The sequence below is a fragment of the Scomber scombrus genome, unplaced genomic scaffold (assembly GCF_963691925.1).
Source record: "Scomber scombrus unplaced genomic scaffold, fScoSco1.1 SCAFFOLD_213, whole genome shotgun sequence".
Taxonomy (NCBI): domain Eukaryota; kingdom Metazoa; phylum Chordata; class Actinopteri; order Scombriformes; family Scombridae; genus Scomber; species Scomber scombrus.
Genome location: NW_026910677.1, coordinates 1 through 67,181, shown reverse-complemented (window position 1 = coordinate 67,181; position 67,181 = coordinate 1). Strand labels below are relative to the sequence as shown.

The following is a 67,181-nucleotide window of genomic DNA, read 5'->3' as shown; positions in this document are numbered from 1 at the left end:
ATTAACTTCATTAATTCATCTTACTTCATTAACTCATTACTTCATATTCATATACTCATCTTAACTTCATATTAACATCATATTAATCTTCATATTAATACATATTAACTTCATATTAACTTCATCTTAACTTCATATTACATCATATTAACTTCATATTAACTTCATATTAACTTCATATTAACTTCATATTAACTTCATCATAACTTCATATTAACTTCATATTAACTTCATATTAACTTCATATTAACTTCATATTAACTTCATATTAACATCATATTAACTTCATATTAACTTCATATTAACTTCATATTAACTTCTATACATCATATAACTTCATATTAAACTTCAAATTAACTTCATATACTTCATATTAAACTTCATATTAACTTCATATTAATTACTTCATATTAACTTCAATATTAACTTCAAATAACTTCATATTAACTTCATATTAACTTCACTTAACTTCATATTAACTTCATATTAACTTCATATTACTTCATATTAACTTCATATTAACTTCATATTAACTTCATATTAACTTCATCTTAACTCACATATTAACTTCATATTAACTTCATATTAACTTCATATTAACTTCATATTAACTTCATATTAACTTCATATTAACTTCATATTAACTTCATATTAACTTCATATTAAACTTCATATTAACTTCATATTAACTTCAATTAACTTCATATTAACTTCATATTAACTTCATATTAACTTCATATTAACTTCATATTAACTTCATATTAACTTCATATAACTTCATATTAACTTCATATTAACTTCATATTACTTCATATTAACTTCATATTAACTTCATATTAACTTCATATTAACTTCATATTAACTTCATATTAACTTCAATAACTCATATTAACTTCATATTAACTTCATATTAACTTCAATTAACTCATATTAACTTCATATTACTTCATATTAACTTCATATTAACTTCATATTACTTCATATTAACTTCATTTAACTTCATATTAACTTCATATTAACTTCATATTAACTTCATATTAACTTCATATTAACTTCATATTAACTTCATATTAACTTCATATTAACTTCATATTAACTTCATATTAACTTCATATTAACTTCAATTAACTTCATATTAACTTCATATTAACTTCATATTAACTTCATATTAACTTCATATTAACTTCATATTAACTTCATATTAACTTCATATTAACTTCATATTAACTTCAATTAACTTCATATAACTTCATATTAACTTCATATTAACTTCATATTAACTTCATATTAACTTCATCTTAACTTCATATTAACTTCATATTAACTTCATATTAACTTCATATTAACTTCATATTAACTTCATATTAACTTCATATTAACTTCATATTAACTTCATATTAACTTCATATTAACTTCATATTAACTTCATATAACTTCATATTAACTTCATATTAACTTCAAATTAACTTCATATTAACTTCATCTTAACTTCATATTAACTTCATATTAACTTCATATTAACTTCATATTAACTTCATATTAACATCATATTAACTTCATATTAACTTCATATTAACTTCATATTAACTTCATATTAACTTCATATTAACTTCATATTAACTTCATATTAACTTCATATTAACTTCATCATAACTTCATATTAACTTCATATTAACTTCATATTAACTTCATATTAACTTCATCTAACTTCATATTAACTTCATATTAACTTCATATTAACTTCATATTAACTTCATCTTAACTTCATATTAACTTCATATTAACTTCTCTAACTTCATATTAACTTCATCTTAACTTCATATTAACTTCATATTAACTTCATATTAACTTCATATTAACTTCATATTAACTTCATATTAACTTCATATTAACTTCATATTAACTTCATATTAACTTCATATTAACTTCATATTAACTTCATATTAACTTCATATTAACTTCATATTAACTTCATATTAACTTCATATTAACTTCATATTAACTTCATCTTAACTTCATATTAACTTCATATTAACTTCATATTAACTTCATATTAACTTCATCTTACATCATATTAACTTCATATTAACTTCATATTAACTTCATATTAACTTCATCTTAACTTCATATTAACTTCATATTAACTTCATATTAACTTCATATTAACTTCATATTAACTTCATATTAACTTCATATTAACTTCATATTAACTTCATATTAACTTCATATTAACTTCATATTAACTTCATCTTAACTTCATATTAACTTCATATTAACTTCATATTAACTTCATATTAACTTCATATTAACTTCATATTAACTTCATATTAACTTCATATTAACTTCATATTAACTTCATATTAACTTCATATTACATTCATATTAACTTCATATTAACTTCATATTAACTTCATATTAACATCATATTAACTTCATATTAACTTCATCTTAACTTCATATTAACTTCATATTAACTTCATATTAACTTCATATTAACTTCATATTAACTTCATTAACTTCATATTAACTTCATATTAACTTCATATTAACTTCATATTAACTTCATATTAACTTCATATTAACTTCATATAACTTCATATAACTTCATAATTAACTTCATATTAACTTCATAATAACTTCATCTTTACTTCATATTAACTTCATATTAACTTCATATTAACTTCATATTAACTTCATCTTAACTTCATATTAACTTCATATTAACTTCATATTAACTTCATATTAACTTCATATTAACTTCATATTAACTTCATATTAACTTCATATTAACTCATATTAACTTCATATTAACTTCATATTAACTTCATATTAACTTCATATTAACTTCATATTAACTTCATCTTAACTTCATATTAACTTCATATTAACTTCATATTAACTTCATATTAACTTCATATTAACTTCATATTAACTTCATATTAACTTCATATTAACTTCATATTAACTTCATATTAACTTCATATTAACTTTCATATTAACTTCATATTAACTTCATATTAACTTCATATTAACTTCATATTAACTTCATATTAACTTCATATTAACTTCATATTAACTTCATATTAACTTCATATTAACTTCATATTAACTTCATCTTAACTTCATATTAACTTCATATTAACTTCATATTAACTTCATATTAACTCATCTTAACTTCATATTAACTTCATATTAACTTCATATTAACTTCATATTAACTTCATATTAACTTCATATTAACTTCATATTAACTTCATATTAACTTCATATTAACTTCATATTAACTTCATATTAACTTCATCTTTACTTCATATTAACTTCATATTAACTTCATATTAACTTCATATTAACTTCATATTAACTTCATATTAACTTTATATTAACTTCATATTAACTTCATATTAACTTCATATTAACTTCATATAAACTTCATCTTTACTTCATATTAACTTCATATTAACTTCATATTAACTTCATATTAACTTCATCTTAACTTCATATTAACTTCATCTTAACTTCATAATTAACTTCATATAAACTTCATATTAACTTCATATTAACTTCATCTTAACTTCATATTAACTTCATATTAACTTCATATTAACTTCATATTAACTTCATCTTAACTTCATATTAACTTCATATTAACTTCATCTTAACTTCATATTAACTTCATATTTAACTTCATATTAACTTCATATTAACTTCATATTAACTTCATATTAACTTCATATTAACTTCATATTAACTTCATATTAACTTCATATTAACTTCATATTAACTTCATATTAACTTCATATTAACTTCATATTAACTTCATCTTTACTTCATATTAACTTCATATTAACTTCATATTAACTTCATATTAACTTCATATTAACTTCATATTAACTTCATATTAACTTCATCTTAACTTCATATTAACTTCATCTTAACTTCATCTTAACTTCATATTTACTTCATATTAACTTCATATTAACTTCATATTAACTTATATTAACTTCATATTAACTTCATATTAACCTTCATATTAACTTCATATTAACTTCATATTAACTTCATATTAACTTCATATTAACTTCATATTAACTTCATATAACTTCATATTAACTTCATATTAACTTCATATTAACTTCATCTTTACTTCATATTAACTTCATATTAACTTTATATTAACTTCATATTTTACTTCATATTAACTTCATATTAACTTCATATTAACTTCATATTAACTTCATATTAACTTCATATAACTTCATATTAACTTCATATTAACTTCATCTTAACTTCATCTTAACTTCATATTAACTTCATATTAACTTCATATTAACTTCATATTAACTTCATCTTAACTTCATATTAACTTCATATTAACTTCATCTTAACTTCATCTTAACTTCATATTTACTTCATATTAACTTCATATTTACTTCATATTAACTTTATATTAACTTCATATTAACTTCATATTAACTTCATATTAACTTCATATTAACTTCATATTAACTTCATATTAACTTCATATTAACTTCATATTAACTTCATATTAACTTACCATATTAACTTCATCTTAACTTCATATTAACTTCATCTTAACTTCATCTTAACTACATATTTACTTCATATTAACTTCATATTACTTCATATTAACTTATATTAACTTCATATTAACTTCATATTAACTTCATATTAACTTCATATAAACTTCATATTAACTTCATATTAACTTCATATTAACTTCATATTAACTTCATCTTAACTTCATATTAACTTCATCTTAACTTCATCTAACTCATATTTACTTCATATTAACTTCATATTTACTTCATATTAACTTTATATTAACTTCATATTAACTTCATATTAACTTCATATTAACTTCATATTAACTTCATATTAACTTCATATTAACTTCATATTAACTTCATATTAACTTCATATTAACTTCATATTAACTTCATATTAACTTCATATTAACTTCATATTAACTTCATCTTACTTCATATTAACTTCATATTAACTTCATATTAACTTCATATTAACTTCATCTTACTTCATATTAACTTCAAATTAACTTCATCTTTACTTCATATTAACTTCATCTTAACTTCATATTAACTTCATATTAACTTCATATTAACTTCATATTAACTTCATATTAACTTCATCTTTACTTCATATTAACTTCATCTTTACTTTATATTAACTTCATATTAACTTCATATTAACTTCATATTAACTTCATATTAACTTCATATTAACTTCATATTAACTTCATATTAACTTCATATTAACTTCATATTAACTTCATAATAACTTCATCTTTACTTCATATTAACTTCATATTAACTTCATATTAACTTCATATTAACTTCATATTAACTTCATCTTTACTTCATCTTAACTTCATATTAACTTCATATTAACTTCATATTAACTTCATATTAACTTCATATTAACTTCATATTAACTTCATCTTACTTCATATTAACTTCATATTAACTTCATCTTAACTTCATATTAACTTCATAATTAACTTCATATTAACTTCATCTTAACTTCATATTAACTTCATATTAACTTCATATTAACTTCATATTAACTTCATATTAACTTCATATTAACTTCATATTAACTTCATATTAACTTCATATAACTCATATTAACTTCATATTAACTTCATATTAACTTCATCTTAACTTCATATTAACTTCATATTAACTTCATATTAACTTCATATTAACTTCATATTAACTTCATCTTAACTTCATATAACTTCATATTAACTTCATCTTTACTTCATATTAACTTCATATTAACTTCATATTAACTTCATATTAACTTCATATTAACTTCATATTAACTTCATATAACTTCATATTAACTTCATATTAACTTCATCTTTACTTCATATTAACTTCATATTAACTTCATATTAACTTCATATTAACTTCATATTAACTTCATCTTTACTTCATATTAACTTCATATTAACTTATATTAACTTCATATTAACTTCATATTAACTTCATATTAACTTCATATTAACTTCATATTAACTTCATCTTAACTTCAAATAACTCATATTAACTTCATATTAACTCATATTAACTTCAATTAACTTCATATTAACTTCATATTAACTTCATATTAACTTCATCTTTACTTCATATAACTTCAAATTAACTTCATATTAACTTCATATTAACTTCATATAACTTCATATTAACTTCATATTTACTTCATATTAACTTCATATTAACTTCATATTAACTTCATATTAACTTCATATTAATTTCATATTAACTTCATATTAACTTCATATTAACTTCATATTAACTTCATATTAACTTCATCTTTACTTCATATTAACTTCATATTAACTTCATATTAACTTCATATTAACTTCATATTAACTTCATATTAACTTCATCTTTACTTCATCTTAACTTCATATTAACTTCATATTAACTTCATATTAACTTCATATTAACATCATATTAACTTCATATTAACTTCATCTTTACTTCATATTAACTACATAATAACTTCATATTAACTTCATATTAACTTCATATTAACTTCATATTAACTTCATATTAACTTCATATAACTTCATATTAACTTCATAATAACTTCATATTAACTTCATATTAACTTCATATTAACTTCATATTAACTTCATATTAACTTCATATTAACTTCATCTTTACTTCATATTAACTTCATCTTTACTTCATATTAACTTCATATTAACTTCATATTAACTTCATATTAACTTCATATTAACTTCATATTAACTTCATCTTTACTTCATATTAACTTCATATTAACTTCATATTAACTTCATATTAACTTCATATTAACTTCATATTAACTTCATCTTAACTTCATATTAACTTCATATTAACTTCATATTAACTTCATATTAACTTCATATTAACTTCATATTAACTTCATATTAACTTCATCTTAACTTCATATTAACTTCATATTAACTTCATATTAACTTCATCTTAACTTCATATTAACTTCATATTAACTTCATATTAACTTCATATTAACTTCATATTAACTTCATATTAACTTCATATTAACTTCATATTTACTCATATTAACTTCATATTAACTTCATATTAACTTCATATTAACTTCATATTAACTTCATCTAAACTTCATATTAACTTCATATTAACTTCATATTAACTTCATATTTACTTTCATATTAACTTCATATTAACTTCATATTAACTTCATATTAACTTCATCTTAACTTCATATTAACTTCATATTAACTTCATCATTACTTCATATTAACTTCATATTAACTTCAAATTAACTTCATATTAACTTCATATTAACTTCATATTAACTTCATATTAACTCATATTAACTTCATCTTAACTTCATATTAACTTCATATTAACTTCATATTTACTTCATATTAACTTCATATTAACTTCATATTAACTTCATATTAACTTCATATTAACTTCATATTAACTTCATATTAACTTCATATTAACTTCATCTTAACTTCATATTAACTTCATATTAACTTCATATTAACTTCATATTAACTTCATATTAACTTCATATTAACTTCATATTAACTTCATATTAACTTTATATTAACTTCATATTAACTTCATATTAACTTCATATTAACTTCATATTAACTTCATCTTAACTTCATATTAACTTCATATTAACTTCATATTAACTTCATATTAACTTCATATTAACTTCATCTTAACTTCATATTAACTTCATATTAACTTCATATTAAACTTCATATTAACTTCATCTTAACTTCATATTAACTTCATAATTAACTTCATATTAACTTCATATTAACTTCATATTAACTTCATATTAACTTCATATTAACTTCATCTTAACTTCATATTAACTTCATATTAACTTCATATTAACTTCATATTAACTTCATATTAACTTCATATTAACTTCATCTTAACTTCATATTAACTTCATCTTAACTTCATATTAACTTCATATTAACTTCATATTAACTTCATATTAACTTCATATTAACTTCATATTAACTTCATATTAACTTCATATTAACTTCATCTTTACTTCATATTAACTTCATATTAACTTCATATTAACTTCATATTAACTTCATATTAACTTCATATTAACTTCATATTAACTTCATATTAACTTCATATTAACTTCATATTAACTTCATATTAACTTCATAATAACTTCATATTAACTTCATATTAACTTCATATTAACTTCATCTTAACTTCATCTTAACTTCATAATAACTTCATATTAACTTCATATTAACTTCATCTTTACTTCATATTAACTTCAAATTAACTTCATATTAACTTCATATTAACTTCATATTAACTTCATATTAACTTCATATTAACTTCATATTTACTTCATATTAACTTCATATTAACTTCATATTAACTTCATATTAACTTCATATTAACTTCATATTAACTTCATCTTAAACTTCATCTTAACTTCATATTAACTTCATATTAACTTCATATAACTTCATATTAACTTCATATAACTTCATATTTACTTCATATTAACTTCATATTAACTTCATATTAACTTCATATTAACTTCATATTAACTTCATATTAACTTCATATTAACTTCATATTAACTTCATCTTTACTTCATATTAACTTCATATTAACTTCATATTAACTTCATATTAACTTCATATTAACTTCATATTAACTTCATATTAACTTCATATTAACTTAATCATATTAACTTCATCTTAACTTCATCTTAACTTCATATTAACTTCATATTAACTTCATATTAACATCATCTTAACTTCATATTAACTTCATATTAACTTCATCTTAACTTCATATTAACTTCATATTAACTTCATATTAACTTCATCTTTACTTCATATTAACTTCATATTAACTTCATATTAACTTCATATTAACTTCATATTAACTTCATATTAACTTCATATTAACTTCATATTAACTTCATATTAACTTCATATTAACTTCATATTAACATTCATATTAACTTCATCTTAACTTCATATTAACTTCATATTAACTTCATATTAACTTCATATTAACTTCATATTAACTTCATCTTAACTTCATATTAACTTCATATTAACTTCATCTTTACTTCATATTAACTTCATATTAACTTCATATTAACTTCATATTAACTTCATATTAACTTCATATTAACTTCATATTAACTTCATATTAACTTCATATTAACTTCATCTTTACTTCATATTAACTTCATATTAACTTCATATTAACTTCATATTAACTTCATATTAACTTCATCTTTACTTCATATTTAACTTCATATTAACTTTATATTAACTTCATATTAACTTCATATTAACTTCATATTAACTTCATATAACTTCATATTAACTTCATATTAACTTCATATTAACTTCATATTAACTTCATATTAACTTCATATTAACTTCATATTAACTTCATATTAACTTCATATTAACTTCATATTAACTTCATATTAACTTCATCTTTACTTCATATTAACTTCATATTAACTTCATATTAACTTCATATTAACTTCATATTAACTTCATATTAACTTCATCTTAACTTCATATTAACTTCATATTAACTTCATCTTAACTTCATATTAACTTCATATTAACTTCATATTAACTTCATATTAACTTCATATTAACTTCATATTAACTTCATATTAACTTCATATTAACTTCATATTAACTTCATATTAACTTCATATTAACTTTATATTAACTTCATATTAACTTCATATTAACTTCATATTAACTTCATATTAACTTCATCTTAACTTTATATTAACTTTATATTAACTTCATATTTACTTCATATTAACTTCATATTAACTTCATCTTAACTTTATATTAACTTTATATTAACTTCATATTTACTTCATATTTACTTCATATTAACTTCATATTAACTTCATATTAACTTCATATTAACTTCATATTAACTTCATCTTAACTTCATATTAACTTCATATTAACTTCATCTTAACTTCATATTAACTTCATCTTAACTTCATATTAACTTCATCTTAACTTCATATTAACTTCATATTAACTTCATCTTAACTTCATATTAACTTCATCTTAACTTCATATTAACTTCATATTAACTTCATATTAACTTCATATTAACTTCATATTTACTTCATATTAACTTCATATTAACTTCATATTAACTTCATATTAACTTCATATTAACTTCATATTTACTTCATATTAACTTCATATTAACTTCATATTAACTTCATATTAACTTCATATTAACTTCATATTAACTTCATATTAACTTCATATTAACTTCATATTAACTTCATCTTAACTTCATATTAACTTCATATTAACTTCATATTAACTTCATATTAACTTCATATTAACTTCATCTTAACTTCATCTTAACTTCATATTAACTTCATATTAACTTCATATTAACTTCATATTAACTTCATCTTTACTTCATATTAACTTCATATTAACTTCATATTAACTTCATATTAACTTCATATTAACTTCATCTTAACTTCATATTAACTTCATATTAACTTCATATTAACTTCATATTAACTTCATATTAATTTCATATTAACTTCATCTTAACTTCATATTAACTTCATATTAACTTCATATTAACTTCATATTAACTTCATATTAACTTCATCTTAACTTCATATTAACTTCATATTTACTTCATATTAACTTCATATTAACTTCATATTAACTTCATATTAACTTCATATTAACTTCATATTAACTTCATATTAACTTCATATTAACTTCATATTAACTTCATCTTTACTTCATATTAACTTCATATTAACTTCATATTAACTTCATATTAACTTCATATTAACTTCATATTAACTTCATCTTTACTTCATATTAACTTCATATTAACTTCATATTAACTTCATATTAACTTCATATTAACTTCATCTTAACTTCATATTAACTTCATATTAACTTCATATTAACTTCATATTAACTTCATATTAATTTCATATTAACTTCATCTTAACTTCATATTAACTTCATATTAACTTCATATTAACTTCATATTAACTTCATATTAACTTCATCTTAACTTCATATTAACTTCATATTAACTTCATATTAACTTCATATTAACTTCATATTAACTTCATATTAACTTCATCTTAACTAATGGAAATGTTTTCTTGTTTGTTTCTAACTGTTTTCAGAGAGGTGTGAGATGAGTTTATTATAATTATTATTATTACTCGGTTTCACCACAATGATAAATAAAGAACAAGCACTCAGTTGTTCTGATATCAGCAGTGCTGATAATAACTGAGGTCCTTTAACTGCACACACAGATTCTAATGTCACTGAGAGTCCGTTTTTTCCTGCCTGACAGTGAACGCAGCGTGCAGCTCCTGTTCTACTTCCTCCAGCTGTCCCACATTCAGACACCAGAATAGAAAACAGACTGACCACAGATCAGTGACATCCTCCATCTGCCCCCCCACACAACTCACTGATATCTGAAAGTAACTGATAATCTGATTTTACACTGACTGATCCTTTAATACAGTAAAAGTACTGCAGTATTATAGTGATGTAGTATGCAGTATTACAGTAAAAGTACTGCAGTATTATAGTGATGTAGTATGCAGTATTATAGTAAAAGTACTGCAGTATTATAGTGATGTAGTATGCAGTATTATAGTAAAAGTACTGCAGTATTATAGTGATGTAGTATGCAGTATTACAGTAAAAGTACTGCAGTATTATAGTGATGTAGTATGCAGTATTACAGTAAAAGTACTGCAGTATTATAGTGATGTAGTATGCAGTATTATAGTAAAAGTACTGCAGTATTATAGTGATGTAGTATGCAGTATTATAGTAAAAGTACTGCAGTATTATAGTGATGTAGTATGCAGTATTATAGTAAAAGTACTGCAGTATTATAGTGATGTAGTATGCAGTATTACAGTAAAAGTACTGCAGTATTATAGTGATGTAGTATGCAGTATTACAGTAAAAGTACTGCAGTATTATGAGTGATGTAGTATGCAGTATTACAGTAAAAGTACTGCAGTATTATAGTGATGTAGTATGCAGTATTACAGTAAAGTACTGCAGTATTATGAGTGATGTAGTATGCAGTATTACAGTAAAAGTACTGCAGTATTATGAGTGATGTAGTATGCAGTATTACAGTAAAAGTACTGCAGTATTACAGTGATGTAGTATGCAGTATTACAGTAAAAGTACTGCAGTATTATAGTGATGTAGTATGCAGTATTACAGTAAAGTACTGCAGTATTATAGTGATGTAGTATGCAGCATTACAGTAAAAGTACTGCAGTATTATAGTGATGTAGTATGCAGTATTACAGTAAAAGTACTGCAGTATTATGAGTGATGTAGTATGCAGTATTACAGTAAAAGTACTGCAGTATTACAGTGATGTAGTATGCAGTATTACAGTAAAAGTACTGCAGTATTATAGTGATGTAGTATGCAGTATTACAGTAAAGTACTGCAGTATTATAGTGATGTAGTATGCAGTATTACAGTAAAAGTACTGCAGTATTATAGTGATGTAGTATGCAGTATTACAGTTAAAGTACTGCAGTATTATGAGTGATGTAGTATGCAGTATTACAGTAAAGTACTGCAGTATTATAGTGATGTAGTATGCAGTATTACAGTAAAGTACTGCAGTATTATAGTGATGTAGTATGCAGTATTACAGTAAAGTACTGCAGTATTATAGTGATGTAGTATGCAGTATTACAGTTAAAGTACTGCAGTATTATAGTGATGTAGTATGCAGTATTACAGTAAAGTACTGCAGTATTATAGTGATGTAGTATGCAGTATTACAGTTAAAGTACTGCAGTATTATAGTGATGTAGTATGCAGTATACAGTAAAGTACTGCAGTATTATAGTGATGTAGTATGCAGTATTACAGTTAAAGTACTGCAGTATTATAGTGATGTAGTATGCAGTATTACAGTTAAAGTACTGCAGTATTATAGTGATGTAGTATGCAGTATTACAGTAAAGTAGTGGTTTGGTCCTCTGACTGATATATTATTATTATGACATCATTAGATTATTAATAGTGAAGCATCAGTGTTAGAGCAGCATGTTACTGTTGTAGCTGCTGGAGGTGGAGCTAGTTTACACTACTTTATATACAGTTAGCTAGTTTACACTACTTTATATACAGTTAGCTAGTTTACACTACTTTATATACAGTTAGCTAGTTTACACTACTTTATATACAGTTAGCTAGTTTACACTACTTTATATACAGTTAGCTAGTTTACACTACTTTATATACAGTTAGCTAGTTTACACTACTTTATATACAGTTAGCTAGTTTACACTACTTTATATACAGTTAGCTAGTTTACACTACTTTATATACAGTTAGCTAGTTTACGTGTGTTTCTGTCTTTTTGTTGCTGGTTGGTAACAGAAGGAAATGTTTAGTGACAGATTGTGTTTGTAGAGTTTAAAACATGTAGTTTGCACTTGGACTCATATTATTATATATTTACATCTATTGATAAACTCAGACATTCATTGCTGCTGGATCAATAAAGGTTAAACTGATCTTTAGTCCACGTTGGCTGATTCATTATCAGTTTATTGATTCATCTCTGATCAATAACCTGTCATGCTCTGTCAGCAGCACTCACACTTTATAATCTTATTATTAAATGTACATCACTGTGTTGTCATGGTGACAGAGCCAAAATATTCAGTCAGCTGTTCTTTATTACAAAATGACTGAAACATGAATCATTATCAGATTAGATGATTAATCGCCTCTGATCGACCTGCAGGCACGCACGCGACATGCATGATGTTCACACACACAAACACACATGACGTCACACTCTTTACAGTGTATGCATACATCCGTGCGTGCGTGCATGCATGTGCGTGTGTGTGTGTGTGTGTGTGTGTGTGCGCTCACCCAGTCCCGCAGTCTATCACGCACGGAGGGAGCTGCACGGTCATGGTGTTGCGGTCCGGCCCCGCACAGAGTCGGTGGTGTGCTGTGTGACCGGATCGGTGCAGACCGGAGGGCGCGAGGAGGAGTTTGGTGCGTGAGATGCGGGTGAGACCGGACCGTCCGCTCGCGCTCAGAGCAGTTCCGGGTCGGAGGGAAAAAATAGAAACATCTGACACGGCCCCGGTAACCGGAGGAGTGTGTGTGTGTGTGTGTGTGTGTGTGTGTGTGTGTGTGTGCTGCGTTCACGTGATGTCAGCTGCACCGAAAATACCTCTGTAGTGAAACACAGGTCAACTCCGCCCCCTACTGGCGCTACATGGAACTACAACAACAACAACAACAACAACAACAACAACAACAACAACAACAACAATAATAATAATAATAATAATAATAATAATAATACAACTTAAATGTAAAAGATATAACAGATTCTGTTATATCTCTATTTTCTTTACTTGTGTCAGACAGCAGCGCTTCACCACTGGGATTGAATTTTTTTGCTTCTTAAATAAAACTTTAGAGGAATAAAATGTTCATTTCTTGCAGACTTTATAGTTTAATAAATTACAGTTTTCTTGTGAATGGAAGTATCATATCTATCTGTCACCTCTGCACTTCTTCTAACAGTTGTATTTTCACTTATTTTATACACTGTTTATCTACTTATTAACTACTTTTACTTTGTACTATATTTATGTGTATATTCCATTATTGTCTATTTCTTTTTATTGTTTTATGTTCCTTTTATGTGAAGCTCTTACTGTGTATAATTTATTTTGTTGTAAAACATTTGAGCTGCATTTATTGTATGAAAGCTGCTGTATAAATAAAGTCATTATTAAAGTTATTATTCATGTAAAGATACTTTATATGTTTGTAGTTACAGATGTTTAATAAATAATAAGTGAATATATGAGTATGTGTGTCATTCATCCAGCAGGAGGCAGCAAACAACAGACAGAAGGGGTTTCTTTTTAAAGAAACTTTATTTAACATTCAGTATGTTACATACTAATAACATTTCATTCTATTATTATTATTATTATTATTATTATTATTATTAATATCATCATATATCATCATATTACAATAATATACCAACACTACTCTAGAAGAATAGTCTTTATTGTCATTATATCATCTATAACTAAAGCATCTCTGCAGCTCATCCTCTATTCTTTAACTACGACTACAACAAGAACTTCTGTTAAAAGTACTTCAGTCAAAAGTACTACTATAATTAAAAGTACTACAACTATTAAAAGTACTATAACTATTAAAAGTACTACTATAATTAAAAGTACTACAACTATTAAAAGTACTACTATAATTAAAAGTACTACAACTATTAAAAGTATTACTATAAATAAAAGTACTACTGCGCGCACACGCTCACATGCACGCGCACTTCGCCCAGTGAATGAGTGACGAGTGTCGTTGGCGCGCGGGAGGGGAATCCCGGCGGGGGCGCGGTCACCGACTGTGCGCGTGCGCGTGCTGTGTCGGTGAGTTCCATAGACTGTAAGTTCACGCGGCAACACGTTATTACTCCGGATGTCGGTGATTGGTCCGCTTCTCCCCGCTGAACGAGCCTCGTGCTGGAGCCTCTGCAGCTGGGACTCTCCACGCGCTGCTTATTGATCAGGTATCTCTCCACGCGCTGCTTATTGATCAGGTATCGATCAGGATCACTCTGTACTGGCTCGTGCTCATTTCCAGAGTTTGTTACGTCATTCTGATGAGTTTCTCTAACAGCTTGAGCTCAGTGCGCGAGCTGCTTATCGATCATGGCGTCAGTTATTGATCAGCTGAAGCTTCACGTGCAGGTGAGACTGCAACAGGAAATAAGCGTTTAAACTTTGATGTTTTTATTTTTAGAGTTTAAAGTTTGTGTTTGATCTGATGTTGATCACATTATGGACAAACCTCTCTGTGGAGAGCTGCTGTTCTCTTCCTGGAGGTTTCTGATCAATGGATCGATCAGATCGATCAGCAGGAAATACGCTGCAGCTTACCTGCTGATGTCATCAGGCGCTGCGCTCCTATTGGAGGATCAGTGGGTGTGGAGGTGACAGGTGTGCAGCGATGGCGGGCTCTGACAGCCAGGAAGTGGTGTTTGATTACCTGCGTTACAAGCTGCAGCGGAGGGGCGTGGCCTGGGAGCCCCCCCAGCAGCCAATAGGAACTCAGCGCAGACGCAGGAGACTTGATGGCATGAGGGCGTGGCACCGAGGAGGAGAGGAGGAGGAGTCCCAGCCAGGTGAGGAAGACAACTGTGTTGTCATGGCAACAGCTGCTCCTCCCTATGATGTCATGAGTCAGATGCCACTTTTTTCTTAATATGATGATGTCATTGTTTCCTGTCGCATTATGACATCACAGCCTGATCTTTTCTGTTTCCTGTCATTAGCACCTGCCCCGCCCCCCCGCCTGCAGGCCGTGCTGCGCTCTGCCGGAGACGAGCTGGAGCGCTGTTACCGTGACAACCTGACGGCCCACGTGGCGGCGCTGCTGCGTCAGGACGGCGGCTCAGCGAGGAGACGTCTGACGGCGGTCAGAGACGAGCTGCTCAGAGACGGAGTGAACTGGGGACGCATCGTAGCGCTGATGGAGCTCAGCGCCGCTACGAGCGCAGAGGTGGCGAACAGGGAGGGGGGGGCGGGGGCTGCGGGGGGGGCGGGGCAGGTGGATGACATCGCCAGGTGGATGGCAGACAGTCTGGACTCACCTCCTCTTCAGGGATGGATAAAAGAGAACGGAGGATGGGTAAGACCACACTTTTTCTTCACCTATAAATATAAAGATAGAATCAGCTTCAGGCCGGTTTCTCAACATGAGGGTCGAGGCCCTTTAATGGTCTTAAATCGATCATCAGACTTTACTTTACGAGTAAATGACAAAAAATTCAGGATGTAAAATATAGATTTTAGTTTAAGTAAATGATTCAAAAGTAAACGTTAAATAATAAAAGATAATATACAATAAAAATAATATATAATATAATAAAATAAAAATATAATAAACTAAATAGCGATGATGATAATGAATAAGAGAGGTATTTAATAATGAAACCAGAAAACTGTAAAACCTTCATTTAACAGATGGAACGAATAGAAGAAAGAAAGCTGATAAACAACCTGTGTGTGTGTGTGTGTGTGTGTGGTGTGTGGTGTGTGTGGTGTGTGTGTGTGTGTGTGTGTGTGTGTGTGTGTGTGTGTGTGTGTTACAGGAGATCAGATACGACACTACAGACAGAGTATTTTGGTTTGAATGCAAATGATATGCAAAGTGCAGAAAATCCCTAAAACTCTGCAGAGAGGCTCTGTGTGTGTGTGTGTGTGTGTGTGTGTGTGTGTGTGTGTGTGTGTGTGTGTGTGTGTGTGTGTGTGTGTGTGTGTGTGTGACAGTTATATGTCAGCAGGTACACACACACACAGATGTTGTTTTTAAGCTGCTGAAAGTGAAACAGCAGCGTCTTCAGGCTGAAACATGAATCTTTAGAGATGAAATTAAAATCAATGAAACAGATGATTGACAGATGGAGGAAATGTTCCATCACACTAACACTAACACTAACACTAACACTAACACTGCTGCAGCTCTTATGTCAAAGTGATTAGTAAAATATCTTCATGGAGTCCAGAGATCAAACATGACCTCATTAATGATGAAGACACGCTGCGTTCTGATTGGCTGAGACCAGAAGCTTTTACTTTCTATTTTAACCTGTCTGTGGTTTCCTTCAGTGTTCACTGCCTGATAAGATGTGTGTGTGTGTGTGTGTGTGTGTGTGTGTGTCTATATGTGTGTGTGTGTGTGTGTGTGTGTGTGTGTCTATATATGTGTGTGTGTGTGTGTGTGTGTGTGTCTATATGTGTGTGTGTGTGTGTGTGTGGGTGTGTCTATGTGTGTGTGTATATGTGTGTGTCTATGTGTGTCTATGTGTGTGTGTATATGTGTGTGTCTATGTGTGTCTATGTGTGTGTGTATATGTGTGTGTGTGTGTGTGTGTGTGTGTGTATATGTGTGTGTCTATATGTGTGTCTATGTGTGTGTAGATGTGCTATTACCTAGAAATATCTTTCCAGGTATTCGGTGTGGTTGAGTTTCCGTCTCCGGCTTCAGATCAGCTGATAGACTGTTTGTGTAGAACTCAGATTAACCTGAACCATCAGCGCTGGTTTCACTCTCTGCTCAGATCACATTTATTCTATTAAATCATTCAGGAGTAAATCTGAGATAAATGTCTCTACACTACTGTTACTGACACACACCTGCTCCACTGAATGATGTCATTAATGTGTGTGTGTGTGTGTGTGTGTCTGTGTGTGTGTGTCTATGTGTGTGTGTGTCTGTGTGTGTGTCTATGTGTGTGTGTGTCTATATATGTGTGTGTGTGTGTGTGCCTGTGTGTGTGTGTCTATATGTGTGTGTGTCTATATGTGTGTGTATTAACGTGAGCTTTGAGGGAGACCTCCATCTTTCAGTGTTTACAGTGACCCCCCCCCCCCCCCAGGCTGTTATATAGCTGCATTTATACAGCAGTGGTTTATGGTGATGAGTTAGAGCAGGCTGTCAGTGCCGGTCCTCACAAAGATAGCAAAACAAACACGTGTGTGTAGCTCTAAGAACACAGGCAGCGGTGAGCTGAAGCTGCTTTCTCAGAATTCAGTAAGAAAAGTTTCCATCGAGACGACAGATAGAGAGAGATTGGGGGGGGGGGGGGGGGGGGGGGGGAATACTGCACATAGTATAAGTACTGCAGTATTATGAGTGATGTAGTTAAAGTAAAAGTACAAGTACCTCAATGTGTACTACGGTAAAGTACAAGTACCTCAAACTGTACTACGGTAAAGTACAAGTACCTCTAACTGTACTACAGTAAAGTACAAGTACCTCTAACTGTACTACAGTAAAGTACAAGTACCTCTAACTGTACTACAGTAAAGTACAAGTACCTCTAACTGTACTACAGTAAAGTACTAGTACCTCTAACTGTACTACAGTAAAGTACAAGTACCTCTAACTGTACTACAGTAAAGTATAAGTACCTCTAACTGTACTACAGAGCACAGTAAGGAAGGACAGTGTAGGTTTGAGTATTTTGGGGGATTTAAGGAACATTATGTGGTTCCTCGGTAAGAGGGTGAACAGGTCCTGGTGGGTTCCAGGGTTAGTTAGTGATCTGAGACTCACACAGATCACTGGAGAGAAACACATTTAAACATTGTTCATGAGCAGAACTCCTCACTAACCCAACAGCTGATCTTTAGAAACGTTGTCTTGGCGTTTACCGTCCGGAGAGAAAGATGAAATGATGTTCACATTTGTGACATGACTGACAGTAAGTGTGTGTTCCTCAGTGTGCCAGTAACACAGTGTGCTCATTTCTGGTCAGTCCAACACACACACACACACACACACACACACACACACACACACACACACACACACACACACACACACACACACACACACACACACACACACACACACACACACACACACACACACACACACACACACACACACACACACACACACACACACACACACACACACACACACACGAAGAAACACATGTTTATCTGTTAAATGGTTTACAGCAGCACATTATAATGGAGCCATCAGCAGATATCAGTCACCAGTTCGTGTTTGCTGCTTTATAAACGATTAGAAATGACAATATGATGAAACACAGCTGTAATAATATAAAACATGTCTTCATAGGGAAAGATAAACATTAAAACACATTAAATGTCCTTTATCTTCTTATCTGGTAACTAAATGATTATTTATTAAATGTTTATATACTCATTATTATTCATAATACAGTTAAAAACTCCTTCATGAAGCTTCTACATAAACTAACTATAGTAGCAGGATTTCACTTCTTTTTCTCCTTCTTTACTCCAAATGTTTACCTTAGCAACCTTCTTAGAAAACACCTTAGCAACCTTCTTAGAAAACACCTTAGCAACCTTCTTAGAAAACACCTTAGCAACCTTCTTAGAAAACACCTTAGTAACCACCTTAGCAACCTTCTTAGAAAACACCTCAGCAACCACCTTAGCAACCGCCTTAGCAACCAAGACTACATATTGGACATGTGGAAACTAGCTGACGTCATCATGAAGGCTTTACAACCGAAGCATCGGAGCAGGTTGACGGACTTTTGACTTGCAGAAAGCTTCTGAACTTTGATCATGTTTAACTTTCTGTTATAAATAACAGAAAACCACAACAAGCAGAATATGTCCTCTTTAAACCAGAGTAATTACTGTTTTGTCCACTTGGAGGCAGCAGAACAACATGTGACAGCTATCTGCTAATATTCCTGATTCTGTCAAACCAACAGAGAAAAACATGTTTAAAAACCTTCAAAAATAAAGAAAAGAAAAGCTGATCTGTCTCTATCTAATTTCCCAGGATGCCTTTGTGGAGTTGTACGGTGATTCCAGACCGCCGGTCAGTTTCTGGTGTCCGAGGACGGTGTTTGGACTGGCTGTACTGGGAGCAGCTGGGATCACACTGGGAGCCTTTTTCACCCAGAAATAAACCGTCCTGGTTCAGACCGATCCAACCCAAACCGGTCTGATCAGCTGCAGTTCCTCTCCTGTCCACTGGATGCTGCTGTGATCAAACCGACTGTACTGAAGTGAAAAAGAAAACCCGACTTCTGTCTTCAAAGACAAAGTCAGTCTACACACAAGTTCGGCTCCCTACCAGATCTGGGGACTCTGACCCTCCTCCCGATCACCAGACCTTTCAGTTTAAAGGTGAACTGTGGATTAAGAGTCCAGAAGGTTAAAACTTAAAACATAATGTGGACAACTGCTTCTTCTTCTTCTTGACACAAACAGACTGATGGGAGCAACAAGAGAGACGTTAGCCAACTCTAGCGTGTGATTGGCTCCCGATGGGACGGATGTTGCTTCTGATTCAGAGACAGATGTTGGGACATCTGTCCAATAAAAACAGCTGACGTCCAGAGGCTCAGCTGGTTTTGAGGCTCTGAAAGGATGAAAATCTTACAAAGAACAAAGATCAAGGCTGGATTAGGACTCCCAGGGGCCCCAAGGCACTGAAACCATAGTTACTCATCACTAGCTGATCATTTTCTCCACAGTGCTAACTAATCATCACTTCCTCAGCTATCAAAATGACAAAACAGTCAATCATGAAATGTATTTTCCTGGAAATAAACAAAAAAATTACTTTCCAATAAAGTTGCTGTTGGGTGGAAACTTTGTAACTCCATATAACTATCGACATGAATGAGTCAAGCCTTGTGTTATATTTCTGTGGAGCCTGACAACAATAGTGCACTTTTTTTCCTTCCATCATGGAGGGCATCTTTCTGCTCAGGGCCCATGTGGTAGATCCAGCCATGACAAAGATGACGTCATGATCTCTGCTGCGTGAGACTGGAATCTGTGCAGGTGGATAAAATATCTGACTCAGTTTGATTTGAGTTGAGACATTTCCCTTTTCTCTGCTGATCAGTGGTTAAAATATGCAGAAAAAATAATGTTTGAAGTTCTAAACCTTCAGATTTCAGCTCAGGTTGATCTGGCGGCGCCTGGTGGTGACTGATGGTAACAGCAGGTCTGTTTCACACGTTGAGCCGTGACTGTCAGAAACACAAGAGAACGATCTGAGAGCCCAGAAGACTTGTTTCATTGAAACTTTACACTGAAGTCTCCACGTCCAGTTCTGGATTTCTGCTGGTATGTGATGAGTTGTCGTCTGTTTCTCTACATTATAAATTCTTCTTTCTGTGTACACACAGTTTGAGTGTGTGTGTGTGTGTGTGTGTGTGTGTGTGTGTGTGTGTTTCCTCCCACAGTCCAAACACCTGCAGCTTCACTGGTTTCCACTGCAGGAAGTCCACATCCTGTAACCTGGAGCTCCTCCTCACCTGAACCTTCACCAACCTGTGAGCTTCTTCCTCGTGTTTCTGCCGTCTACGTGTTTAACGTCGACGTGAGGACAGCAACTGAAGGCTGTTTGTGTTTGAAGAATCTTCTGCAGAACAGACTGAACATTTTTTTAAATATAAAAGAAGAAAATATCTTTGCTGTGCTACGCTGCTATTTAGACTCCTGTTAATGGAATGATACGTGATTTATTACTTTAAATTATTTCATTAATGCAGTGTTGGCTTGCATTGGTAAGCCGTTTAGCACCCACAGCCTCTTTACACATTATATTGACAAATGACTAAGTAATTGTATTATTCTCGCAAATATTATCACATCTGATTGCCCAATCTTTTTTTTGTTCATTGTTTTTATTTATTGGCATTTAAACATGATTATATGGAGATTATTGAGAGTGACACGTTGGTAGATCCCAAAATAAGTAGATGAATATAGAACAGCTTTTACCCTGCATGTTGTCGGGTCTCCCCACTCAAACACCTGATTTTAATTATTAACTAGTTATCCAGGCCTTGGGGAGCTGCAGCTGCTTGATAACAGGTTCATTATTAGAATCAGGTGTGTTGGAGCAGGGAGACACCTAAAACATGCAGAGTAGAAGCTCTCCAGGAACAGACTTGGAGACCACTGATATACAGTAATCACTAAGGTCCAGGCATTAATCAGCCCAAACTGGACAAGCAACCAAACACAAAAGAAAAAAAGCCCTAGAGTACCTGAGTTTGGATTCAGTTTCACCTCCTGAGCAGAGACCAAGTTTAGTTGTAGGAACTTGTTCTCATAGCGGTCTGAGATCCACGCAGACATGAAGCACCAGAGTCAAAGCATACTGGTTAAGTTACAGTTAAGTTCCTGCAGTGGAGGAGATTTGATTGCAGGTGTGAATTTGGATGTGATTGGTTGTGAGCTCTGTGATAGGCGGGAGACCTCCAGGTGAACCAAGCCTCGTCCACTGTGAGTCGGGAACCTTATTATCCCCAACAGTCTGTTATAGGTGAGCTCTGAACCAAGGCGGCACAGAACAGCTGTTTCTATTGTCCATCAATTCATCCTCCAATCAATCAGGGTTCGTCTATAAAGTGTCCAACATGTAATGACAGACTCTGATGTTACTATCACTGTGTAAATGTTAAATATTGTGTATTTTTCAAGGATAATATGTCTTCATTCTTTCACTGATTTGTTCAGAGTTGCTTTTATAAGCTCTTTATTTGTAATATTTCTTCTGCACTTTATGTTGTAAATCTGACTGTAAAACATACAAATATAAAAAATGACACTTGTATAAAGTTTTTATGTCATTACAGCATTTTTCTAATTATTCTACCAATTTAAAATAGTTTTATTTTACTTGGAGTCACTAGTCAGAAATGTTCAATATGATGATATCACTGATGATGATGATGATGATGATGACTGTGGTGTTGTGATGATGAAACTGAATGATAAAGATTTTAGAAACCAGCGTTTTGTTATAAAGTTGTTTTTTAAAGTGAACAAATGAAATGAGATTGAAAGTGTGTCAGTGGTTAAAATCCTGCTGCTGATGTCAGACTGACTCTGATTGGCTCTGTGTGGAACCTGAACTCACCAATAATGTTCTGACTCCATCTAGTGGTGGAAACAGGGAACAACACTGTGACTCTGACCTGCTCCTTCCTCTTTCTTCAGTTTGGTGAAATCCAGAATGATTTAACTGTAAATTAATATCCCAGCTGTTCAGAGCAGCAGCTGAACTCTGGTCTCCTTCATGTCGGGTTCCTGCTGGTCTGATTGGTCCCAGTCCAGTAACGGAGAGCCAGCAATGATGGTTTGATGCTGTTTGTTTGTTTCTGTGCACTTCATTAAACCAACTTCAGAGATGAACCGTAAACAAACAGATTTTGACCTTTAATACATGAAAACCGACTTTAGAGAAGCTCCTCCCTCCTTTTTTAAAGAAACATTTTTATTTAGCTTTTTCCAATTTACCATGTCATGTAGAACCATATGTACAAACGTATGAATAAATGCATGTAAGATAGAGGAAAACCGTTTAATTGTAACATAAAAAACCCAACTCTAACAATTGTAATGTATACAGTCAGTCTGGTTGAGCTGCTGTGTATCATGAAAGGATTAACTCTTGTTTCTCAAACATTATGTGATTTTTGTAGTTGTATGGACTAATTGATTTCTTTAATCCACACCAACCAAAAACTGTCTGATATCCATTTTAGGCAATAGTTGATAAGATTTCTGTGATCTTAACAACATTAACCATGTTGACCGAGACTGAAGCTGGTGTGAGGTTTGAGGCTCCACTGGGACATTAGGTCCATATGTGACAAAATACTGCAAACATTCAGTCAAACAAATGTATATTTAGGTGAAAGAAATAGGAATTTCCCTTCCTCTGAGCCACGTCTGAAGCAAAGAGGTGAGAGATTTGACTTTTTTTTGGTGTAATGTAAATGGAGTGATGAACAGCTGATGTAAGAAGTTAACTCTACATGTCAAATAACTGTGAGGTAAATACACGATGTACCTTCTTACAACAGTTCTAGAGAAGCGATGGTTCTCACTGTTGGAGAACGACAGGAAACTGTTCAGTTAAGACTTTTACATTTATTTAGAAAAAGGTCTGATTGTACTTTTACCAACAGTTTTTGGTTAAGACCAGTGGCTGCACTCACAGAAAAGTATGTTTGGTCTCATTTAACAGCAACAGCATCTGTTTTAGTTCATTTTTGCAGACACGGCTTCTCAGCTTGAAATCCATCTTCCTGTAGTCCAAGTATTGTTTGTATGGATCTTTTTCCAAACCTGAGTGAAAGTCCACTTATAAATAGTAGTAAAAGTAACAGTAACATCCTTCAACAACTTCACAGTAACGATCCTGACGCTGTTGAACAGGTTCATCAGCAGATGAAGTTGAGCCGTCTGGACAGGTATGGATCCACCTCACAGAGCGCATCGATCAGATGGGAGCTGGCTTCACTTCCTTTTCTCCGCACCGAGTCGATCACGTCTCGAGCTCTGTTTGCTCCTGTTTTTGTTCTGGCTGACTGCATTTCATCATAACTCATAACTTCACACTCAAGAAGTTTATCCAGAAGCTGGTCTAGAATAGTTTCAGTCACTCCACTGATAAACGGTCTCCGGACCAATCGCAGCCTCTCCTCCGCTGGGATGACGCCCCCTGCTGAGAGACTCCTTTGTAGATTTTCCCTTGGACCTGGAAGTTAACCAGAGAGAAGACTGTTGAAGCCATTTGAACAGAATCTCCATGTGGCGGGGGGGTGGGGGGGTTCAGGCAATTCATAAACAACTTCTTTACAAAAAATGTGTCAAAGAAAAATCCTTGTTTAAGCTGTGAGGTGGAAACGGTCTGGAGCCAGTCTGTAGCTCTTCCTCCATGTTAGAGCAGATTAACCGCTGTAAGCGACACTGCTGCTTCTCACATGAATGGACACAGAAATAACCATTGTTTCTTTTTTCTAAAATGTATTTCAAACACTCTTCTAAACATCTAGATTAGAAATACATTTAATCCATTCAATGATAAAAAGTAAGCAGGCTGCCATCTTTGTTTTGATTCAGAGAAGAAATGTGTTCCTGCTTTCTGAAGGCTGCATGATGAATCCAGAAGTGCATCTTTGATTCATTATTACATTTATAATGTTGTGTGGATTGTAACTGAGGTCTAAACTTTACCTGTCAGACTCATGACACGTTTCCACACCTCTTTCCTCTCTTGGTCTTGGACCATCAAAGTCACTTGCTCTTGGTTTGTAGTGATGAAAACCTCAAATGTTGGGAAGAAGTTTGGTCCACATTTTGTGCGAAATGATGTACGCTGAAAACCAGAAACAAAGCTCATCTTCATACTAGTAAAAGTTCTTTATCTAGTACTCTGTTACTTTCCAAAATTGTACACGTAACAATTCAATTAGTAACCACTAGAAGTGGATCAGCGCTGACTCACCTCCGGCTGGATGATGGAGGCTTCAGGTTCACAGTGAACACTGTAACTTTGACCAATGCTGAGCTCACAGTCACAAGAGATCCTGATGTTCTCTGCTTCTCCTTGTTGGGCAGCAACCTTCAGCGACAGGACATTTTATTATGGTATTTATTCTCAGATAGATAGACAATAACTTCTCTGTACTATTCATATTCTATTATTTTACATGCTGAACATCTGTAGATGAATCTCGATGAGTTGTAGGTCAAATTAAACAATCCATCTCTGCTGTGGCAGCAAATAACACTGAAACCTTTCTATCATCCAGAGATCCTGTAGAAGCAGGTCCACGTTGAACATACACATAAAGTTTAATGTTGTTAAATATAACAACAAAAGTTTCTACCTGCTGGTATTATAAGTGACATCAGTTCAGATTGGGTGATCACACTTTCTTACCACAGCAAAGGTTTGATAACAGAGGAGTCAGCTGACTGTTCAGCCTGTGCTGGAATCAGACTGATGTTTAACACATACTGTGTGACTTATAGTTTTACCTCAGTCAAAGGAATGTTGTCCTGCAGCAGAAACACATCCAGGACTCGGTGCTGTGTGTGTGGAGGTCGGAGGAACAGCAGAACTTGGCCACTGATTGGTTTTGGTTTTTTCCATAATGTAACCAGATCCCAGACCAGGCCAAAGGCAGAGAGGTGAGGGACGTTCACAACCACATGAGTGTCTGTAATGTGCAGCGGCTTCAGAATGCTCATTCCATCATCAGCGATGTGGACGACAGACAGCAGACCTTCAGGGAGCGGAGCTGTGAAAACACATTTATTTTACTAACAATGATGTTAGTGCTCATTCATTTGATTTCTAGGATTTCTCATCAAGAATTAAACAGTTTGGACGAATCATCCAACTCAACTGTCAGTGTTGTGGGGTGAGAAGCCGGTGAAACACATTCATGTTCCCCAAATGACAAGACAAACTTTACATGTTTATCGTCACTGCAGTAAGACTGTAAGAACACATACATCTTCAGTGTTTGTCTCGTGTGACTCACAGAGCTGAATAATCATCTTACCATCCATGGTTTCACAGTGTGGCAGGTGGAGCTGACTGACAGCACCTTCAGGACCGGACTGGATGTTGAACAGCGGCCCTGCAGCTGTTTTACCAGCTGATTGTAGGACTCTCTCATCCCATTGGACAGTCCTGTACTGTAGCTCCGCCTCCTTAGTCATAACAAACATGAGTCCAGTCGAATTACACCTGAACACACCTGGACCAGGACAGCTGAACCTGGAGGACACAGAGGAGCTGATCACACAACACAGACTCATGCAGCTTTTTTCAGAATGAATTTGCTGCAGATTATTGGCTGCAGGGCGCTCTGCTGTCCTAATGGTTAAGGCTCATACTATATAAACACAATGTCCATGATTTGATTCCCAGCCAGAGGACCTTTGTTGCATGTTATATCCTTCTCTCTTCCCTTGTTTCCTGTCTCTCTACACTGACTCAAATAAAGGCATAAAAGCTAAGAAAAGATAACATGCTGTGACTGCTGCAGTGCTTCAACAGCTGGAGAATAAACTGAACCGCTGGACAAGATGTGAGAGAAGCAGCAGCTGCAGGAATATGAAGAGTATGAAAAGTGTTAAAAGTGAAGAGTAATCACTGAAAGGAGATGACAGGACCGTTGAATCTGAACTAAAATGAGTTAAATGACTGAACAGAGTGGAACTATCTGAAAGGAGGTGAAGTGTCATCACTGAAAGAAGTTGATGAGGTTGAAGGTTGAAATCTTGTTCATCTTATGATTTGGTTACCTGTATGAAATGTTTGCAGACTCAGTCAGCATGTTGGGTCTGAAGCCCTAAAATATAGAGAAAGACAACATTAGTTACAGAAACTGAACAGCTCACTCTCAGTCATACAGCTGACAGGATCCTCACTGCTTCAGGTCCTACTCTGCACTCTGTACTGTTTCATTATTGTATTGACTATACCTGCCAGTGAGTTGTTCCAGTCAGATTCTCTCTGCACGCCGGTTGCTGATTCATCCTCTCTGGATCGTCTCTGCTGTCCTCAGACTCATTGAGGGTTGTGTTGGATGTGGACGGATGTGATGAGAGATGAGAGCCATCTGATGTGGAGAAGAAGACAAACAGCAGATGTTAAACTCTTCTGGACGTCATTATGGTCCAGTGATCTAAGAAACATAGACACACATGAAAGCTCCATTTTAAGGCCGGAGACTTTCTCTACTGGAAAACCTTTATTAGAAATAATAATGTCCACTTGCAGATGGTCATGCCGTCAGACATGAGCTCTGTATGAAAAAACACAAACCTTCTTATTAATCTGAGTAGGCGCAGTCCAACACTACCAGCTCAAAAAACACAATGCAGACCCAAAAACACTGAACCTAGCTCCACTTTAGCTACAATACATGATGTCATCTAGCAAGAAGCTGGGATGACAAATCACATACATACAAACACACATTCCTGGTGGATTCCTTTATAACGTTAATGCTGTATTTCTCTGGTGTATCTCATGATGAAAGATAGTTGAAATAGTTTCCAACATGATAACTTTCCAGAGATGTAAAATCCTGTCTGAGTGTAACAAACCGCTGAGCAGCATGTTTGGACTTCCTTTTCATGTCTCCCCTTAACAACATGCCCACCAACACATCCTCCTGTGTTGTTTTAACTCAGGACTGTTTTCACTTTGAATCTTAAAAAGTGAGCAAATTCACCATGATGCATTTAACATGGAAGACACAGACTCAATCTACACTAGTTGTCTTCAGATGTGTATTTTGTCACATTCACACTTTGAACTGGTCTCAGTCTCAACTCTCACCTCCTTCATGTCCATCAGGTGTACCTCTGTTTGGTGTGTTCTCCTCCCTGTAGGAATAAATAGAAACACAGCAGTTATCTGGACTGTCTTATGAAGAGGGTTCAAATAATCAGACTCTATCTCTTCACTAAAGATAACTCTTTGATTCCACACAACCATCAAGCTGTTCATCATCATCAGGACTTTCTAATTCAGCTATGAGTTCATTTACATGAAGTGGGAGTAATCTGGATCTGGAGCTTTAGTATTGGCCAATCACTTCAGTTCCTTTCATCCATTTTAAGAGTAGCAGAATATGTAAGTGTCCCAAAGCATAAACACAGCTAACCGATACTAAAATTTACACAACTAATTTTGGCCAAATATATATCCCCTTCAACCCAGAAAATGTCCTCTAAGGGAAGATACAGTTCCTTTTTAGTTGAATTATGATTAACATATGCAAAACTTCTTGCTCACATTAAGGGAACTACTGAGCTGCATTTCTGTTTTCAGTAGAAACAGTCTTACTTACTTTACTTACTTACTTACTTACTAACTTACTTTATGTGTGAGGGTCCAGTTTCATCTCTGATGTCTGGAGGAGGATGTTTGGACTCACAGGTAGGTGCTGGAGACTCAGGTTTGTTCTGGTTCTTCTGGTTTCCAGTCAATGTGACAGGTGAACCGTCAGAATCAGAGAGCCTATACACATATACACAAGGATACATTTCAGTCAGAGACACTTATTGCTGGTAAATTTCCATTTATAGAAAACAAATAAAGCAATTGATGCAGTTCAAGCTGTTCAACTTCAACACTGAGGTAAGAAAGTTTTCATACTAGCTGGACATACCAGATCTTTGATAGGATGCTAACTGTATCATCCAAAATATAATCTTTGCAAAAAATAAATGGACTCATCAACAAGGACCAAGTTCAAATCATCACTGACCTCAGAGCCTCCAGTTTACAGTCTGGACTCTCCAGAAGATCCTGCAGAGGCTTCATTCTTGATACCCGCAGCTTGTTTCCACTCAGATCCAGCTCTCTGAGATGGGAGGAGTTGGACTTCAGAGCTGAGGCCAGATAATCACAGCTGATCTTTGACAAACTGCAGTCCTTTAATCTGAATAAAGAATAAAAGATGTTAATAGAAATACATTTACGATCCAATTTGATGTTATCGAGTTTTAAATGTGCAGTTCAACATTACTATGCCCTGCTCAATGTCACACCAACATTCAGTATTCATGTTAACACTGATTCATCTGTGTGAGTGTGTTTTGAATAATCAGCATCAATGAACATTATTCACGGAAACAAACAAACAAAACATTTTTGACAAGTAAACTTAATGAATTTAAAACAGGCATTAGTTTGAGGTTTTATGTATTGAGATGTGACTCTTAACCAAAATGATGAAAAATAATTCCCTTTAACAAATAACTGGACATTTTCTACAGTTTTTTTTAGGAATCAATCAAATTTTTCATAACTATAAACACCATTTTCTACAGTAGGAAATGAAAAAATAAAACTAATACAATTAACTGTACAGATGTATGTTATGGATGTACATAAAAGGGTTTAGTTGTTAAACATACAGTGCTGCTTGAAAGTTTGAAAACCCTTTAGATTTGGCTCCATTTCTGCATAAAAATGACCTAAAGTCATGATCAGAATTCCATGCAATAAAACTACACAAAGAGACATCAATTAAACCAAGGAGACAAAAACCTTACACTTATTCATTTATTTATTTAGGAAAATAATCTAATATTAATGTGAAGTCCTGACCGTAATCCTACAGAAATACTGTAGAAAGACCTGAAGCCAAGTTGAGACTGTTCTGTGAGGAGGACAGTCAACAGTTACCTGAAAAGTTATTGCTGTTAAAGGGATTCACACAAGGGTTCACATAGTTTTGCCTAACACAAATATGTAAGATTGTATAGTTTTCCTCAATAAATAAATGAGTAAATTTGATGTTTTTGTCTCATTTGTTTCATTGGGTTCCTTTTATAGTTTCGGAACGTGTAAAAATATCACATTTGAGTTCATATTTATGTAGAAATAGAGAAAATTCAAAAGGGTTCACAAACTTTCAAACAGTAATATATAAGATTAATAATAGTATCAGGTGGTTACTGAACTCACCCCAGACTGTCCAGTTTACAGTCTGGATTCTCCAGAAAACCACACAGCAGCTTCACTCCTGAATCCTGCAGCTCTTTGTTTTCACTCAGATCCAGCTCTCTCAGATGGGAGGAGTTGGACTTCAGAGCTGGGACCAGAGACGCACAGCTGATCTCTGACAAACTGCACCCACTTAATCTGAATAAAGAATAAATACATCTATTTATATGTATTACTGTGGATCTTTATGAGTACCTCAGCTCTGTTCTTGGTCCACTGCTGTTCTCTTTTTATATTTCATCTTTTAGTCAAATTACATGCACAAGACAGGCAGCTGTATGTGCCTCTAAAGGCTGACGATCATACTCAGATTACCAATTTAGAGGCCTACTCAGCTGCTGCGAAAATGTGTGCCACATTATGTTCTGCTTCAGAATTCAGATAAAACTGAGATGCTGGTAGGAGCTTAATTAAAGAAAGAGAATTGGACCATAATAAACCAATTCTAGTCTCTCTTTATTGGGTCTCTATCCTCGTTAGGACTTTAAGATGCTTCTGATTACATATAAAATCCTTACTTACAGTATAAAACAGGAATGCTCATTTATACCCATCTGATCTCCTTCAAACTTACATTCCATCTGGAGCTTTCCCATGTTAAAATGCAGGGATCCTGTATGTCAACAGCTTTTAAAAGCAGCGAGCAGGTGGCAGGGCCTTTTCCTATCGGACACTCTTTTCCTGGAATAATGTTTCTGTATGTCCTTTAACATCTAAACTTAAATATCATCATTGTTTCTGAAACTCCAATTAGTTATTTATTATTTGATTGTTTCAGGCACTTATAGATGTTAGCATTATCCCTTTTGTTGGTTTGGTCTCAGTCTCTATTAATTAATTAGGCCTTATTAATTAAAAAATATCTGTCTTGATTATGAGATTACTGTAAGCATTATCATTGCTTTGATCTAACCTTCTGTGTTACTTTTTCTCATGTGAGCCAGTCTTTTTTGAGGGGAGCTTTCCCTTATTTAAGGGTCTAAGGATAGATGATGTTGTATGCTGTTAAGACTGAAAAGCTCCTCGTGGCAAATTTGAGATTTCTGATATTAGGCTACATTCATTTATTTGCCTTGACTTGACAGATGTATGTCTTTACCAAAATTACTGTACAAACACAAATTCACTCAAACAACAGTGAATATTTTCTATCTTTTATAAAATGTATAACTACAGGCTACATTTTGTAAAATAAGAATAATTAAAATATTGAAATAAGGAAAGATTTACTTGCAAGTTATGTACATGAAATGGTTCAGTTGTTAATTAAATATATAAAATCTACAGAACAGTAAATGATGTAAACTGACCTCAGAGTCTTCAGTTCACAGAGTGGGTTTGACACATAATTAGACAGCAGCTTCAGTCCTGAATCCTGCAGCTTGTTGTAGCTCAGATCCAGCTCTCTGAGATGGGAGGGGTTGGACTTCAGAGCTGATACCAGAGCAGCACAGCTGGTCTCTGACAAACCGCATCGACTCAATCTGAATAAAGAATAAATGATGTAGATTAAAATCCATTAATTGTCCAATCAGATGTGTTCAGGTTTTAAATGTGTAGTTCAACATTACTATGTCCTCATCAATGAGCTTTTGTCTAAAATGAGCAGAGTGACTTTGTCATCGTGTTATTGTGGATCATCATAATGTCAGCCTTCTACAGACATCATCCTAATGTCACCACAACATTCAGATACCATTTAAACACTGACAAACGTAATCAAGACTGTAATTAGAGGAGCAATATCAAATTAGACATGTTGGACCAAAAATCTGTTTATTATGCAACGTTCTTCTTCCTGTATTTGGTAGCTTGTGAGGTTAAAGCATAAACATTGGAGTCCATATTTCAATTTCAATAGAATTGTAATTACTTGTTCAGCCCTAGTCTGTGGCTTTAAGACTTCAGGCAGTCAGTGACTAACAATTGTTTACACAAAACATGAAATATGATTGGTACAATAACTTTTGAACACTTCATTTTGGGAACTATGAGTTAAAAGGGGTAAAAGGGCTAAAAGGGCTTTTTCTCCGACACAATTCTCAATATGCTGTAAACCTACTCAAAGCAGAGACTTGGCACTTGTATTGCACTATTTATTATTTTACTTCAAATTGAATGTGGTGAAGCACACAGTCTGAGGAACAAAATGTTTGAACTGTACATACCTCAGAGTCTCCAGCCTACAATGTGAACTCTCCAGTCCAGCAGACAGCGGCTTCACTCCTGAATCCTGCAGGAGGTTTTGACTCAGATCCAGCTCTACCAGATGGGAGGGGTTGGATTTTAGAGCTGAAGCCACAACTTCGCAGTGAATGTCTGAGAGTCCACGGCGAGACAGTCTGTCATGACACACATAACAACACATTTGATGACAATACAGTTTTCTGTTTTGAGTAACATCTTCTCTTCACATCAGTGGTCCAGTCCAGTATCTCACTGTCTGATACGAAAACAATCATTCTCATCACTGTCTCTCATACCTGCTGACTTTTTGTTTTGCTTTAATCTTGCAGATGAAGGAGAGAAAATGGAGTTACATTGAGGCTTCCATATTGTGCGCAGTCTGTCTGTGTGATCTGATCCCACATCTGCCTTAATTAGGGCAGAGGTTTTTGGGGTCCATGTTCTTAAGATGAAGATGTGGCATCCCTTAACATTGCCTATGCTCACTATTTAATCACAAACCCTTAAGATAAAACATTACAGCAGTAATTGCATGAAAGCAATTTTGTAAGACTTTTGTAATCTCCTTTGGAAAATAATAGACATTATTTTAAGCTGTCAAATATAGTGATACAAACTGTCAGATTATGGAACCTTGCAGAACCTCCTCAACAACATTTGAGACTAAATACTACTGGCATATTTCTTTTTCAATACATATGTGAAACACTATTTCAACAGCAGTGTTATTAAATAATAATTCTATACTATTTATATTTGGAGAACTAAACTACTAATCTACACTGATTTATAATTTTAATCACATCAGGACTTACACAGCCTTTCTGCAGTTCCTCACAGCTGGGATCAGTCTCTGTCGTCCCTCCTCTGATGTGTTGTACTTCTCCAGGTCCAACTCATCCAGAACCTCCTCTGACATCTGCAGCATGTAGGCCAGAGCTGAGCAGTGGATATCAGAGAGTTTCTTCTCTGGTCTGTTCTCTGACTTCAGGAACTCTTGGATCTCCTGATGTACTGAGCGGTCGTTCATCTCCATCAGACAGTGGAAGATGTTGATGCTTCTGTCAGGAGAGATGTCGTACATGCTCATCTTCTTAAGGTTGTCGATGACTCTCTGGATGGTTTCTGGACGGTTGTCTGTCTGACCCAGCAGGCCTCCTAAGAGACTCTGGTTGGACTCCAGAGAGAGGCCATGAAGGAAGCGGACAAACAGGTCCAGGTGGCCAATTTTACTTCTGAGAGATTTCTGCATGGCTCCCATCAGGAAGTCTTCCAGAGATGGGTCATGGGTATCTTTGTTTCTGAGATAAGTCCTGTCAAAGCGAGACTTTGGTTTTGATCCCTTGAGTTTGTACTCTTTTCCCAGGAGGTCCTCCAGTACCTCTGTCTTCCTGCTGGTGTAACAGTGGTACATGTAGACTGCAGCCAGAAACTCCTGAACGCTCAGATGAACAAAGCTGTAGACTGTTTTCTGGAAGATCACACTCTCTCTTTTGAAGATCTGTGTACAAACTCCTGATAACACCGAGGCCTCTGTGACATCAAGACCACACTGCTCCAGGTCTTCTTGGTAGAACATGATGTTTCCTTTCTCCAGCTGTTCAAACGCCAGCCTCCCCAGCTTCAGAAGAAGGTTCCTGTCAGCCTCCGTCAGCTCCTGTGGACTCGTCTCATGTCCCTCATCATACTTGTTCTTCTTCCTCTTTGTCTGAACCACCAGGAAGTGTGAGTACATGTCAGTCAGGGTCTTGGGCAGCTCTCCTCTCTGGTCTGTAGTCAACATGTGGTCCAGAACTGTAACAGTGATCCAGCAGAAGACTGGGATGTGACACATGATGTGGAGGCTCCTGGATGTCTTGATGTGTGAGATGATTCTGCTGGACTGCTCTTCATCACTGAATCTCCTCCTGAAGTACTCCTCCTTCTGGGCGTCAGTGAAGCCTCGTACTTCTGTTACCCTGTCCACACATGAAGGAGGGATCTGATTGGCTGCTGCAGGTCTGGAAGTTATCCAGACGAGAGCCGAGGGAAGCAGCTTCCCCTTGATGAGGTTTGTCAACAGCACGCTGACTGATGACTTCTGTGTGACATCAGGCACGACCTCACTGTTGTTGAAATCAAGTGAAAGTCTGCTTTCATCCAGGCCGTCAAAGATGAACAGAACTTTACAGACAGCGAGCTTCTCTGCTGTGAGCTTCTGTAATGTTGGATAGAAAACATGGATCAGCATGAGCAGACTGTACTGCTCATCTTTGATCAAGTTCAGCGCCCTGAACGAGAACAGAATCAGCAGACTGATATCTTGGTTGTTGGAGCGCTGTGCCCAGTCCAGAGTGAACTTCAGCACTGAGAAGGTTTTTCCAACGCCAGCGACGCCGTTCATCAGAACCACTCTGATGTGTTTCTGTTGGTCAGGTAAGACTTTAAAGATGTCCTGACACTTGATTGGAGCGTCATGGAGGGTCTCCATCTTGGAAGCTGTTTCAAGCTGCCACACCTCATGTTGGGTATTAACCTCTTCACTCTGTCCCTCTGTGATGTACACCTCAGTGAAGATGCTGATGAGGAAGGTTTTACTTCCTGCTTCATCAGTTCCCTGAGCCACTTGTTGACAACTGCTTGTCAGAACAATCTTATGGTCATCTAAAAGCTCCTGCAGACCACTTTCTGGGAAAAGAAAAGTAAAAAAACACTTTAGACAGAGGTTTGGGGGACCCACAAAGCCACTGAAAAGGGGGGAACCACTGGACTTTGGGTTCAGTCAGACTTTGAATCTGCTCTGTTTAATGAGCTCTGCTGTCATTCTGCAGCTCCACTTTCCCTATCTACAGTCTATCTTGGGTGATCACGTTTCCTGACCGCAATTACAATGAAAAGTAACCGTTACATGCATATAAAAGTATTGAATGCAGCTGAATCTTACTCTGAGGATCATTTACATTACCAACACCAAATGTTTGTGAAAGAAAAAAAGACTTTTTGGTGTTTTCTTTACAATAATCTAAAATGTTGGTGTAATAAAATGTCCTGTTTTTAGACAGCAGACAGATCTTCAGTCTTACTTTGTACAGTGCTGGTTTGGCTGTCTGTCTGTAGTCCAGGTCTGGTTCTGGATCTTTTTCTACACTGGGGACAGGAGGAGTCTCCTGATGAAGCAGAATGGTCCCAGTATGAGGTGATGCACTGTCTGCAGAACCAGTGTCCACAGCTGGTAGAGACTGGATCCTTCAGGACGTCCTGACACAAAGAACAGCAGGACGGCTGCTCCTGAGTCCTTCAAAAATAATAAAGACAGACATGGATTTATAGTCTGGTAACCTCAGCCTCAGGTGGCAGATTATCATGATGGTAGGAAGGAAGGTGCAGCTAAGGGTGCATTCCCACCTATATGTATGTTACTTTTTGCTGAGCAGCAGCGAACCTTTCTACTAAGTTGCTGTAGGACTAGATGCTGACTCCAACTAACTCCCATTCAAAAATCATCACATACTCTCAAGAAATACAAAGTCAATCATCATTTTCAACAAGTCATTCTGGTCTCCATCTCTAAATTCAGGTCCTCTAACAAGTGTGCTCATCATGGGGCGGCTGTGGCTCAGGAGGTGGTTCGAGTCCCGGCTCCTCCAGTCCACATGTCGATGTGTCCTTGGGCAAGACACTTAACCCCAAATTGCTCCCGTTGCTGTGCCAACGGTGTATGAATGGTTAAATTCCCATTTGTGCAGGTTGGCACCATGCGTGGTAGCCCCTGCCATCAGTGTGTGAATGGGTGAATGAGTTGTAGTGTAAAGTGCTTTGAGTGGTCGTAAAGACTAGAAAGGTGCTATATAAGTACAGAACATTTACCATTTACCATCGTCATTTTTGAAATTATTGCTGAGTTAATAAGATTTGGAGACTTACAGTAATTTTGATGACTGCTATGTGGGTGCTGATTGACAGATGTGATTGACAGTTGGCTAACCTGCTGCTCTCCTCGGCTCCAGGACTCATGCTGAGTCTGACTTTTGTCGCAATATTTCACAAAGTTTAATGTTACTTCATAATATCTGCCCTGTTAGCATAATTCAGCTAAGTTATCCAATGTTCACCCAAGTCTGCACCACTCTGTGTTCTCAGTAAGCTCATGTTAGTTTTGGTCAGGTGTTGTGGAGAATGTCTCCAGAGCAGGTACGGCAACATCCTGCACTCCTTATTTGGAAGGTCCAATAGAAAGATGCAAACCAATGGGTGACATCTATTTTTATATACAGTCTATGGTAGTTAGCCTTTAAATAGTATCTGCACCAATAGTTCTTCCTTATAACTGAATGATGTTCAGGTCAGTTTACAGTAGAAACAGTCTCTTACTTTGAGTCTGAGGGTCCAGGTTCATTACTGAAGAATGGAGGCTCTTCTTTAGAGACATCACTCTTCACAGAAAGACAACTGGGTGGTAAAGAATCTGCTCTCTCCTTGTGGTGCTGACCTCTGAAAACAGCAAAAACATGTTATTCACATTATATAATAACTGCAAACATATCAAAAGGACAAAGGGTCTCTGAATACACAAAGAATATCACTGTCAATAGTTTGTAGAATATAAAGCTTGTAGCAGTTTTCTTACTTTGAGTCTGAGGGTCCAGGTTCATTACTGAAGTGTGGAGGGGATTCTTTAGACCAATCACTCTTCACAGAAGGACAACTGGATAGTCCATCTGCTCTCTCCTTGTGGTGCTGACCTCTGGAAAAGACAAAAACATGTTATTCACATTATATAATAACTGTAAACATATCAAAAGGACAAAGGGTCTCTGAACACACAAAGAATATCACTGTCAATAGTTTGTAGAATATAAAGCTTGTAGCAGTTTTCTTACTTTGAGTCTGAGGGTCCAGGTTCATTACTGAAGTGTGGAGGGGATTCTTTAGACCAATCACTCTTCACAGAAGGACAACTGGATAGTCCATCTGCTCTCTTCTTGTGGTGCTGACCTCTGGAAAAGACAAAAACATGTTATTCACATTATATAATAACTGTAAACATATCAAAAGGACAAAGGGTCTCTGAACTCACAAAGAATGTCACTGTCAATAGTTTGTAGAATATAAAGCTTGTAGCAGAGGATCCTGCTAGCTTACCTTTGGTTTTACCTCATACTGTTATATTACTAATTTGGCTTATAAATACATTCCTGTTATTTGATTAACAACAATCATACAGACGGGTACAATAGAGGTTTTTGGCTTCCTCCTCGTGTAGTTAAAAGCAGGAGAAACAGTCTCTTACTTTGAGTCTGAGGGTCCAGGTTCATTACTGAAGTGTGGAGGGGATTCTCTGGACCAATCACTCTTCACAGAAGGACAACTGGATAGTAAATCTGCTCTCTTCTTGTGGTGCTGACCTCTGGAAACAACAAACACATTTTATTTAAATATAACCTGTAAAATGATCAAAAGGACAAAGGGTCTCTCACTGGGTCTTAGGATCCTAATTTCCTCCTCCTTTATTGATTTTAGTCCTGTATGGTGCCATCTATCTATTTATTTATTGTAGTATTGCACATTTCTTAACTTGTATTGCCTATTTTCTAGAGATGCTGTGTTGTCTCGTTGTTCTTGTAGCAATGACAATAAAGTACTTTGATTTGATTGATTGATTTGATGTGCCATCAGTCAAAAATAGACTGGACACATCTGTTTAGCAGAGCAGACCATAGAAACTCTGGGATGCTTCTGAAACATGCTACATGTCCAGTAGGATTATAAGCATTGACTATTGTAGCTGCAAGCTCAGGCAGCCACATTTATATAATTTTTAGACTCTATGGTCTTTGATCTGTATCAAGGAGCTGCTCTGGTCTACAGTCACGGTGAATCTTCCACTGCAGGCTTAAACACTTCCTTTTCAAATGATACCTCAACACCCAATGATAGCACTGAGATGTCACTTCAAGAAGGAAAAACACTATAAGCCTCTGTATCGTAGTCCTGAACAGGTTCTTAGAGGAATGACCCTCCAAGCTCTAGTTTCTAGAGTTTAAATGTAAGTCTGTTAGAACAACAAGTGCCTACCACATGAATGTAATGTAATAAAATATCTTACGTGGTGTCTGGAGGGTTTTCTTTGGTTCGGTCACTGTCCATAGTCTGATAGCCAGATTCTATATCAGATCTGTCCTCCTCTTCCTCCACACAATCACCCATGTTGTGGACTTCAGTCTGTCTGAGAGGTGAAGCAGAAACACTGATTGTGAGCTCAGCAAGTCTGTACAAGTGTAACAGCTAACAGAAATAAACTCATACACACATACATACAAGTTATAGCATAAAGAACCCAGTAACCTGCTATATTAGGATCTGTGAATGATCCACTTTATACATTCATTCACATACTCACCTGTTAAACTAACATAAAATACGAAGAACGGAAGTCTGCTTATTGTACATATAACAGTGCATTAGGCATTCATTTAACGTGTGACATTAATAACACAAAACAGGATGACAACACCGCTGCTTCCTGATATTATATCTTGATATGAGAGTGGACGTCTTAGAATATTGTGATCCAGCATAAGAGTCTTTTCCTGCTTTTAAATGCTGCATTACAGTAAAATGATGTAATTTTCTTATCAGACTGTTCTAGCTGTTTTATTATTTACCTTTTACCCACTTTGTCATTATATCCACATTACTGATGATTATTTATACAATAAATTTGCAATATCGACATCAAGGTATTTGGTCAAATATATGGTGATATATGATTTTATGTGTTGACCAGCTCTACTAGAAACTCATATTGGCTGTTTGTTACAGAAGGAAACGTTCTTCATTTCTTAGCTGCATCTTATTGTCCTTATCTTGTAGCTTGTGGATAAATATAGAAACCTTTTTCACATCTTTAAAACTAACTTAAACAACCTGTAGAAACGAGCAGTCATACAGCTGTGTATGAGTTACTTTAACATCGCAGTAAACTATTAACAATAACTTCTATTAATATAAACTCTGTCCGCTGCTCTCAGAAACAGCACGAGGTGCAGAGTTTATAGTTGTGTCACACTGGATGAAGCAGGAATAACTTCATTATTTGGGTCAAACGGACAGGTGCACAACCCCCCCCCCCCCCCCCCCCCCCCCCCCCGCCCCCCCGCGCGGAGGTCTACCAATGAAACAATGCACATCTGTGTCACAGCTCACATCTGTTCAACTGTGACACAGCTTTGTTTCTTCCCTCAAACACGAAGCACAAAGCAGGATCTGAACAGTTCAGGAGTCTACAGACACAGTCTCAAGTCTTCCCTCTACAGTCACAGAGTTTGCAGATAATAACTAATAAGATCATGTTATTAATACTCACGCTGTTTTATTCGGTCTGTTTTCCTCTTTTTTCTGTGCGGACTGTAAAATGGAGTCGTTATTGAGTCATTGCTTCCTGCTCCTCCTCTCTACAGCTCCCCTACTGCTGTAATGTGGAAGCTTTAACATACATTAATAAAACTAAGAAATAGAGTAAAATGCAATCATATAAATAATCATATTGTGTATTTTGTATTTTTAGGTAGGTATTTACAGTGTTAATAATATTAATGTTGTCGGTGATTACTGTCATAATTTAATAAAACACACGACACATTAAAATTAAACCTCACCAGAAAACGCAGTGAAGAGGTTTAAGGTGTTCCAGTGTTGTCCAGCAGGGGGCAGCATAGCCAACTAAATACAGCAGCGTCATTAGTTTCCATGAGGAGGAGCAGGGCAGCTGGGTTTAAACAGAAAACGTTAAATAATCAACATTTTACCATTTATTGTCTTTTCATTATGACACAGTAAACACATATATCAATTTATGGACAATACATATAACAGTGTGTTCTGTATTTTAACATATTTATTAGTTTGATATGTTTTCATTTAGATATTTTAAATCTTCTATACATTACTGCAATGATTAGGACTCTGATAAACCTTTAAAAGTGACAATCAGAAAACAGTAATTATTCTGAATGAAGATATTATAAGAGTTTACTTCTCTTTGGCTTCACTTTCTCTCTTATTGTCCTCTAGGCAAAGCTCCTAATGCATAACATACTAATACATTTCAGTAGCTGTAATGGATGAAACATTATCAGTTAATAACCATTGATAATTGAATTTATTGAAAATATATTAATCAACAATATAGAAGCCTCAAACATCATGAAGCAGTCTAACTATGAAAGTACTGTCCTTACTGTCCTCAGTAAAGTAAAACTGAGAATCAGGGTTTAATCTTGACACTTTTATGCAGGTTTTTGAGTCTCTGAGTGAAAACAGGTTGATAGGTTGAACTAATATTATTTTCCAGCTGGGTCTAAGAATGAAAAGTGCTGACTTGTATGTTTTGTGCTCAGCAGCTGGATGCTGTTGGTGGTTTAGTTCATAATGTTCATGGAGCAGGAGGAAGAATATTTATTCCTTCACTTGTTTCTTTGTCTCTTTAGGTCTTTTGATGCTGACTGGATTCAAACCTTCAATGATTGAAAGTTCTCATCATTACCTGAAAATAAGAAACAGCTACACAGGTGATGATTTGGGAAATAAATGATTTATTCATCCTGAAAGCTCCAACATGACAAATATTCAGTAATCTTACAGCTCCAAATGTTTCATGCTTCAAAGAATCAAACAGGACTGTTTTTAATCTTGTGATTCATTTACAGAACAGCAGAGTCGACCTTAAAAAATCAGAGACAATAAAACATTTCTAGAGCAGAGCAGAAGCAACTGCAGTTAATTACTGGATGAAAACTCAGATTTTGTTTCCTATTATACGAAAATCAGCTTTAATAAGAGAATTTATGTTTCATATTGATTGTTACTGTTTCAAACTCACCAAAAGTCTAGATTTCATATCCTGAGCTGTGGTGCAGCACAGAGCTGTGAGTTTAAGGTTCTTACTAAATGTTAAACAATAGAAACACCTGAGAGCTGAAGATGTGTTGGTGTGAGACTTTCTGCTACTGTAGGTTCAGCAGTTTTGACAGAAATGGATCCACCTCACAGAGAGCAGTGATCAGAGCTGAACTGGCTTCTGCTCCTTTTTTTCGCACCATGTCGATCAATGCTTCTGCTTTCTTTGCTCTGTTCAGGTTTCCAGCAAACTCCCTTTCACCATCATTTATGATCCTCTGGTCCAGGACTTTACCCAGCAGCTGGTCTAGATTAGGTTCAGACACTCTCTCAATAAACTGAGTCCGAACAGACAACAGCTTTTCATCTGCTGGCACACTTGAAGTTTCTGCTGGGACACTTGGCATCACTGCTGGGACACTTGGCATCACTGCTGGGACACTTGGCATCACTGCTGGGACACTTGGCATCACTGCTGGGACACTTGGCATCACTGCTGGGACACTTGGCATCACTGCTGGACCAGGACCTGGAAGATGAAGAAGTACCAGAGTTTAATAACCAGCTGCGAGTTCGTAGAGGAGACAAGAACAGAACCAAAACAAAAATGCTTCAAGATTTAAACTGCAGTAGCTCTGATTCAGAGCTGAAACTAATGATTATTTTCATTATTGATTATTTTCTGTCTGATTTTTTGGTCTATAAATGCCAAAAAGCACCCATCCTAGTCTTTGGGGACATCTGCAAATGTCTTTGTTCTGTTCTTATAGTGTCTGTTATCCACAGCTGTTTATACTGTAGGACTGATATGTTGATAAGAGTGCATCCTCTGAGATGTTGCACAGAGAGCAGTACCATTACACACAGCCTCACAGTTTATTAAATCAGCAGATGACACCAGGCTGCTACAGTATAACCACATACACCTCTACACTCATCAGTCAATTATAACTTTCTTTCTGGCAAAAGTAACTCTGTTATTCTTGAAACACATTGCTGGGTAAGTGTTGGTTATAATAGCAACCTGCCAAAGTGACAGCGCTCCTGGATATTAAATGGAATAGGAGATGACGCTCTGATTGGTTTACTGCGTGTTACGCCGAAAACACGCCTATGATTAATGAGGGGACTTAAGTCCAACTCTTTTGGACTATTCATCCTGCTGCATTCACCATCTTTCCGCTGTTAAAATAGCAAAAGTGGATTTGCACGCCATGCGATTCACACCTTGCACTATAGATCGTTAAAATGGGGCCCTTCATGTTTATCTTCACTGCAGTAAGACTGTAAGAACACATAAATCTTCAGTGTTTGTCTCGTGTGACTCACAGAGCTCAATAATCATCTTACCATCCATGGTTTCACAGTGTGGCAGGTGGAGCTGACTGGCTGCACCTTCAGGACCGGACTGGATGTTGAACAGCGGCCCTGCAGCTGTTTTACCAGCTGATTGTAGGACTCTCTCATCCCATTGGACAGTCCTGAACTGTAGCTCCGCCTCCTTAGTCATAACAAACATGAGTCCAGTCGAATTACACCTGAACACACCTGGACCAGGACAGCTGAACCTGGAGGACACAGAGGAGCTGATCACACAACACAGACTCATGCAGCTTTTTCTGGGTTTGAATAAGTAAAAGAAAATTAAAGAATTAATTTGTTGAAGGAAATGTTCCGTGGGACACTGTGGTGGCTAAGTGGTTGAGGCTCATACTATATAAACGCAATGTCAAACGTCCTGTTGCATCAGAGATGTGAGCATTTTTAATTTATTATTTTCTAGTATACACATAATAAGACTATGGGCCTGATTTACTAAGATCCCAAATAAAGGTATTACATTGCGTATGCAGTGCAATAGATTGATTAATTGATTGAAGAAAACGGTATATTGGAGATTATTTGTGACTAAGAAAAAAATATATTTTTTAATATGGGTCGAAAAAATCAGTTCTCTGCGTTTTCTGTCATTGTCAAGTTTGCTTATATTTTAACACATGCAGATCTTTCGTAAATCAAGCCCTATGTGTTGTAATCGTATGTAAGACGGTTTAAATATTTTCTTTTTTCTTTTCCTTTCTATCATTATTGGTTTGTATGTAATATTGATATCAGTCTTTTAAGAGCCTAACTAGGGACAGGAGATGGGAACTCTAGCTATAATCTCTATATGCAGAACATCAGCTACTGCAGCACGTTTTGAACAAGGTAAAGTTTTACTATCTTCATTTGCATTGTTCCCAACAAATAAATGCCACACCATTCTCTCTTCCCTTGTTTCCTGTCTCTCTACACTGACTCAAATAAAGGCATAAAAGCTAAGAAAAGATAACATGCTGTGACTGCTGCAGTGCTTCAACAGCTGGAGAACAAACTGAACCGCTGGACAAGATGTGAGAGAAGCAGCAGCTGCAGGAATATGAAGAGTATGAAAAGTGTTAAAAGTGAAGAGTAATCACTGAAAGGAGATGACAGGACCGTTGAATCTGAACTAAAATGAGTTAAATGACTGAACAGAGTGGAACTATCTGAAAGGAGGTGAAGTGTCATCACTGAAAGAAGCTGATGAGGTTGAAGGTTGAAATATTGTTCATCTTATGATTTGGTTACCTGTATGAAATGTTGTCAGACTCAGTCAGCATGTTGGGTCTGAAGCCCTAAAATATAGAAAGTGAAAACATTAGTTACAGAAACTGAACAGCTCACTCTCAGTCATACAGCTGACAGGATCCTCACTGCTTCAGGTTCTACTCTGCACTCTGTACTGTTTCATTATCACTGATTATCACTAGTCCACATCACTAAATGATCAGTTGCTCTTTAACTTTACATTGAAATGATCCTGCAGGACTATGTTGGACAGCAGCTGATGGTTTCACAGATGAGGAGGTAAAAGTGAATTAGGAGTTTCTGATGGAGGAGGAAGGAGCAGAGAGTGAGAGGAGAGGAAACGAGGGCTTGAAGATAATACAGATGACAGTAAATCATGTTTGGAGCTTAGATGTAAGGAGTATTAACCTCTGGAGGAAGCTGAGTCTGATGTATAATAAATTAATACATATTTAAAGGTAAAAAAATAGACATTTTTATTGACTATACCTGCCAGTGAGTTGTCCCAGTCAGATTATCTCTGCACACAACCTGCAGCTTCATCCTCTCTGGATCGTCTCTGCTGTCCTCAGACACATTGAGGGTTGTGTTGGATGTGGACGGATGTGATGAGAGATTAGAGCCATCTGATGTGGAGAAGAAGACAAACAGCTGATGTTAAACTCTTCTCGACGTCATTATGGTCCAGTGATCTAAGACACACTGAAAGCTGAAACACAAAGCTCCAGTTTAAGGCCGGACAGAGACTTTCTCCACATGTCTCCTGCTGGTTTTGATCTCTACTGGAAAACCTCCAATAAAATCAAAATGGCAAAGAAATAATGTAAAAGGTTTCAGACCCATCAGTCATGTTTCAGTATCACAGTCACACAATACAAAGCAATTTTTTTCATGTGATGAAATAACATACAAAGTCAATGCAAGGATGCGAATTGATGCAAATTCTATTCACTATTCTATTCGCACTGGGCAAAGAGAATGACACAAATGATGTGTGTATTTGCACAAGTAGGAAATAGTTCATTTGAATAAAGCCTGCTGATTTCTGGTGGAATAAAACCAGTCACAACAGATTTTAATCTAATCTGGAGCTGTTTACCCGTGGAAGGAGTTTATTTTTTAAACTTTTGGGTGGGGTTAGTTAGGTCTGAGTTACCCCTAACCCCCAGCTGCTGTCATCAGTAACAAACATCTTAAACGCTGTTGAGTAGACATCTACGTGTATAAACACGTCACTGCCTTAAGTGTGCCTTTAGAGGACGTTATTTTCAGTGTGGATGGAGCAGTGGCTGTTTGCAGAACATAGATCTGATCTGAAGCATAAATTCAGAGTTTTTTTCTGGCAATTAAAAAACAAGCAAATTATAAGTTTATTTTGGGTTCATAATGCTTTATGGTCTCTAGTTGTCATCTGGGAAGTACAGTTAACCTACAGATTTTTGAGCATGCAGCCAAACTTAAAAACAAATGTTACTGTGGTCAAACTCGCATGAGTAAGGTGAGATGAAAGTCACTTCACTTTTAGTGTAAACAAAACATATGTAAGTATGTTATGCAAGTATGTTTTATTCTATTATTGCAGTGAAACAAATTGCCTTGTTTTGCACAAACAACACAAAAACATTTTAAATCATCACTCCATGTCTTTGGAAATTTGAGAACAAGGAGAAAATCTAAACTCGACACAAATGATTCAAACTGAAGACCTTCTTGCAGTAAGGCAACAGGTTGTCTAACAGTCAAAGTACATCAGAGAAGGAAGAAAAAACCATAAAATTCTAATAATGTCTACTATAGTTCTCTGGAGTGTAAGGTCACTGATTAACATGTTAAATCTCAGTTGTTTGTCTGTAAAAAAACCTAATTGTTAAAACAACAATCTCCTACTATTCGGGGAGTTTTCAGGTTTTTTGTTAAGATAAAGTACTCTAATTGGCTGCTGGCAGTAGCTTCATGTTTACTGTACAGACATGAGAGACACATGTATCTAAATATCTAACTCTAACGAATGAATATCTGAAATTTCTTCAGACATTAGCTCTGTGTGAAAAAACTCAGCCCTCTCATTCATCTGAAGCAGTCCAGCAACAATGTGAGCTCCAGAAACACATGCAGGAAAACAAGTTAAACCTAGTTCAACTTATGCTGCAAAGAAATGTGACGTTGTCCAGCAAGAAGATTTGTTGAAAAATGAATACACAAACTGGTTTTGGCATCTGATAAACCTTCAAACGGATGACTGGACTTCCTGGATGGTGTTTCCTGTCTCCTCTGTACCTTAACAACACCACCGACACAGCCTCCTGTGTTGTTTAACTCTGAATCTCTGATAAGTGAACAAACGCACCATGATGCATCCAGAGTGGGACAGAGCTTGACCAGAAACTTCAGAGACTTCACAGAGACACAGACTCAATCTACACTAGTTGTGTTTAGATGTGTATTTTGTCACATTCACAATTTGAACTGGTGTCAGTCTCAACTCTCACCTCCTTCATGTCCATCAGGTGTAGCTCTGTTTGGTGTGTTCTCCTCCCTGTAGGAATAAATAGAAACACAGCAGTTATCTGGACTGTCTTATGAAGAGGGTTCAAATAATCAGACTCTATCTCTTCTCTAAAGATAACTCTTTGATTCCACACAACCATCAAGCTGTTCATCATCATCAGGACTTTCCAATCCAGATATGAGTTAATTTACATGAAGTAGGAGTAATCTGGATTTCCAATGCATTACCCTTTTTTGTGAAATTTATTGTTAAGATATGCACAGGTTCCTGTTCACATTATGGAAAATGACTCTCCTTCATGTCTGATTTCAGTAGAAACAGTCTCTTACTTTATGTGTGAGGGTCCAGCTTCATCACTGATGTCTGGAGGAGGATGTTTGGACTCAAAGGTGGATGCTGGAGACTCTGATTTGCTCTTTTCCTCCACACAACCAACCATCTTCTGGTATCCAGACCATGTGACAAGTGAACCTTCAGAATCAGAGAACCTAGACACAGTCAGAGACACTTATGTCAGACTTACATCAAACTATTATACAATTAGAGTTGGAGGAAAAGTCTCTGCTGTTTGAGGGAGACTGAGCAGGAAAATGTAATGGGAATTATTATTATTCATCTTCTGATATTCAATCGTAAGCATTCACTGTCTCTAACTGTTTAAGTGAACATCATGTATGTTAAAATATACTGACTAACCATTGTCCTGATTGTACGACACCAGTCTCCTCCAAACAGCAGCATGTACATCCAGATTGCTGAAAAGGAGGGATGAGCTGATGTCGTGGGCAAGAATGAAGATCAAGTCCTCCAAATCCCGTAGCCTGTCTCTCAGAGAAGGAGTCAGAAGCGACAGCACCACCTTCGTCGCAGGGGGAGAGAAAATCCCACTACTGTCCGAGCAACCCATTAAGAGCCTGGGGAGGCAGTATACTGCAGATCTCTCTAACAAGCAGATGGGGAGAACCGTAATGAAACAGCTCTCAGAAGGCCTGGCAAGGATTGACCAAAGCCAACTCCCTGGGAAGTACAAAGTATGGTGCTACCAGTTCATGCTCTACAGAAGAGTGATGTGGCCACTGAAAATGAGCGAGATCCCCTCATCCACCGCAAGTAAAATGGATGGAAAAGCCAATTCATTCATCCGAAAGTGGCTGGGGCTGCCACGGTGCCTCTCGGAAACGGGCCTCTTCGGGAAGAACACCCTGCAGTTGCCACTGCAATCGATCAGTTTGGGCTACATGCAAGAGAAGACCAGGTTGGTTCTCAAACTAAGAGAGTCCACTGACCAGTCGGTAAGGAACAAGGAGCAAATGCCAAGGTTCCCACCGACCGGAAGTGGAATGCCCAAACGGAGGTAGACCAAGCAATCGGTAGGCTGCAACACCAGGAGATCGTCGGCAGAGTCCAAACAGGAAGAGCAGGGCTAGGATGGGGAGAAGCACCACAGTTTTGGTCCAATGCAAACCGTAAAGAGAGGAAGGAGATGGTGGTGGCAGAGGTGACAAGGATGGAGGAAGAGCGCTATAGGATCAAGGCTGTGTCACAAGGCCGACAAGGAAGCTGGACAATCTGGGAAGGAGCTCCTAACCGAAACATCAGTTAGTCAGATCTGTTGAAGATCCCACAAGCAAGGCTCAGCTTCCTCATCCGCTCAACCTACGACACGCTTCCCTGTCCTCGGAACCTTCACCAGTGGTTTGGGAGTGAGGAATCTTGCTCACTTTGCAATGCTCCCAATGCAAGCCTCCAGCACATCCTCTCAAACTGTAAAACTGCACTCTCCCAGGGGCGCTACAGATGGCGCCATGACCAGGTCTTGAGAAAGCTAGCCGTGGTGCTGGAGGGGCGTCAACAGGGCAGCAAAGGAACACCACCAGTAGAGGACCACATCAACTTTGTCACAGAAGGCGGGGAAAAAAGGAACACCAGGCCAAGAGAAACACCAAGGCCCTTATCCTCCGGCCAGGAGTGGAGCATGAGGGTCGACCTTGACAGGCAGCTCCGGTTCCCTGTCCATCCTGAAATAGTCGTGTGGTCCACCAAGGCAAGATCTGTGCTCCTCATTGAACTCACGGTACCAATGGAAGATGGCATTGAGGCCGCCTTCAAGCGAAAGAAGCCCAAGTACTCGGAGCTGGCTGCTGAGTGCAGGGAGACTGGCTGGAAGACTACCATCTACCCAGTAGAGGTTGGATGCCGAGGCTTTGTGGGGCTGTCAACCACACGCCTCTTGAGGGAAGTAGGAGTGACTGGAGGAAAGCTGAAGAAGGCAACAAAAGAGCTATCAGAGGAAGAAGAGAAAGGCAGTTTTTGGCTCTGGTTGAGGGGGAAGGACAAGTGCTGGGGAAAGAACACCTAACCCAAAAAACAGCCACAGGGGGCCAACACCTATCAGCTGCAGGGGGTGACAGGGAGATGTACCTGTCACTGCTCCACCACCAGGAGACGTTCCAGGATTAAAGGAGCGAAACGTTGGTGAATGGTGGTTCCTGGCTGATGACCCTGCAGCTGACCCATGGGCACCGGAGGAGGTGCGACAGGCAGCAATGCCCAGCAGGTTAACTCCATCTACCTGTACATTTATTGTCCTGATTGTACAACACATTATGACTATTGTGCTGACATTGTTCTGATGGTAGAACAACATCATCCTTTTTACAAGATAATGTATATAATCTGACAACTTCTCCTGCTCTGGGCTCATTCTTGCCATCTCACACTCCAGACAGCAAAGAGTCCGTCTGCAGGTGACAGAATAAACTCTCAGAAAGACAACGACTTTGTGCTTTTTAATACAAAATTACCAGAACAAGAACTAAAATCAAGAACATTAAATCTTAGTTAAATCAGCTTCACATAAGGAGGAGGTATGATGACATTACTGTACACCTGTATGAATATGAAAAGGTGTGAGAGGTTAACTGCACTGTAAAAAAATCCCGTTGTTTTTACGGAAAAAAAAACAGCAGCTGTGGTTGCCAGAATAATTCTGTAAAAAGTCTGCTGAATTAGCATTATAAGATATTATAAGATTATAAGACATGTCATGCCACAATATGAGTCATTTAACTGATTTTTTCCGTAAATTTCCCTCAAAATCTACAAATAATGTTATTTTAACACTATCATGTTGTCATTTAAACTGCATTTTATTGCCTTTTGTATTACGTTTTTTCTGCGTTTTAACTACAGTAATAGGTCATTTCTACAAAGAAATATATATATATATTTTTTACATATTCTTTATTAAGTTAAATTAACAGTTATATTTGGTTTAGTATTTTACATTAAACAATGCTCCATTATATTTCCATATACAGGTTTTTGATGTCGTCATTTTACAGCATTTAAGTGTTAATTCTACGGACATTTTTTACAGTGTGGTGGACAAGAAACTGATGAATGAACCAATGATGATGAAGCATGAATACAGCAGCTGATGCTGCTAGTTAATGGAAATGTGACTTCAGTGCTCTGCTCCATTCTCCTCTCACACATGGACTAACATGGACTGACTTCAACTCATCACTGACCTCAGAGTCTCCAGTCTGCAGTCTGGACTGTTCAGAGAATCACGCAACAGCTTCACTCCTGAATCCTGCAGCTTGTTTTCACTCAGATCCAGCTCTCTGAGATGGGAGGGGTTGGATTTCAGCGCTAAGGCCAGATAAGCACAGCTGATTTTTGTCAAAGTGCAGCGCCACAATCTGTAAAAAAGAATAAATGATGTAGATAAAAATCCATTTATAATCCACTCAGTGTTCTGGTTTTAAATGTGTAGTTTAACATTACTATGTCCTCATCAATGAGCTTTTCTCTGAAATGAGCAGAGTGACTTTGTCATTGTGTTATTGTGGATCATCTTAATGTCAGCCTTCTACAGACATCATCCAAATGTCACCACAACATTCAGACACATATTCATTTCAACACTGAGTCATAAAGATATTTGTCTGTGTGTTCAGAAAGATAAATATCAATTATCAGATATTCATTAAAATATTTCTCCTTCATCAAGTAAACTTGATCAGTTTCAAACAGATATTAGTTGAGAGGATCTTTGCCACATAATTGCAGCGTCCCTGGTTTGAATCCGGCCAGGGACCTATGCTGCAGGTCATTCCCCTCTCTCTAAATAAAGGCAAAAAGTCCAAAAATAAATATTTAAAAAAAGTAACCGACAGTCAGTGAACTGACCTCAGAGTCTCCAGTCTGCAGTCTGGACTCTCCAGAAAATCAAACAGAAATGTCACTCCTGAATCCTGCAGCTTGTTGTTACTCAGCTCCAGCTCTCTCAGATGGGAGGGGTTGGACTTCAGAGCTGAGGCCAGAGAATCACAGCCTTCCTTTGACAAACTGCAGAGATTCAATCTAAATAAAGAATACATTTCACTTTAGAAGACAGAGGTTCCTGCTTGAAATCATTCAATGTTTGATCATGTGTTCAGCGCTGTAGAACGTTTTTCAGTGTAGAACTTTAGAAAATGGAACTCCAAACAAATTAACTTAAAAGCATACAGGTCAAAAACTGTCAAAATCAAACTAGTGAAAAAGAGCTCTTATTACTATTATAATGACCAGAGGAGGCATTCTTGACAGTTCTGTGCTGGTGAAATGCAAGGGCTCATGAGACTGTTAATGTTCAAGTTTGAATTGTTGTTTTACTAAATGGTAAACAGGCCACATTTATATTGTACTTTTTTCTCTTTTTCTCTTAGTAAAACTTAAAAACAGGTCTTTTTGCAACTCAACATTCCTTTGACACAATCAATGGACAAGAACACTTAGGAAGAAAATAGACTTCACCATTAAGATTCTCAGTGTGGATCAGCATAATATCAGCTTTATGTCTGTAGTTTAGTGTCAAAACAACTGAAACATCAAATTCATCTCAGCACAGAAGTAAAAATTGCATCTGACCTCAGAGTCTTCAGTCTACAGTTTGGACTCTCCAGTCCAGCAGACAGACGCTTCAGTCCTGAATCCTGCAATTCATTGTAGCCCAGATCCAGCACTCTCAGATGGGAGGATTTGGACTTCAGAGCTGAGACCAGAGAATCACAGCTGTTCTCTGACAAACTGCAGGAACTCAATCTGAATAAAAACAATATTTATTAAATCAGATGTGTTCAGGTTTTAAATGTGTAGTTTAACATTACTATGTCCTCATCAATTTTCTCTAAAATGAGCAGAGTGACTTTGTCATTGTGTTATTGTGGATCATCATAATGTCACCACAACATTCAGATTCAGACACATATTCATGTCAACACTGAGTCATAAAATACTGTAAACACCTGCATTGATCTGTGTGTGTGCGTGTGTATGTGTGTGTGTTCTCGAAGGTCAATATCAATAATCGGACATTATTAATTAATTAATAAAAACGCTTAAAAATTCACTTACTGTATTTTGATCTTCACTAAGTAAACTCAAACAGATATTAGTTGAGAGGATCTTCTGTATACAGATGTGACTCTTTACCAACAATTATAAACATTAATTGACTTTAACAACTAACAGTGGACATTTTCTACACTTTCTTTAACAATCAGTCATCTTGTATAACTACACACTAAACTTTGTACAGTAAAACATAAATATGGAAACAAATGAACTTCATGATGTAAGTTATGTTTGTACATAAATTAGATTCAGTTGTTAAACATTAAGATCAACAATAGTAACAGACAGTCAGTGAACTGACCCGAGAGTCTCCAGTCTGCAGTCTGGAATCTCCAGAAAACCAGACAGATGCTTCACTCCTGAATCCTTCAGCTCTTTGTTCTCACTCATCTCCAGCTCTATCAGATGGGAGGGGTTGGACTTCAGAGCTGAGACCACAGCAGTACAACTTTTCTCTGACAAACTGCAGTTCCTCATTCTGAATAAAGAATAAATAATGTAGATTAAAATCCATTTATAATCCACTCAGATGTGTTCAGATTTTAAATGTGTAGTTCAACTATGTCCTCATCAATGAGCTTTTCTCTAAAATGAACTGTGAAAATGAAGTGACTTTGTCATTGTCTTATTGTGGATAATCCAAATGTCAACACAACATTCAGACACATTAATGTCAACACTGATTCATAAAATGCAATTAGAGGATCAATATGAAATCAGACATGTTGGACTAAAAACTTGTTTATTATTTATTACATGAGCTCTTCTTCCTGTGCTTGGTAGTTTAGTAGTAATCATTCCTCCTGTACATAATGACTGTGACACTTGATAACTTATTTTGTACAAAGAACACTGTGGAAATTGATTTCCTGAAAAAAAAAAATTCTGATTTGCACTCAGGAAAATCTTGAACAGTTATGAATCAAACATTTGAAACGTCAATGAAGGATTTGAATTTAATAAATAGAAACAGCTACAGTCAGTGAACTGACCTCAGAGTCTCCAGTCTACAGTTTGGACTCTCCAGTCCAGCAGACATCGTCACTCCTGAATCCTGAAGCTTGTTCTGACTCAGGTCCAGATGTGTCAGATGAGGGTTGGACTTCAGAGCTGAGGTCACAACTTCAACGTGAGTCTCTGAGAGTTCACAGCCAGAGAGTCTGTAATGACACACATATATTACAACATATGTTATCATGAAAGAGGACACTTTATATTTACTTCATGCATTTGATGATGAAACAGTTTGACATTCTCTGTTTTGATTAACATTTCTTCTTCACATTCAGATGATCTCTTACAAAAAGATGCCAGTACTGTTAATTGGTCATTTCAGCCTATGTTTGTCCATTTGTCTTTTACCTTGCTAAACATAGCAGAAACCAAGAAAAAATATTTCATTTAAGCTACTGTATGCACTTACCTATCACCACTGCTGCATTTATATAGCTTCTGCAGTTTACACATCCGCAAAAATAAAACTTAAAGACAAATTGATTTTTGAACAGATGATCTTCAGCTAATTTGTCGTATGGTCAGGATGTGAAATTGCCCAATGTGTTACAGAGCTAGTCAGTGGTAGTGTATACGTAATATGAATTACTGTTTGATTTGAAAGAGAATTTATTTTGATTCTAATTATAACTATTTTAATTACCTGTCTGTTAACTCTTTCTGCTCTTTCATCTGTTTCTCTCTGCAGATGTCTCTTGTTTTTCACTGTGCATTGAATGTTTTGTCAGATTGATGGTTATTTGGGTAGCTTTAACTGTGTGCTCTACCTCACGCCTATATGAGGCTTTCTTCTGACTAAATGCTGGTTGATGATAATGGAAACTGTTTACTGAACTGTCAATTACATGTAATTACTAGAATAGGAAATAGGATAACTGTATTCATTAACTTAATATCTAACTGAAAAATCAACAGTATTTACACTCAAAGCATTTCAAACGGCTCAACAACATCTGAAACTGAATATAACTGACATGTTATTTCAGCTATAAACAAGTAGAGCATTATTTTAACAATAATAAGAATTTTATATTATTTATATTTGAAGAACTAAACTACTAATCTACACTGATTTATAATGTTAATCACATCTGGACTTACTGAGCCTTTCTGCAGTTCCTCACAGCTGGGATCAGTCTCCATCGTCCCTCCTGTGATGTGTTGTACTTCTTCAGGTCCAACTCATCCTGAACCTCCTCTGACATCTGCAGCATGTAGGCCAGAGCTGAGCAGTGGATCACAGAGAGTTTCTTCTTTGATCTGTTCTCTGACTTCAGAAACTCTTGGATCTCCTGATGTACTGAGCGGTCGTTCATCTCCATCAGACAGTGGAAGATGTTGATGCTTCTGTCAGGAGAGATGTGCTCCTCCTTCTCCTTCTCCTTCTCCTCCTCCTCCTCCTCCTCCTCCTCCTCCTCCTCCTCCTCCTCATCATCATCATCATCATCATCATCATCATCAAAGTCACTGTTCATCTTCTTCAGGTTGTTGATGACTCTCTGGATGGTTTCTGGACTGTTGTCTGTCGGATCCAGCAGGCCTCCTAAGAGACTCTGGTTGGACTCCAGAGAGAGGCCATGAAGGAAGCGGACAAACAGGTCCAGGTGGCCATTTTTACTCCTGAGAGATTTCTCCATGACTCCTTTCAGGAAGTCGTCCAGAGATGAGTAACTGTGTTTTTTCCACAGCAAGTCCTCCAGTACCTCTGTCTTCCAGTTGGTGTAACAGTGGTACATGTAGACTGCAGCCAGAAACTCCTGAACGCTCAGATGAACAAAGCTGTAGACTGTTTTCTGGAAGATCACACTCTCTATTTTGAAGATCTGTGTACAAACTCCTGATAACACCGAGGCCTCTGTGACATCAAGACCACACTGCTCCAGGTCTTCTTGGTAGAACATGATGTTTCCTTTCTCCAGTTGTTCAAACGCCAGCCTCCCCAGCTTCAGAAGAAGGTTCCTGTCAGCCTCCGTCAGCTCCTGTGGACTCGTCTCATGTCCCTCATCATACTTGTTCTTCTTCCTCTTTGTCTGAACCAGCAGGAAGTGTGAGTACAGGTCAGTCAGGGTCTTGGGCAGCTCTCCTCTCTGGTCTGGAGTCAACATGTGGTCCAGAACTGTAGCAATGATCCAGCAGAAGAGTGGAATGTAACACATGATGTGGAGGCTCCTGCATGTCTTGATGTGTGAGATGATTGTGCTGGACTGCTCTTCATCACTGAATCTCCTCCTGAAGTACTCCTCCTTCTGGGCGTCAGTGAAGCCTCGTACTTCTGTTACCCTGTCAACAAATGTCAGAGGGATCTGATTGGCTGCTGCAGGTCGGGTAGTTATCCAGATGAGAGCCAAGGGAAGCAGATTCCCCTTGATGAGGTTTGTCAACAGCACGCTGACTGATGACTTCTGTGTGACATCAGACACGACCTCACTGTTGTTGAAATCCAGTGAAAGTCTGCTTTCATCCAGGCCGTCAAAGATGAACAGAACTTTGCAGACAGCGAGCTTCTCTGCTGTGAGCTTCTGTAATGTTGGATAGAAAACATGGATCAGCATGAGCAGACTGTACTGCTCATCTTTGATCAAGTTCAGCGACCTGAACGAGAACAGAATCAGCAGACTGATATCTCGGTTTTTGGAGCGCTGTGCCCAGTCCAGAGTGAACTTCAGCACTGAGAAGGTTTTTCCAACGCCAGCGACGCCGTTCATCAGAACCACTCTGATGTGTTTCTGTTGGTCAGGTGAGACTTTAAAGATGTCCTGACACTTGATTGGAGCGTCATGGAGAGTCTTCATCTTGGAAGCTGTTTCAAGCTGCCACACCTCATGTTGGGTATTAACCTCATTACTCCTTCCCACAGTGATGTAGGGCTCAGTGAAGATGCTGTTGAGGAAGGTTTTAGTTCCTGCTTCATCAGTTCCTTGAGTCACACATTCACATGTGCTGCTCAGACAGATCTGATGTTCATCTAAAAGCTCCTGCAGACCACTTTCTGCTGAAAGAGAAGAAAAAAGGACGAATGAAACAGAAATCAGTGTGACTGTTAAAGTTCAGTAGGATAGAGGAGGTAGATTCCTGTTTTCAGAGATGATGACATCAGCAGACAGATCTTCAGTCTTACTTTGTACAGTGCTGGTCTGACTGTCTGTCTGCAGTCCAGGTCTGGTTCTGGATATTTCTGCACACTGGGGACAGGAGGAGTCTCCTGATGAAGCAGACTGGTCCCAGTATGAGGTGATGCACTGTCTGCAGAAACAGTGTCCACAACTGGTAGAGACTGGATCCTTCAGGACGTCCTGACACAAAGAACAGCAGGACAGCTGCTCCTCCACTAAAACACTTTCTGCTGAAAGAAAAAAAAATCAATTTGAACATCTATCAGTGTGTTTACGTGCACTTATATAACCTGTATTAATGACAGAATATGTGTGTTAGTCCTGACTTTTGTAGCAGGACAAGGGGTCCATGGAAGCGTGACCCCTTTCTGCTGAGTTCACAGCAGACCCGTTTGCCTTTCCTGCCATAAAACTGAATCAATTTCTGAATTGAACCAACTCTTCTGCAGAACCAACTCGAGAAGATACAAAACATTCACACTCCCCGAAAGAATTGCCGGGGTTGGCTGAGAACACTGAGACATCAAAGAGGAGAGTCCTCTTGGTGTCAACAGGGGACCACAACTCACAGCACCTCAACAGGATTTACAATGTGTATTGGTCAGTGACTGAAATCTCACCTCCTTGACAAACACCAGACATCCACTATATTGCTGTAAATATCTGGACCCCCCCTTTCAGAACTGTCACTCTCTGAGAGTGGGGAGAGGGAGATTATGATGAAGTTGTTTTTCTGACTCTCAGTAAAAGATTGTGTTTAACGCATTTCTCAGGTTTAACATGATGTAGCAATAATAAAGTTTCAAGAAACAAACCTTTACATCTACCAATGTCAAACACCTACAGTTAAGACCAAGATACATTACTTCATCAAATAAATGAATTAAATAAAGTAAATATGCATAAATGTATGTTACAAGAAGTAAATGAGTAAGTGAGATAAACATTGATACTATCACTACTTTATTTATTGGTAAATAACTTAACTGCTTTGATTACAACATTTCAATAAGTTTGGTTCATTGTTTAATTCTGATCCATGAATAACACTGATATAACATCCTATGTGTCATCACATATTCTGTGTTTGTGTTTGTATTCAAATTAATGATATGTAATACAGGATGAAATAATTGAATGCAGATGTTGAATGTTAAATTAGGTTAATTTAATTAAACATAAATTGCTACACTTTTTACCTGCTTTGCTCTTTGTGTCTGAGTCAGAACTTTTCCTCATAATGTGAATGTGTCTGAATTAAGCAAACAGTAAAATATTAAGTGTTTGAAAACAACTTATCTAGACTTCTAGAAAGTAATTTGTGTGACTTTTGTTATGTCTCGTCAAATTTGTTAATGTCTTGTCTTGTGTCATGTGTTGGTCCTTTATGTTTTAATTTAGTCAAGTCACCCATGTCCCGTCCTGTCATGCACTTCCTGTTTTATTTTGTACTCACCTTTTCCCTCTTGTTTCAGATCCTGACTTCCTCCCTTTGTGTGCCTTCCCTCCGCTGTGATTGTCAACCCCGCCCCTGATTGGTTCCACCTGTGTCCCCTTACCTCATGTTCAAACAGTCCTTGCCTCCCTTGTCTTGTGTCAGTTCGTTTTGTCCTGTCAGCGTCACCGTCATGCAGCCCGAGAAGCCTTGTTTCATTCTGTCCTCCTTGAGAGCGTTTTTTGTTTAATAAATTCCCTTCGAGTTAAGCGTTTGAGTCCTCCTTCCTGTCTGAGGTCGTTACAACTTTTCATTTGATTTGAAATAGAATAGTAAATCACTCTATGTAATGGTCTCTTTCATTCAGCTGCTCCACTTGTGCATGTTATGTGTTTACATATAAGAGAAACAGGCTTTCTCCAAGAGAAATCTACACATGGGGAAATCAGGTTTTTCCAATCACCAACCCTATTACAGTCACCAATCATACTTTGTAGAACCATCCATCAGAATGACATCACTTAGCCACCTGGCTAGAGTTCATTCAGGTTTTTCACAATTACACCCACAAAATTTCAACAATCCAACAACAAACCCCAAATTACCCACACGGTGAAACCTCTAGGAAATACTGTATGTGTCAGAGCTGCCACTGGAGGAAATATTACCACATTTACAGTTTGTGCAGTTATGTTTGCGTCTTCAAATGATCATTTAGTCTGATGTCATGTGTTTCTGTCCCATTACATTTGAACCCCTTAAATTTAGGGATAATGTGTTAAAAGTTCATTATCACTCACACAGTTCTTTTTATGTTGTTATACACTTACTCTAATTAATACTGAGAATTTATTAATATGGTATCAGTTATTTTATTTCTAATTGAATGTGTTGAAGCTTGGAGCCTGAAGAACTAAAATAATGTGTAAGTGTACAAACACTGACTGTGTGGACTGTTTCTCCTCTGATCTGCTGTCTGGATGTGATGTCATGTTTGTCTCTTCCTGTGACTGACCTGCTGCTCCTGAGCTGATGTTTGACAACTTCTCCACCAGATCATTCCTGTTGATCTTCTGTAAAACACTCTTCATCACCTTCACAGCTCCATCAGATTCATATTTCTGCACCATCAGATCCACCACGTCCCCCCTCTCTGCATTCTCCAGCTGGCTCTCTGTGATGGGTGGGATGTCATCCTCGTTTACATACTTCAGTGACGACTTGAACTGCTTGAATTCATCATCTTTTAAATCATCCAGTAGGTCGCAGAGGTCCCTCTTCATCATCTTCATCATCTTGGCTCTCTGGTAAAATCAGAAAACACTGATAAGAGAATATTTGATTGTCTGTCTGCCAATATAAACTAATTCAGTGTTTACAGGATCTGACTGATTTGACAAAAAAAAAAAAAGAGTTTGGCCACAGTCATTTAATTCTCAGAGAATCTCAAGAAGATCTCCAGTAAAAACGTCTCACCATAAGTCGACTCAGAAGCTGTTCTGGAGCTTTCTATCAGATCAAGTCTTCTAACAATAAGTCGACAAAGCAATCTCACCACAAGGTCCAATTCTCAACTCACCTTTTTCTTGCGGTTCTGTGAACTCGGGCATCTTTTCATGTTTTGACTGGTTCATAAACGCTGGTGTGAAAACGGTCAGCAGTGTCTGAAAAGGAGACTCTTGTCTCAAAGTAAACTCTTGGGTGTTTTTTGATTGTTCTGGGAAAGCAAAAAGGACAAAGCACAGGATTTTAATAGTAGGCGACATATGTAATTTAAAATTAGTCATTAGTTAAAAATGTAAACTACTGTTAATCATATGAAGTGATCTTAAACATGATCTGTAAGTCTACTGTAGCAGCTCCCCAATAAAAAGCGAGTGACACAGGTGATTCCTGGAATATCACACTTTTTCATTCTGTTTCTGCTCCCTGTTTGTCTGTAGTTATAACAAAACACATTTTATTCCTAATTACATGCAAAGCAACTATTATACGAGGGACCAGTCTCACCGACTTTTTTAAATGATTAGTTTAGACCCCCTTAACCCTCAGTGATCAGTGCTTCATATTTAAATCCATTCCTATTGCTTATTGAGAGAAAACCCAAACCAATGAAGAATTAAACTCTATGTGTTTTTACTGCTATCTTACACACACACACACACACACACACACACACACACACACACACACACACACACACACACACACACACACACACACACACACACACACACACACACACACACACACACACACACGGCAAGGTGGTTTCTGACTCACCACTCTTTGTTTCAAATAAACACGCAGATCTCTGTTACAATGCATCAAATCTATTTATTCTCATAACGTGTTCAGTATTACAAAACATAAACGTAAACTTTCTCCTATAAAAAAGTAACAAAAGAGCTCGTCATGAGTTCAAACCCACCTCTCTCCAATCACTCACTCATTCATAAGATCTGTCACTCCCACCTCCCCACCACACATGCAATACTTATTAAAGGCCAGCAGGGGGAGACATTCAACCATGAACAGTATCAACAATAAACAGTATCAAAATAATTAGGTGCAACAAGGCCATTAATCAAACAGTCATCATATATAACACACACACACACACACACACACACACACACACACACACACACACACACACACACACACACACACACACACACACACACACACACACACACACACACAGCGTGTCACTAAGCTTAACTAGTCATTGATGCTCAGAATAGATAGCTGAGTTAAGATGGGTCAAATGTTCAGGCTACGCTAATTTATCAAAAATGAAAGCTTAGCATTTAACTACGTGTTGGTATTTTGTTGCTCGAAGGCTTCTTGTTTTTGTTGTCAGTCTCTGTACTGACTGACAGCAGCTTCACTGTAAGCTGGTAATGTATGAAGGGCCTGTACTACAAAGGTTTCACAATGCTATCCGCTAACTAGATGTATTTGCTCACAACTCAAACCTCCTTATGGGTTCAATGTGACAGATAATTACTATATTGATCATTTTTGACCAGAATATTTATGTTGATCTGGGGCCAAACACTTCGTCTAGATGCAATTACAAAATGTACCCATCATTTTTCTCATGTTAGTATAGTCAGATAAAAGGCAGCAGGAATGCAATACACAATACATAATAATATAATACAGGAAATGGCATCTACTCTGTTAAAAGACCCCCTACCCCCCATATTGTCAATGCCTCCTACACTCATACAAACACAGCTCATAACTGCAAGTTAGTGCGTCTTCCTGTTGCTAACTAACCCTAACTAAACATGTGTGTGCTTCTTAACTGTGACTTCTCTCTGTTTAGAGCTCAGCAGTGAGTCTCGTTACATCGCTGTGAGGAAATGAAACCAGGAAAACAACAACAGGAAACAATGTTTAACACCTCAAACTCTGTCATTACATATTTTACTTTAATCAACTAAACAATTAATGTGAGAAATAATCATCAGATTGATCAATAATTACAGTAATCATTATTTACAGTCCTGATATTAACACTCACCTGGTTCAGACGGTTTCCTCTTTCTGCTCTGATGACCTGTTTGCTCCTCCCACCTTCATCGTTACATGAAACTTCTTCTTTACTGGAAGTCACGTGTCTGTGTGTGTGTGTGTGTGTGTGTGTGTGTGTGTGTGTGTGTGTGTGTGTGTGTGTGTGTGTGTGTGTGTGTGTGTGTCTGTCTGTCTGTCTGTCTTTCTATCTTTGAGAGAATACATTTCAGTTGAACACCAGTGTTGTGAGGACACTGGGCCTATATGAATGTTACCTCCCAGGTTTTACAGTGTTTTATAAATGTGCTTTTATTGTGATGAGTATATGTGTGTAGATCCATACTTAGTTTGAGTTGTGTATGCATGAGGGTGTGGATGTATTTTATTGTTGTCAATTGTTTTATTTAATTTATAAAGTGTTCTTATGTATCATGAAAGATGCTTTGAATGAAATGTATTATCATTGTTATTTCTGAGTTGTTCAAAGGACAGTTTAAGGTGAAGGTTAGAGATGTGTTTGAGCTTTAGTTGTGATGTTTCAGGTTAGGAAAGGTAATACATGTCACTGAGAGTCCTCACAAAGATATGAAGACAAACCTGAGTGTGTTTGTGTGGGTGTGGCAGTGCTCAGCAGCACCTGCAGTATCATAAAAACTGTCACTGAACCATATTTAGACTTTTTCCTTTGTGTCTCACACAGTGTAGCAGTAGTACTGCTGTACAGTTAGAGGTACTAGTACTTTACTGTAGTACAGTTAGAGGTACTAGTACTTTACTGTAGTACAGTTAGAGGTACTAGTACTTTACTGTAGTACAGTTTGAGGTACTAGTACTTTACTGTAGTACAGTTAGAGGTACTAGTACTTTACTGTAGTACAGTTAGAGGTACTAGTACTTTACTGTAGTACAGTTAGAGGTACTAGTACTTTACTGTAGTACAGTTAGAGGTACTAGTACTTTACTGTAGTACAGTTTGAGGTACTAGTACTTTACTGTAGTACAGTTAGAGGTACTAGTACTTTACTGCAGTACAGTTTGAGGTACTAGTACTTTACTGTAGTACAGTTAGAGGTACTAGTACTTTACTGTAGTACAGTTAGAGGTACTAGTACTTTACTGTAGTACAGTTTGAGGTACTAGTACTTTACTGTAGTACAGTTAGAGGTACTAGTACTTTACTGTAGTACAGTTAGAGGTACTAGTACTTTACTGTAGTACAGTTAGAGGTACTAGTACTTTACTGTAGTACAGTTAGAGGTACTAGTACTTTACTGTAGTACAGTTTGAGGTACTAGTACTTTACTGTAGTACAGTTAGAGGTACTAGTACTTTACTGCAGTACAGTTTGAGGTACTAGTACTTTACTGTAGTACAGTTAGAGGTACTAGTACTTTACTGTAGTACAGTTTGAGGTACTAGTACTTTACTGTAGTACAGTTAGAGGTACTAGTACTTTACTGTAGTACAGTTAGAGGTACTAGTACTTTACTGTAGTACAGTTTGAGGTACTAGTACTTTACTGTAGTACAGTTAGAGGTACTAGTACTTTACTGCAGTACAGTTTGAGGTACTAGTACTTTACTGCAGTACAGTTTGAGGTACTAGTACTTTACTGTAGTACAGTTAGAGGTACTAGTACTTTACTGCAGTACAGTTTGAGGTACTAGTACTTTACTGTAGTACAGTTAGAGGTACTAGTACTTTACTGTAGTACAGTTAGAGGTACTAGTACTTTACTGTAGTACAGTTAGAGGTACTAGTACTTTACTGTAGTACAGTTAGAGGTACTAGTACTTTACTGTAGTACAGTTTGAGGTACTAGTACTTTACTGTAGTACAGTTAGAGGTACTAGTACTTTACTGCAGTACAGTTTGAGGTACTAGTACTTTACTGTAGTACAGTTAGAGGTACTAGTACTTTACTGCAGTACAGTTTGAGGTACTAGTACTTTACTGTAGTACAGTTAGAGGTACTAGTACTTTACTGTAGTACAGTTAGAGGTACTAGTACTTTACTGTAGTACAGTTTGAGGTACTTGTACTTTACTGTAGTACAGTTTGAGGTACTTGTACTTTACTGTAGTACAGTTAGAGGTACTTGTACTTTACTGTAGTACAGTTTGAGGTACTTGTACTTTACTGCAGTACAGTTTGAGGTACTAGTACTTTACTGTAGTACAGTTAGAGGTACTTGTACTTTACTGTAGTACAGTTTGAGGTACTTGTACTTTACTGTAGTACAGTTTGAGGTACTTGTACTTAATTGTAGTACAGTTTGAGGTACTTGTACTTTACTGTAGTACAGTTTGAGGTACTTGTACTTAATTGTAGTACAGTTAGAGGTACTTGTACTTTACTGTAGTACAGTTTGAGGTACTTGTACTTAATTGTAGTACAGTTAGAGGTACTTGTACTTTACTGTAGTACAGGTTGAGGTACTTGTACTTTACTGTAGTACAGTTTGAGGTACTTGTACTTAATTGTAGTACAGTTAGAGGTACTTGTACTTAATTGTAGTACAGTTTGAGGTACTTGTACTTAATTGTAGTACAGTTAGAGGTACTTGTACTTAATTGTAGTACAGTTTGAGGTACTTGTACTTTACTGTAGTACAGGTTGAGGTACTTGTACTTTACTGTAGTACAGTTTGAGGTACTTATACTTTACTGTAGTATTTCCATGTGATGCTACTTTCTACATCTCAGAGGCAAACTTGAACTTAGTACTGAGTCTAATACAAATATAACGTTATCTGCTTCAGGTGTGCTACTCACACAACCCTGCAATAAATGTTTGCGCCCTGGTGCTGCCTCTGTTTATTTGCTGTGTAGGTCAGAGTTCTCTTCCTATGTTTGCTCGATGTGCTGTTTAACTGAGCCGTGTAGTTTGCTGCAGGTTGAACAGTTTCACCGCTTTCAGCCTCACAAATCTTTTCTTGCATGTTTTCTTGTGTTTAAGGCCTCAGACGACCTGACAAGCATGAACAAATCCTGTGTTGCCAGGCCAGTGAGAGCTCTGTAAACAATCAGAGATATTATTAGTGAATCATTAAAAGTGTAATTGTTTCTGTCTTTTCAAGACTTTTACTGAGAAATTGGAGATTATTAAAGGTTTAGTGTTATTTTATAATTAGTCACTGTCTTTCATCAGTAGGTCACATGGTCTTCCAGTTAGACAAAGCCTTTATAAGCAGTTCTGTAATAAATACATTAGATTAAAGCATTATATAAAACATTCAAAATAACTGACAACTTTTCCCAAGATTTAACTTTATATATTGGCCCATTTTTAAAATATAAAAACAAACACAGAGCTCACACTGATCTACATGTAGTCAGTCCATATTGTCACTGTAGTGTCTTCTTAGGGGAGGTGGTTTCTGACTCACCACTCTTTGTTTCAAATAAACACGCAGATCTCTGTTACAATGCATCAAATCTATTTATTCTCATAACGTGTTCAGTATTACAAAACATAAACGTAAACTTTCTCCTATAAAAAAGTAACAAAAGAGCTCGTCATGAGTTCAAACCCACCTGTCTCCAATCACTCACTCATTCATAAGATCTGTCACTCCCACCTCCCCACCACACATGCAATACTTATTAAAGTTATCACCTAACCTGGCAAGACAGTCTTAAAACATATAAGAAGGCCCTCCGTAACACCAGAGCTGCCTACTACTCATCACTAATAGAGGAGAATAAAAATAGTCCAAGGTTTCTTTTCAGTACTTTGGCTAAACTGACAAAGAGTCATAACACTACTGATCCATGTATTCCTTTAACTCTCAGTAGTGATGACTTCATGAGTTTCTTTAATGATAAAATCTTAACTATTAGGGACACAATTAATCACCTCTTGCCCTCAATAAGCACTGATTCATCCTCTAACATAGGAAACTCAGAAACTGCTTTTAAACCTGATATTTATTTAGACTGTTTCTCTCCAGTCGACCTTATAGAATTAACCTCAATGATCACTTCCTCTAAACCATCAACCTGTCTTTTAGACCCGATTCCAACTAGGCTGCTTAAGGAAGTCCTTCCCTCTGTTAGTACTTCCTTATTAAATATGATCAATCTGTCTTTAGTGACAGGATATGTACCACAGTCTTTTAAAGTAGCTGTCATTAAACCACTTCTTAAGAAGCCTACTCTTGATTCAGAGGTTTTAGCTAACTATAGGCCCATATCGAACCTCCCCTTTCTCTCTAAGATCCTCGAGAAAGCAGTTGCTAATCAGCTGTGTAACTTTCTAAATAATAACAGCTTATTTGAGGATTTTCAGTCTGGATTCAGAGCTCATCATAGTACAGAAACTGCACTGGTAAAAGTTACAAATGACCTCCTAACTTCATCAGACAATGGACTTCTCTCTGTCCTCGTCCTGTTAGATCTTAGTGCTGCCTTCGATACTATTGATCATCAAATCCTGTTAAAGAGACTTGAACATTTAATTGGTATTAAAGGAACAGCATTAAATTGGTTTAAATCCTATCTGTCAGATAGATTTCAGTTTGTAAATGTTAATGATAAATCCTCCATGCAAACAAAAGTAAAATACGGTGTTCCTCAGGGTTCAGTGCTTGGACCAATACTATTTTCCTTATATATGCTTCCTTTAGGAAATATTATTCGGAAACACTCAATAAATTTTCATTGTTATGCAGATGATACTCAATTATATCTATCAATAAAGCCTAATGAAATCAACCAGTTAACTAAACTACAAACATGCATTAAGGACATAAAGGCCTGGATGACCTGTAACTTCCTGCTGTTAAACTCAGAAAAAACTGAAGTTATTGTGCTTGGCCCTAAACACCTTAGAAACACATTATCTAATGATATAACTACTCTGGATGGCATTACTTTGGCCTCCAGTACTACTGTAAGGAACCTAGGAGTTATATTTGACCAGGATCTGTCCTTTAATTCCCACATAAAACTAATTTCAAGGTCTGCCTATTTTCATCTGCGTAACATTTCAAAAATCAGACATATTCTGTCTCAAAATGATGCTGAAAAACTAATCCATGCATTTGTTACTTCAAGGCTGGATTATTGTAATTCATTATTATCAGGCTGTCCTAACAAGTCTCTAAAGACTCTCCAACTGGTCCAGAATGCAGCTGCACGCGTTCTGACAAAAACTAGAAAGAGAGATCACATTACTCCTATTTTAGCTTCACTGCATTGGCTTCCCATAAAATCTAGAATAGAATTTAAAATCCTTCTCCTCACTTTTAAAGCTCTTACTGGTCAGGCTCCATCATACCTTAAAGAGCTCATAGTACCTTATGTACCTACCAGAACACTGCGCTCCCAGAACGCAGGCCTACTTGTGGTACCTAGTATTTCTAAAAGTAGAATGGGAGGCAGAGCCTTCAGTTATCAGGCTCCTCTCCTGTGGAACCATCTCCCAGATTCGGTCCGGAGGGCAGACACCCTCTCTACTTTTAAGAGTAGGCTTAAAACTTTCCTTTTTGATAAAGCTTAT

At 36.3% G+C, this 67,181-nt stretch overlaps 2 protein-coding genes across 2 annotated transcripts; one reads left to right on the top strand and one right to left on the bottom strand.

The window, feature by feature from the left end:
• Positions 1 to 15,874: 15,874 nt before the first annotated feature.
• Positions 15,875 to 21,356, top strand: LOC133977227 (apoptosis regulator Bcl-2-like). Its single transcript, XM_062415312.1, has 4 exons — positions 15,875 to 15,885; positions 16,091 to 16,319; positions 16,470 to 16,825; positions 20,489 to 21,356. Exons 2-4 carry the CDS (start codon positions 16,145 to 16,147, stop codon positions 20,615 to 20,617), a joined length of 660 nt encoding a protein of 219 aa, XP_062271296.1. The 5' UTR covers positions 15,875 to 15,885; positions 16,091 to 16,144; the 3' UTR covers positions 20,618 to 21,356.
• A 2,575-nt stretch (positions 21,357 to 23,931) lies between these two features.
• LOC133977228 (uncharacterized) lies at positions 23,932 to 61,728 on the bottom strand. The gene is made up of 37 exons (XM_062415313.1): positions 61,690 to 61,728; positions 59,734 to 59,871; positions 59,170 to 59,458; positions 56,725 to 56,949; positions 54,708 to 56,598; positions 53,585 to 53,752; positions 52,894 to 53,070; positions 52,107 to 52,280; positions 51,384 to 51,557; positions 50,720 to 50,893; positions 47,516 to 47,674; positions 47,167 to 47,213; positions 45,167 to 45,303; positions 44,678 to 44,724; positions 43,418 to 43,635; positions 42,179 to 42,596; positions 40,532 to 40,567; positions 39,276 to 39,395; positions 38,460 to 38,576; positions 38,050 to 38,166; positions 37,797 to 37,913; positions 37,541 to 37,660; positions 36,253 to 36,464; positions 34,006 to 35,857; positions 33,172 to 33,345; positions 32,314 to 32,487; positions 30,965 to 31,141; positions 29,760 to 29,933; positions 29,369 to 29,509; positions 28,826 to 28,872; positions 27,964 to 28,100; positions 27,784 to 27,830; positions 27,036 to 27,253; positions 26,506 to 26,768; positions 25,970 to 26,086; positions 25,699 to 25,840; positions 23,932 to 25,219 (listed from the first exon to the last, which is right to left on the bottom strand). The coding sequence occupies exons 2-37, from the start codon at positions 59,770 to 59,772 to the stop codon at positions 24,903 to 24,905; spliced, it is 9,156 nt and encodes a 3,051-aa protein (XP_062271297.1). The 5' UTR covers positions 59,773 to 59,871; positions 61,690 to 61,728; the 3' UTR covers positions 23,932 to 24,902.
• Positions 61,729 to 67,181: the final 5,453 nt, after the last annotated feature.

What these genes read in the sequence shown, in the direction of transcription:
- LOC133977227 (XM_062415312.1), top strand. Translation starts at nt 16,145, where the DNA reads ATGGCGGGCTCTGACAGCCAGGAAGTGGTGTTTGATTACCTGCGTTAC. An exon ending in GGAGGAGGAGTCCCAGCCAG is followed by an intron (nt 16,320 to 16,469) that starts GTGAGGAAGACA and finishes TCCTGTCATTAG; the next exon opens with CACCTGCCCCGCCCCCCCGC. An exon ending in TAAAAGAGAACGGAGGATGG is followed by an intron (nt 16,826 to 20,488) that starts GTAAGACCACAC and finishes CTAATTTCCCAG; the next exon opens with GATGCCTTTGTGGAGTTGTA.
- LOC133977228 (XM_062415313.1), bottom strand. Translation starts at nt 59,772, where the DNA reads ATGAAAAGATGCCCGAGTTCACAGAACCGCAAGAAAAAG. An exon ending in CTGGGACAACTCACTGGCAG is followed by an intron (nt 44,725 to 45,166) that starts GTATAGTCAATA and finishes TCTATATTTTAG; the next exon opens with GGCTTCAGACCCAACATGCT. An exon ending in TGTAAACTGGAGGCTCTGAG is followed by an intron (nt 29,510 to 29,759) that starts GTCAGTGATGAT and finishes ATATGTGTATAG; the next exon opens with GCTCTCTGATTCTGACGGTT.